At 43.2% G+C, this 72,089-nt stretch overlaps 3 protein-coding genes across 5 annotated transcripts; 1 reads left to right on the top strand and 2 right to left on the bottom strand.

Annotated features, from left to right (window-relative positions):
- The first annotated feature begins 9,395 nt into the window (after positions 1–9,395).
- Positions 9,396–19,798, top strand: vdac2 (voltage-dependent anion channel 2). Its single transcript, XM_024007027.3, has 9 exons — positions 9,396–9,528; positions 11,229–11,300; positions 11,708–11,757; positions 12,005–12,157; positions 13,298–13,350; positions 14,416–14,643; positions 15,066–15,216; positions 15,518–15,575; positions 18,760–19,798. The coding sequence occupies exons 2-9, from the start codon at positions 11,234–11,236 to the stop codon at positions 18,849–18,851; spliced, it is 852 nt and encodes a 283-aa protein (XP_023862795.1). The 5' UTR covers positions 9,396–9,528; positions 11,229–11,233; the 3' UTR covers positions 18,852–19,798.
- Positions 19,799–21,208: 1,410 nt separating this feature from the next.
- LOC111977552 (neurofilament medium polypeptide) lies at positions 21,209–26,316 on the bottom strand. 2 transcript variants are annotated; one of them, XM_070448558.1, is made up of 4 exons: positions 25,141–26,316; positions 24,926–25,050; positions 22,598–24,233; positions 21,210–22,459 (listed from the first exon to the last, which is right to left on the bottom strand). In XM_070448558.1, the coding sequence occupies exons 1-4, from the start codon at positions 26,167–26,169 to the stop codon at positions 21,899–21,901; spliced, it is 3,351 nt and encodes a 1,116-aa protein (XP_070304659.1). In that variant the 5' UTR covers positions 26,170–26,316; the 3' UTR covers positions 21,210–21,898. The 2 variants fall into 2 exon arrangements, with proteins under 2 accessions (XP_023862796.1, XP_070304659.1); XM_024007028.3 differs by having other exon boundaries at positions 21,209–24,233.
- A 685-nt stretch (positions 26,317–27,001) lies between these two features.
- ifit8 (interferon-induced protein with tetratricopeptide repeats 8) lies at positions 27,002–34,578 on the bottom strand. 2 transcript variants are annotated; one of them, XM_024007029.2, is made up of 5 exons: positions 34,494–34,578; positions 33,269–33,766; positions 32,776–33,079; positions 31,657–31,884; positions 27,002–28,212 (listed from the first exon to the last, which is right to left on the bottom strand). In XM_024007029.2, exons 1-5 carry the CDS (start codon positions 34,496–34,498, stop codon positions 27,838–27,840), a joined length of 1,410 nt encoding a protein of 469 aa, XP_023862797.1. In that variant the 5' UTR covers positions 34,499–34,578; the 3' UTR covers positions 27,002–27,837. The 2 variants fall into 2 exon arrangements, with proteins under 2 accessions (XP_023862797.1, XP_070304660.1); XM_070448559.1 differs by lacking the exon at positions 31,657–31,884.
- Positions 34,579–72,089: the final 37,511 nt, after the last annotated feature.

Below are 72,089 nucleotides of genomic sequence, written 5' to 3' on the forward strand. Positions count from 1 at the left end.
CAAACAGATTCAAATTAAGATCCTACATCTGTCGGCTTACTCTATTTCCCCTATTGGCAATTATATTAGTTATTCTGGAGGGGCTTAAAATATGTAGAGGAAAAAACTGGAGGATCTAAGTTTTGGACAGAAAGACAAAACGAATCAATAGTCTATTTTACAGTATCTCTGTAGTTTTAATGTAGAAGACTGACCATTTGAAATTAAAGAGGAATGGATGGATCACCGAATGATAATCTTAATCTTTCTTTAATGAATGAAATAACAAATCTGTGTAGGTCTATTAGAGATGGGACATAAACCACACAGGAATTCAGAAAGACAGTTTAGAAGCTGTCACACCACCTAATTTGATAGATAGGACCTTTATTGGAATCTAGGTTTCTCTGGAGACATAATAGCAGGTACTCCATACCACCAAAGGGTGGAGAGGGACCTGTATCAGTGATTTTGACCAGATAGGCAGATCTTCTGCAGAGAAATTGCTTCCCATGACTGCATACAAAACCAAAATTACTGTATTTTTTGCATGTAAAAATCTGCCAATTGTATAAATAATTGATAGAACTGCAATACAGATATGCTCTGAATCTTCACAGAGCGCTGTATTGGTGTGTATTCTCCAAAAATGTGTTATTCTAGAGTAAATTTAAAAAAGTGTTTACATAATAATAAGACTGATGGTTGCACCATGCTGCCAGTCATAAGAAGTGTATGGAAACAAACCTAGGCTCCTGTATATAGCTAGCTATAGGGTGGTATTCAAGCTGAGGTTAATCAATAAATCAAATCAAATGTTATTTGTCACATGCACCGAATACAACAGGTGTAGACCTTACAGTGAAATGCTTAATTACAAGCCCTTAATCAACAATGCATTTTTTTTTTTTAATGTTAAGATGTTAAGAAAGTATTTACTAAAATAAACTGAAGTAAAGAAAATTGTAATTAAGGAGCAACAATAAAATAACAGTAGCGAGGCTATATACAGGGGGTACCAGTACAGAGTCAATGTGCGGGGGCACCGGTTAGTCGAGGTAATTGAGGTTATATGTAAATGTAGGTAGAGGTAAAGTGACTATGCATGGATAGTAAACAGAGAGTAGCAGCAGGGTACAAAGTCTAGCAGCTAACCTCTGTAGCTAGCTAACAAATCAAATCAAACACCAGTCAGCTGGAAGCTAGCTAGCTAACGAACAGGCAAATAAAAGAAGCTAGACAATAAATATGCTTTAGTTTTGATTAGCCAGGTAGCTAGACCAAGCTACGATAAGACAAGGTAGCCAGATTTCAGACAGGATTTCTGAGAACTAAGAACAACCAAGACCACAACACAAACCATAGCTTAGAAAACAAATTGCTTTGTTAAGAAACAGTTAGCTCTGCGCCACCAGAGTCTCTGGGTTCGCGCCCAGGCTCTGTCGCAGCCGGCCGCGACCGGGAGGTCCGTGGGGCGACGCACAATTGGCCTAGCGTCGTCCGCGTTAGGGAGGGTTTGGCCGGTAGGGATATCCTTGTCTCATCGCGCTCCAGCGACTCCTGTGGCGGGCCGGGCGCAGTGCGCGCTAACCGAGGGTGCCAGGTGCACGGTCTTTCCTCCGACACATTGGTGCGGCTGGCTTCCGGGTTGGAGGCGCGCTGTGTTAAGAAGCAGTGCGGCTTGGTTGGGTTGTGCTTCGGAGGACGCATGGCTTTCGACCTTCGTCTCTCCCGAGCCCGTACGGGAGTTGTAGCGATGAGACAAGATAGTAATTACTAGCGATTGGATACCACRAAAATTGGGGGGGAAAAAAGAAGAAACAGTTAGCTAGTTATGAACCACATATAGCTATAGTCAATGGTTTAACCCCCAACGCATTTGTTTAAGCAAGTCAGCCATACCAGCTATGTTTTTTTTAAAGGCAGTAAATGAGGCTGAATGAACTGTTTCACTGCCAGACAAGGCTCCGCTGATAGCCAGGTGTAGCAGGGGTAAGATGTGCATTTAATGTATTGTTTAGTGTTGTGCTGTGTAGTGGTTTTGCTGGCGTGTAGTGGCTTTGCTGGCACGTATCCCATTTTTATTTTTATGCCCCACCAGGATTTACATACTAAAATCGCCACTACCTCTGCATAGGGGACCTTATGGACAGCCTGGATTCATGCTAATTCAACCTCCTTCACCCTTACAGTGCATTCTTGGAATGTGGTTCCCACCACAATTGCAGCATCGTTTATCCACCACCGGTGGCACCTTAGTTGGTCAGAACAGGCTCGTGGTAATGACTGGAGCAGAGTAGGTGGATGTATTTTATACTACTCCACCTATTCCGCTCCAGATGCCATTCCATTAGCTCAGTTCCAGACATTAGTATGAGCCCTCCCCTAAGCAGCTCCTGTGGTATCCACTGACTCTTCCACAACATACTTATTCCGTAAGCACACACTTGCCACGTGGCCAAACCTTTTACATTTAAGACACTGCAACAGTCTGTTCACATAAGCTCTCACCGCGTATCTAATATAGGGGATAATTTGGACGAAAGTAAAATGTTTGTTTTTCCCCCCTTTTTTTAAATATATTTTTTATTTAAACTTTATTTAACTATACAAGTCAGTTAAGAACAATGACGGCCTACCAAAAGGCGAAAGGCCTCTTGCGGTGACGGGGGCTGGGATTAAACATTTAAAAAATGTATATAAATATCGGACAAAACACACATCACGACAAGAGAGACAACACAACACTACATGAAGAGAGACCCCAGCTAGCAATGAGGAATCGCCCCAGAAGCGGCCTTCTTCCGGGAGGCCGGAACTTATTGAATCGGCCCGGAAACGGGTGTCAGACTCGGCCCGGAATCAAAATGAATGACGGCCCAAGTACATCRGGCCGTTTCCGTCTACCGGAATTTAGCCTACTTTGCCGGCATCTTACCAGAATCACCCCAGAAGCGACCCGATGCAAATTTAAATAAATGTATACAAAATTACCCGATTTAGTAATTTTTAATATGACTATTATACATTTTATACATACAAATTATACCCATCCACAAAAAACTGTTTGTGTCGGAGGAAACACCATACACCTGGTGACTGTGTCAGTGTGCATGTGCCTAGCCCACCACAAGAGTCGTTACAGCGCGATAGAACAAGGACATTCCGGCTGGCCAAACCCAGAACAAGGACATTCCGGCTGGCCAAACCCTCCCCTAACTCGGGCGTTGCCTCATGGGTCTCCCAGTACCAGCCGACACGGGTCTCGAACCAGCATCTGTGAAAATGCAGTTTGCACTGTGATGCAGTGTCATAGACCACTGCGCCACTCAGGAGGTTCCAGTTTTTCATGCTTATCAATTGCCTTGTACAAAGTATCAAAATCCAAAATACTACACAGGACTCTTAAAGAATTTCATTTCAATGTTAATTGTATTTTTTGATCACAGAAACAATGAGAAGAATATGGAAAAAATAAATAATGTTGGTAATTATATAAAGCAGCCTGTGTAATCATCTGCCAGAGAGTAAACCCAATCGACCCAAGCCCCAATACATTTGGGCCAGATAACTCACACCGGAATTGGCCCGAGCCCCAAGTGATACATTTGGGCCAGATAACTGACACCAGAAATGTCCCGAGCTCAATCCCCGCATTCTAGCCATAAGTAATACTGCCGAAGGCGGCCCAGACTCGGGCCACCACTGTGCTAGCTGGAGCCTAAGACAACAACATAGCAAGGCAGCAACACATGACAACACAGCACGGTAGCAACACAATATGACAACAACATGGTAGCAACACAACATTGGAGCAGCACAACATGGTAGCAGCACAAAACATGGTACAATCATTATTGGGCACAGACAACAGCACAAAGGGCAAGAAGGTATGCGAAGCAGCCACAACTGTCAGTGAGTGTCCATGATTGAGTCTTTGAATTAAGAGATAAAACAGTCGCTAGTGTAGTATCTGGGATCTACATCTGTTTATATTTATACTGTTTATACATCTATGCTGTTACTAAGCGGTGATGTATTACGACAGTGTTACGTTACTACACCTAATAGGAAATGCACATGCGCACTAGTGTGCCCGGGAACTGTAGAGCTCGAGAGGTTTTGACTAAACGAAAACTAACTGTACTCCCGTCTCCTGCCTGGTCATTTCTCCACAACACAAATATTACAGTGGCGACGAGGTGATTAAACTTCTTTAACGGACATTGCTTGAAGGGAAGAATGTTGCGTGAGTAATGAAACTCTAAATAATTATGTAATTCGTCAGCTATTTATTTTTTTCTTTCGCCAGTAAAAAAAAGGCTAAGCACTGCTAGAAGGTACAGTGTTCAGGAGCTGCCAAGTAGCAAGACTATTGGAGTCCAGAATAGCGACACTGCCCTCTGGTGGTTAAATAAAAAAAACTAATTGAACCCATTGAAATTAGGCGATCTCAGTGGAGAAATATTGTCAAGAAGAAGAAAAGAAAAAAGGAAGAAGGAACGTAACACGGTGTGTACATTATTACAAAGGAGTGCAGTGAATTAAGTAATTGCAGAAACTTCTGAAGTGAAGAATTAGATGAAAATTAAGAAAATTAAGGAATAAGGAAACTGAACAATTAACTGTGAAAATGGCAACCATTGGTCGAGTACCAGAGTTTGAGGCTACAAAAGAGGATTTTCATTCCTATTTGGAGCGTTTTGAGCGTTGGCTGCAAATGAAATCAAAGATGAAAAGAAAACGTATTTCTCAGTGTTTTGGGTCCAACTGAGTATGGATTGCTGAAAGGTCTCATTGAACCAATAAAAGCAGTGGAGTTGAACTATGCAGAACTGACTGAAACTCTTTCAAGGCATTTCAAGCCTAAGCCAATTCTCATTGCAGAACGTTTCAGATTTTACCAACGTCACCAGAGTCAAGGGAAAACCGTGGCTGACTACATCCTTGCTTTGAAAAGGCTGGCAAGTACATGTGAGTTTGCACAATTTCTTGATGATGCTCTTCGAGACAAGTTTGTATGTGGTCTCACAGGTGAAGCATATCACAGAAGGCTTCTGTCAGAGAAGGACCTGACCTTTCGGAAAGCCTGTGATATCGCACTTGGACTCGAGCTTGCCCACAGGGATACTATTGAGCTATCGGGATATGCAGAACGTCAGAAAGGTGTTCACAAGGTCAGTGATGCACGTGGTGAAAAAGGCTCACAAAAGTCACACTTTTCTCAGTCCCGTCCTCAAGGTTACACAAGAACAAAGCAGCCCACATATCAAAGGTCTAAGCCAAGTTGCTACAGATGTGGGGGAGATAATCATCGATTCCAAAATGTAAAGTGCCACAATTGTGGAAAGGTTGGACATTTACAGAAAGTGTGTAAAGCCTCAAAACGCACAGCAAGASCGCACAAAGTGTCAGACGCAGCACAAGAAGAGGAAGGTACAACTGAAACAGTATTGGAACTGTTCACAGTGTACACAGCTCAACAACAAAAATATGGAATCTATCTCAACATGGAGTTAGCGGGAAAACCAGTAAAAATGCAGCTGGACACCGGAGCGTCTGTATCTCTGGTTCCAGAGAGACTCTACAAAGAAAAACTGAAAGAGTGCCCTCTTCAGCCAGCGTCCATCCGCCTTTCTTCATACACTGGTGACACTATTCCTGTGTTAGGGCAGATYCAGGTTCCAATCCGGTATGAGGGGAAGGAGTGGACGCTACCGCTTGTCATTGTTAAAGGAGAAAAATCAGCCTTGCTAGGCAGAAACTGGCTACAAAAGATCAAGTTGAACTGGGGAGAAATCTTCAGTCTGAGAAAGGACAAACCAGTGAGTCAGGCTACACTCACTAACATGCTGGAGAAGCACAAAGAACTTTTCAAAGATGGCTACGGCGAAATACAAGACTTCACAGCAAAAGTCAGAGTGCAAGAAGGAACCAAGCCTATCTTTCACAAACCACGTCCAGTTCCCTATGCTCTTAAGGAAGCRGTAGAGAAGGAACTGGACCGCCTACAGAAGAATAATATAATCACGAAAGTAGCGAGGAGCGACTGGGCCGCTCCGATTGTTGTAGTCCCAAAGAAAGACAAGACCGTCAGAATGTGCGGTGACTACAAGGTCACAGTAAATCGCTGCATACTACCAGAGGAATATCCACTACCAAACGCTGAAGATCTGTTTGCCACTCTAGCTGGTGGGAAGGTTTTCAGTAAGCTGGACCTGGCATTCGCTTATCAGCAACTGAAGCTGGATCCAGAGTCAGAACAGTATCTGACCATCAATACACACAAGGGGCTATTCAGATTAAATCGCTTGGCCTATGGAATCTCGACAGCTCCAGCGATATTCCAACACACAATGGATCAGATCTTGGACGGTATAGACAACGTTGTGTGCTTCATGGACGACATCCWCGTATCAGCACCAACCATTGGAGAGCATTGGAGAAAGACCACGGCGAAAGTCTAGGTGTAACAGGGATAWTGTAACGTGATAAAAATGAATCCTAATTTAGTAATAATCCTTCTGCATTAAAACGTTGACTCACCAGCAGGATATGATCATTAAACCAGTACTTAAAATCTTGTTTCTATACAGAATATCCTCATTGTTCCAAATGAAATAGCCTACCTATGCGGAGAAAAATTATGTTTATATGTTATGACCACGCTAAGAGTACTAATTGAAGCCACCAAAACAGGAGAAGATATAATGGGGATGAAATTCCAAATTGAAGTTGGATTCTTTAATAAATGTTTAGCCTAATTTATCTTAAGTATTTTTCAAAATAGAAAAATCTAAAATATTGAGACCACCATATTCATATGTGATAATAATGACAGATTTCCTAATATAACGTGTACAATTTTTCCAGATAAAAAGCATCTGGTCAACCGCTTGACCTATTTTGTTGTCAAGATGTAGGGACTGGGCTGCGTACGTAAGTCTGGAGATACTTTTTGTTCTAGAAAACAATACTCAACCTTACAAGGATAAATCCCTCTGCAACCAATGGTTCAACTACTTTTTGTTTTTCTCAATAATATGTATGCAATTTAATGAGCATCTTTCCTGTTGATCCTTAGATATGGTAATCCCAAGGTATGTTACTTTTTCCTTGACTGGAATATTGCAGATAGAGGGTATCACACAGTCTTTTACAGCAAACAATTCACACTTAAGTTTTAGGCAAAGATCAGAAGATCAAATATTTACCACATCGGCTGCTTTAGGAATCTGGTCAGCATCTTTCAAAAAGACGGTGGTATCATCTGCAAGATGATTTATGATAATATCTGTCAGCAATAGAGATCCCTTGTACAGTTGAAGTCGGATGTTTACATACACCTTAGCCAAATACATTTAAACGCAGTTTTTCCACAATTCCTGACATTTAATCTTTGTAAAAATACCCTGTCTTAGGTCCGTTAGGATCACAACTTTATTTTAAGAATGTGAAATGTCAGAATAACATTGGAGAGAATGATTTATTTCAGCTTTTATTTCTTTCATCACATTCCCAGTGGGTTTGAAGTTTACATACACTCAATTAGTATTTGGTAGCATTGCCTTTAAATTGTTTAACTTGGGTCAAACATTTCAGGTAGCCTTCCACAAGCTTCCCACAATAAGTTGGGTGAATTTTGTCCCATTCCCCCTGACAGAGCTGGAGTAACTGAGTCAGGTTTGTAGGCCTCCTTGCTCACACATGCTTTTTCAGTTATGCCCACAAATGTTCTATACGATTGAGGTCAGGGCTTTGTGATGGCCACTCCAATACCTTGACTTTGTTGTCCTTAAACCATTTTACCACAACTTTGGAAGTATGCTTGGGGTCATTGTCCATTTGAAAGACTGATTTGTGACCAAGCTGTAACTTCCTGACTGATGTCTTGAGATGTTGCTTCAATATATCCACATAATTGTATTGCCTCATGATGACATCTATTTTGTGAAGTGCACCAGACCCTCCTGCAGCAAAGCACCCCCACAACATGATGCTGCTACCCCCCGTGCTTCACAGTTGGGATGGTGTTCTTCGGGTTGCAAGTCTCCCCTTTTTTCCTCCAAACATAACGATGGTCATTATGTTCAAACAGTTCTATTTTTGTTTCATCAGACCAAAGAACATTTCTCCAAAAAGTACAATCTTTGTCCCCATGTGCAGTTGCAAACCGTAGTCGGGCTTTTTTATGGCGGGTTTGGAGCAGTGGCTTCTTACTTACTGAGCGGCCTTTCAGGTTATGTCGATATAGGACTCGTTTTACTGTGGATATAGWTACTTTTGTACCTGTTTCCTCCAGCATCTTCACAAGGTCCTTTGCTGTTGTTCTGGGATTGATWTGCACTTTTMGCACCAAAGTACATTCATCTCTAGGAGACAGAACGCTTCTCCTTCCTGAGCGGTATGATGGCTGCGTGATCCCATGGTGTTTATACTTGCGTACTATTGTTTGTACAGATGAACGTGGTGCCTTCAGGCATTCGGAAATTGCTCCCAAGGATGAACCAGACTTGTGGAGGTCTAAAATTTTTGTCTGAAGTCTTGGCTGATTTCTTTTGATTTTCCCATGATGTCAAGCAAAGAGGTACTGAGTTTGAAGGTAGGCCTTGAAATACATCCACAGGTGCACCTCCAATTGACTCAAATTATGTCAATTAGCCAAACAGAAGCTTCTAAAGCCATGACATAATTTTCTGGAATTTTCMAAGCTGTTTAAAGGCACAGTCAACTTAGTGTATGTAAACTTCTGACCCACTGGAATTGTGATACAGTGAATTATAAGTGAAATAATCTGTCTGTAAACAATTGTTGGAAAAATTACTTGTGTCATGCACAAAGTAGATGTCCTAACCGACTTGACAAAACTATAGTTTGTTAACAAGAAATTTTAGAGTGGTAGAAAAACGAGTTTTAATGAGTCCAACCAAAGTATGTAAACTTCCGACTTCAACTGTATATCGTTGGATATAATACAACTTGTAAAAAGTTGGGTTGCAAGCAGGAACCTTCCATAAGAAATAGAAACTAATGTTACACTGTATCGAAGGCTTTATACAAGTCTATAAGAAGACAATAAAAATAGATTTCGAAGATTAGATCAGAATAGTCAATAAAGTCTAACACCAGTCAGATATGTACGGACGACTCCCTCAGTGCCTTTCTCATCCTAGTGATCGTACTCCACATGACCCATGACCTACTCCACAGGATCAAATATAGTTGTCAATGAKAAGTTACACCCGGAAATTGATGAATCTATAATAAAGAAATACTTGCAGATTCAAGTTACAGCTAAAAAAAAAAAGAAGCATTTTACCTTTGTTAATTTTGTAATTATTTTGTAATGAATCTGCAAGTATGTTTAGACAGGCGAACAAGGAGGGGTCCTTCGCTTCGGATGTATGATGTTTGATATGCTGTGGACGTCACTCCTTGCAGTCTCCTTCAATTCGTCCTCCACTCCACTCCAACCGGTGAAGTCTACAACGGCGCCACAAACATCTGAATAAAGTCACTTTAGTTGACCTATAGTCCCATATTTTACCGGTAAGTGAAGCAACTAAACTGGATTTTACTGTAGATGAACTAGCCAAACTATATATTTGCCGCAGTTTATGACCACGCTTGCCGAGTACTGCCTGACACGCAATCGCTAACTGTTCCTAGCTAGCTAGCCGGTTAGCATAAGCTAGCTATTGAGCTATGCTACAAGTACTGTAGCGGACAACTCATGTCCGGTGCACATGTGTGTGAAATTAAGACCACAAATTAAACTGGATTACTTTGTTACTTGGAGTAGCTAACTGTGAGTTAGTTAGCTAGATAACTTCAATTTTGTAACAGTAACGCTAGCTAGCCAACTCAATCTGCTAACTAGACCGCTAAGTTAGCTGTAACTAGTTTAGTTAGCTTCCTTGGCATGCAATGCATGCCTGGCAATGCGGACGTCCAGCAGGTTACATAGCTAGTTGTGAATGGCGGACTATTTTTAAGGTGTTGAAAAAACTTAAACATTTCTGTACAGAAAATGCACAAGGAATATGTTTTGTTGTTTTATTGTCCAGCATAAAGAAAATATCTCAGAACTTTGTGGACACGCGCTTCTACGCCAGCTAGCTCGCCACAGCAACACTAGATAGCAATAGGATAGGTTGACAAATCAATGGCTTCCCTCAGTTAACCTTGCCCACCTTTGCTCAGTATGACATTTGTCATTACAGTTGCCATAATTGGCAGACCAGTATCTTGCCATATCATTAGCTTGCTAGCTAGCCAGCCACCTTAGCTAACGTTAGATACAGAACTGAAACGTGAAAGTACAGCCTCTCACTATCTGCTAACCTTAGCTGGCTAACTAGCTACCAGTCAGTCTAACATCTGCTGAATGGCATGTGTCGAACAGAATTGCTTAATTAAAGCATAAATTGTAGATGTTTTATGGTTGTCACTTCTGAAAAGTGTGTACTGACAGGTGAATATCTGACACTGTTAGTGTGAAACACTAGGCCTTCCTGAACCATATTGTAACAGTGTGTGGTGGCCATGGACAATGTCAACTTGTTTCATCCAAACTGATGTACTCAGCTGTTATGACAACCACAGGATGTCAAAAATAGATTCACTACACAAACACCCCCTTTCTTACAGTATACTGTATGCTATACCCTCACTCAAAGATGAGGCCTCACATGAACTAGGAATGACTGCGTGGTCTTGTAACGGAAAGACCCACCTACCACGGTCTGTCCTAGAGACTGTTCTAGGAGATTAGTAATGGAGTCTCTGAATTGCACCATACCCAGTTATTGATTGATTAATCAGACAGTACTTGGCTGGAGAGTGGAGCCCTTCCCAGACCCACCCTTACTATAATTGTTTTATTTTCCTCCACCCGGCCTTGACTGAGTGAGTCACGGAGTTGTGGCCTAGCGTCAGTTTAAATAAGTTGGCCATGCAGAGCTATACAGATGCAGACAGACAGGCCACTTATCATACCCAGCATCTGCAAGGGAACCCATGCTCTGGGCTGATAGAGCTGGCTCTTATACAGACAGGCAAACACGCCCTTCAGTTGGGGGAAAATAAACATTATCCCAAAGGATGACTAGCTGTTTTGGATGAGTAGCTATGTTTATAGACTCGAAATAAACATTGTTTTCTGAAGTAGGCACCCTTGCACAGGCATTTTGTAAGCTAAAATATACTCTGACAGTGTAATATATGTGTTTKTTTCCTTCCTGCTGCAGGTGTAATGGCAGTGCCTCCATCATATGGTGACCTTGGCAAATCTGCCAAGGATATCTTCAACAAAGGCTATGGTACTGTACCTTTCACTCTGGAACAAATAGGCTATACTGGTCATTGATTTGGTTGTAATGAACACCTTGTGTAAGAACAAGAATACCCAATAGAGTGGCTTTGTTAGAGGCATGCTATACCAATAGGAAGGATGGGCGGGTGCTCCTTCTATATGTAAGCAGTTGACGTGTTATTTTTGTGTCCAAGGAAAATATTTTATATATGCAAAAATCTTATTACAGCACATTTCTACATATTCTCCCCTATTTGGCACCGGATCAATTATCACACGGCATGATATGTTTACAGTTTTGGCATATCAAAGGGTGAAAATGTCATATGGTGTAACCGTTCGAGGATGAATTTGAACAACGAAAAGGTTGTGAAATAGGTTTTAATTCATAAGAACTTTGCTTTTTCCCTAAAGGGTTTGGCCTGGTGAAGCTTGATGTGAAGACCAAGTCTGACAGCGGAGTGGTAGTTTACTTGTTTTCTTTCTAATCATTTGTGTACTTTGAAAATGAATTGTATCTACTCTACCATATGTAAAAGTTTAGACATGTTTATGATTGCAGTAATTGTGTTATAGAAGGTAATTTGAATTTACAACCCTGGGAGCTTGACAGCAGTATAGTTCAATACATGAGAAAAACACGAGTGGTCAGATAATTTTACAAGTTTTTGTTCATATCCTGATTTGAATCTTTTTACTAATGTTATACAGGAGTTCAAAACAGCTGGCTCCTCAAACACGGACACCAGCAAGGTGGCAGGTAGCCTTGAAACCAAATACAAGAGGTCCGAGTATGGCCTGACCTTCACAGAGAAGTGGAACACTGACAACACCCTGGGAACAGAGATCACTGTCGAAGACCAGGTTCGGATTCAACAAAACATTATTTTTGGAACACAATTGGTTAGATTTTGTTGTGTAAGGCTGTCTATGGAGCGGCATGATTAGAGGTCGACCGATTATGATTATTCAATGCCGATGCCGATTATTGGAGGACCAAAAAAAGCCGATACCGRTTAATCGTCCRATTATAATTGATTTTATTTATTTGTAATAATGATAATTACAACAATACCGAATGAACACTTATTTTAATATAATACATCAATAAAATCAATTTGGCCTCAAAGAAATAATGAAACATGTTCAATTTGGTTTAAATAATGCAAAAACAAAGTGTTGGTGAAGAAAGTAAAAGTGCAATATGTGCCATGTAAGAAAGCTAACGTTTAAGTTCCTTGCTCAGAACATGAGAACATATGAAAGCTGGTGGTTCCTTTTAACATCCGTCTTCAATATTCCCAGGTAAGAAGTTTTAGGTTGTAGTTATTATAGGACTATTTCTCTCTATACGATTTGTATTTCTTATACCTTTGACTATTGRATGTTCTTATAGGCACTTTAGTATTGCCAGTGTAACAGTATAGCTTCCATCCCTCACCTTGCCGCTACCTGGGCTAGAAAGAGGAACCCATCGCCAACAGGCACCCTCGAAGCAGCGTTACCCATGCAGAGCAAGGGGAACAACTACTCCAAGTCTCAGAGCGAGTGGCGTTTGAAACGCTATTAGCGCGCACCCAGCTAACTACCTAGCCATTTCACATCGGTTACACCAGCCTAATCTCGGGAGTTGATAGGCTTGAAGCATTGCGAAGAGCTGCTGGCAAAACGCAAGAAAGTACTGTTTGAATGAATGCTTACGAGCCTGCTGGTGCCTACCATCGCTCAGTCAGACTGCTCTATCAAATCATAGACTTAATTATAACATAATAACACACAGAAAAACTTGCCTATTTTATTTTTTTATCGGCGTCCAAAAATACCGATTTCCGATTGTTATAAACTTGAAATCGGTCGACCTCTAGTCATGATAGCCTTGACACAATAAAAGGTGATTCAATTTTWTTTATTTTTTTATCCAATATGTATTGATCAAATTAACTGCAGGTTGATCAACCTCGTGTTGACAGTCTTTTTCCAACTTTCTGTTCTTGTTCCCTCTAGATTGCCAAGGGTCTGAAGCTGACATTTGACACAACCTTCTCACCAAACACTGGGTATGATTAGTAATGTACAATTTCAATGCAGAGGACTAGTTCTAGTACTTATAGGATCTATGGGTGCTGATGGTATGAACATGTAGCTAGTCCAGAAGAGTCAGTCCAGCACGTAGTGTCCTTACATGAAGGTAACATGATCTGGGGTGCGCAGTCCTCAGAGGCTCGTGGGTGGATCTGAGGTGACGGGTCAGTCAAATAAACTTTAGCCTGAAATGGCACTCATCTGTGTAGTATTATTTTAATCACATCCAAGCCATKGATTGTGTTACTGCTTTTGTGCTTGTATTTGAATGGAGTTGTTCATTCTCCTAGCAGGGCCTCCAGACTGTGACCATTTGGTCACATTTAGCAACCCTTTGACTTTGCTATCCAACTTGCATGTTTTATTGGTCGCTTCAATGCGCGCTGCCATTTTACTAAACTAGATTTTTTTTATTCCACTGTAACCGTGATTTGGTCCAACGTTAGCCTGAAGTGCCCATTAATATCCTTATTCCTCCATGAGTCATTGCATGTCCACTGAGCTCCGGGGGACGAGTTTCCCCTACGTACAGATCTAGGATCCGCTTCCTTTATCCTAACCTTAACCATTAGTACAGACAATGCAAAACTAACTCAAATCAGCATCTGGGGGCAACTTCAACCCACAGAAGGCTAGTTTCTCAGCTAGCTTCATGCTGGCCAGGCTATTAGTTTAGAACTGGGCTTGGTGTCATGTAACATTAGCACAAGAGGCTCATAAAGTCTGGTTTGTTGTGGTGTGTGTGTTGGTGCACCTACCGTAAGCCTTGTTGGCTGGTGTAATGATCCAGAAAGACGTGGCTCAGGATTGTTATTGCTTGTGGACTATTGATTATGAACATAAGTGTATGGGTGAATTACTACTGGAGTGATGTTTTTCATCTCTTGGTTTGTCCCAATTGCATTCATATTCTGTTAAGGTTGCTACATTTCCCTCAGCCTGGCTATATTAAGCCTGAGCTGTTTAACTGTTCATTCAAAATATTATGGTTCAGACTGTAGGCTATGGATAACCAAAACTGTTTTCCTTTCCAACAACAGCAAGAAGAGCGGCAAAGTCAAGACCGCATACAAACGCGAGTTTGTCAACCTGGGCTGTGATGTCGACTTTGACTTTGCTGGCCCCACTATTCACGGGGCGGCCGTCGTGGGTTACGAGGGCTGGCTCGCCGGCTACCAGATGACTTTTGACACGGCCAAGTCTAAGATGACACAGAATAACTTCGCTGTGGGATACAAGACCGGGGACTTCCAGCTGCACACCAACGTGTAATTGAGGGATACATGAGTTTTTTATGCCTTTCTATTTAGAATGTTATGAATTTCCAGTGCTCTGCTGTGTACATACGTTACCAATTACATTCAAAGTCAATACATTGTATATTCAATTGTATAACAAAAAAAWATATWTTTTTTTAATGCTGACATGGGTGAATGGACAGAGCTGTGGGCAATATGGTGATGGTTCATCTTGGAAATGATAATCATTGAATATCCAACGATTGAACTAAAGCCCTTATACAGGGCTCAAAATGTCAGGCCCAACAAACTGCATATGAGGGTAGAGGAAAGGGCTTTATTTCAAACTGGTCTACAGAGAAATACCCTCTTATTACTCCTCTCCCTGGTTATTGCTACTGTAAAGACTGCGCAGTTCTCGCYCTAATCTTCTCCCCTTTCTTGTGTTACAGTAACGACGGTGCACAGTTTGGCGGTTCCATCTACCAGAAGGTGAGCCCTGTGCTGGAGACAGCGGTCAACCTTGCCTGGACTGCCGGCAGCAACAGCACAAACTTTGGCATCGCAGCCAAATACCAGCTGGACAAGAGCGCCTCCATCAGTGTAAGTACCGAGCACGAGTTACTCTTTGTGCCAGTTTCACAGACACGTAGCCTAGTCCAGGACTGAAAAGCATTGTCAATGGAGATTTTCCATCAATTTTTTGTTGTTGCTTAATTTGTGTCTGGTAACCACCCTTTTTGTTTTTTTAAACTGTCCTATGTATCCTAAGAACACATGCAAGAAACATCTTCTACACCCACTACATTGTCTGGAAATATCAGAGTTGCTAAGTACATTTCTGACTCTGCCGTCGTTATCTTCCTTTGGATTTTAAGTTAATCAATTCATTCGGTCTTTTCAGGCTAAAGTGAACAACATCAGCCTGGTCGGTCTTGGGTACACCCAGACGCTGAGACCAGGTAAGACCTCTCGTTTTAAGGATAATTATAATAGTTATCTTATTGGTGTTTCTAAAGGTTATTTTATCAGCTGTCACTAGAATAAGGTTCACAGCACAGGTTGTTCCTTTAGTTCTGATGTTAGGACTTTAACCCCCTAAAGTTGATGTCTGCGCCCTGCGGAAATCTAAGTGCTTAATAAAATAAAAAATCCCCATCAAAATCCATCTATTTAAGCTAGAGATTTTTTTGTTACATATTATATTCTTATTTACAATAAAAGTGACTCAAATTACACACTACATTATTTACTATTGATTTATATTGGGCACAAGCTGTGTATTGGGGTAATATTTGATATGTGCATCATATTATATATTCCTCATATGTGACCCATGATAAGACTATGCAATCAGCCTATTTAAATTTGTATCTGACTATAAGATGATTTAGCAATATGCAAGAGACTACAGTTGAGTTACAGCAATCAAAGGTCTGAGAATGGAATTCTAAATACAGGTGTATTTAATTACTTTGTAAAATGATTGAAATCAAATAAAAGGCAGTTACAAAGCATTATTCTAAGCATGATCAGAGAGGGAGTGTGACAAAGAAACAATAGCTTGTGCCATGGCCCATAGCTCATGGGAGAGTGTATATCTCACCAGTGTAGCTCAGGAACAAAAAATAGAAGGCACAATTAATCCAAGACCTTTAAGTGATATCTGAGTTGTTGACCAATAGCATTACTGTAAAGTTAAACTCCAATCAGACCTGTAAAGACAACCTCCGCTATCCAGAAATGTGACGAGGGGTCTGGCAAGATAACGGAATGCTGAATTCCTGAGTAGACCTCAATAATATGCAAGAGGGTTTATTAAGTCACTTTGGGGACTGGGTCACCCTGCAAATGCATCCAAGTTTGTAGTGTCATAAGCTTTGTCATTGCGTGCTAGGAATATGGGCCCAAATACTAAACTTATGAATAAATTGGATATACTATGCAAATTTGTCCAAATACTTATGACTACTTTAAATGGGGGGACTAGATGCATAAAGTGCTTTAATTTCTAACCGGTAAAATGGATATGTAATAAAAAAGTGACATTCTGTACTGTCACCTCACATAAAACATTTGATTTCAAGTCCCAAATGTTGGAGTATAGAGACAAATTAAAAGTTTTGGCTTCACTGTTCAAGTACATATGTAGGGACAGCACTTAAGTATTAATTAAAAGTGGTCCTCTTGTGTGTTAAACCATTCTCCTCTGTAGCTAACTGCTTTTATGAGCTGACGGCCAACCCACACTTCATAATACACTACACGACCAAAAGTATGTGGACACCTGCTCATCAAATATCTCATTCCAAAATCATGGGCATTAATATGGAGTTGGTCTCCCCCCCTTGCTGCTATAACCGCCTCCACTCCTCTGGGCCAGTTTTCCACTAGATGTTGGAACATTGCTCCAGGGACTTGCTTCCATTCAGCCACGAGCATTAGTTAGGTCAGGCACTGATGTTGGGCCTGACCTCGCAGTCGGCGTTCCAATTCATCCCAAAGGTGTTCGCTGGGGTTGAGGTCAGGGCTCTGTGCAGGCCAGTCARGTTCTTCATGCCGATCTTGACAAACCATTTCTTTATGGACCTCGCTTTGTGCACAGGAGGCATTGTCATGCTGAAATCGGAAAGGGCCTTCCCCAAATTGTTGCGACAAAGTTGGAAGCACAGAATAGTCTAGAATGTCATTGTATAGTATCAAGATCTCCCTTCACTGGAACTAAGGGCTCTAGCACAAACTATGAGAAACAGCTCCAGACCATTAATCCTCCTCCAAACTTTACAGTTGGCTCTATSCATTGGGGCAGGTAGCATTCTTCTGGCATCCACAAACCCAGATTCGTCCGTCGAACTGCCAGATGGTGAAGCGTGATTCATCACTCCAGAGAATGTGTTTCCACTGCTCCAGAGTCCAATGGTGCTGAGCTTTACACCACTTCAGCTGACGATTGGCATTGCGCATGGGGATCTTAGGCTTGTGTGTGACTGCTCGGCCATGGAAATACATTTCATTAAGTTCCCGACAAACAGTTCCTGTGATGATAATGCTTCCAAAGGCAGTTTGGAATTCTAGTGAGTGTTGCGACTGACGATTTTTACGCACTCGGCTGTCCTGTTCTGTGAGCTTGTGTGGCCTACCACTTCGCGGCTAAGCCGTTGTTTGTAGACGTTTCGACTTCACAATAACAGCACTTACAGTTCACCGGGCAGCTCTAGCAGGGCAGACATTTGATGAACTCACTTGTTGGAAAGGTGGTATCCTGTGATCCTGTGACGGTGCCACGTTGAAAGTCACTTAGCTCTTCAGTAAGGCCATTCTATTGCCAATGTTTGTCTATGGAGATTGCACGGGTGTGCTCAATTTTTATACACCTGTCAGCAACGGGTGTGGCTGAAATAGCCAAATCTGCGATTTTGAAGGGGTGTTCACATACACAAGTATCTGCTTCTCTTCCTCAACCTAAGCTCTTAATGACTCTCATACAGTACTGTCTCTGCAATATAAATTCATTGGACAATGCTGTACATTATATGGGGGGGAGGGAAGTAGGAATGTTTCTATGTGCATGTATACACTGTACTGCACAAATTGATTTTAAAGATGTTAATATTTTACTGGGGACTCGCACATGGTGATATAATCTGCAAACGAGCTACCGGCAACCAGTCATTTTCAATGAAAGGAGCAACGGTCGGCCAATAGAGGGAGAGAGAGAGAGCTAGCAACCAGATATTCCCAGCGACTGCCATCATGCATGCTGTTTTTAAAGGGGAGATTCCAACGACTTGATCGCTGATTATCTCAGCGAGTGAGTTCCTAGTAATGCTAGGAACCTATTCACTTGTTACCAATGTGTGTCAGAGTATTGTTATACATACACTCATGCAGTGCTACAGAAGGCTTCAATAGAAGTTTGTCAGACTTGTTTCTCTCTCATTTAAAAAATAGGTAATCATGTGCGCTCTATAGGAGATTTATATCTGCAATGTTGACACCAGGGATGGAACTTAAAGATTTTCAGCAGTTCTGCACATCTGTCTGAAAGTACTACCCTCTGGCTTGCTTAATTTCCATCCCTAGTTGACACCTGATTTCTTTACTGTCATCCTGAATGTGATCCTGACCACTTCTCTCCTTTTGCAGGTGTGAAACTCACCCTCTCTGCCCTGGTAGATGGTAAGGGCATCAACACTGGAGGCCATAAGCTGGGCCTGGGGTTGGAACTGGAGGCCTAAACTCTCCTTGCGGTGAAGGAAACGAGAGAATATCAGCAGTATCTGCCCTTAAAATGCATTTCCAACTCAAACCAGCAAGGGGGTATATCATGAATGGAAGGGAATTGTTTAGAGGCTACAACGAGAAAAAAACACTACCCCKTCATTCTTTTTTTGTAAATGTTTGCTTTGCAGTTTCCATCGAAGACACTTTCAGTGGGTCAATAATTTATACACCTTCTCATTGCATCTATCCAACACTGCCATGACTGACATACACCACATTGTTCTCCTCCCATGTGGCCAGTTGTACATAGAAGCCACAGGTGACCATCTCTGAAGTGTTTTTATTTGGTGATACGTCAGATTGGTTAAACACAGCGGTTGGGTTTGGTCTGGTCATACWTTTCTGATTTGACCATTTCTAACCAATCATCTAATATTTTGTTGTCTGAACACATCTCATTTGTAACTGCATTATTCGCTGCACTAGGCTCCCCTACTATTTAAATATCATCATACGCCTTTTTGTTTTTCCTTCCATGCACATGAGGACGAGGTTAAAGCTGTGTTGTACTGTTATGATCTGTCAGCCATCAAGATTTGAGATGTTATATCAACACTGTACATGATGAAGCCCTCGCTTAAACTGAGCACATTTTGGGTGGCTTGAAACAGATTCTATGTTGGGGTTAAAACCTTTCATTCTTGCCTGACCTGGCAGGCTTTCTTTTGTTTTCTACTTTGCTGCAGACTACTATGGGAGGGTTTAATAAGGTTCACAGTAAAGCCAAACTGTCTGGATACGGTCCGGCTTTGGTGTGGTGTACACTAAGTCAAGTTCAGTGTGAATGCTATCCCAGTAGCTTCTTCTGGTCACTTGGCTGACTGAGAACAAGATCACCGGAAACCTGGAAGGTTGTTACGTGTACGTTTAACTTTTCAATAAAGTCTTTGAACTCCAGAAACCAACTCCTGGCTTTTATTGAGAGCTGAACTTCTCTGGCCTTGGGAGGTCTTGCATATACACTGAGTATACCAAACATTAGGAACACCTTCCTAATATTGAGTGGCACCCCCTTCTGCCCTCAACAGCCTGTATTCGTTGAGGCATGGACTTGACAAGGTGTCAAAGGCTTCCAYAGGGAAGCTGGCCCATGGTGACTCCCACAGTTGTCAAGTTGGCTGGATGTCCTTTGGGTGGTTGTCCATTCTTGATACTCATGGGACACTGTTAAGCTTGAAATACACAGCAGCGTTGCAGTTCTTGGCACTTAAATCTTGTCTTGCCCATTCACCCTCTGAATGGCACACAATTCATTTCTCAAGGCTTATAAATCCTTTAACCTGGCTCCTCCCCTTCATCTACACTGATTTGAAGTGTATTTAACAAGTGACATCAATAAGGGATCATAGCTTTCACCTGGTAAGTCTGTCATGGAAAGATCAGGTGTCCATAATGTTTTGTGCTCTATATTTCATATGTATAAATGCCATCAACCAACGATTGCTTGCCTCGTCATTGACTGCAGTCTGGTATGTTAAACCCCTAGCAAGGCGTGCAAATATAAACTTAACAATTTCAAAGATTTTCGTGAGTTACAGGAAATGTCAATTGAAATGAGGCCATAATCTATGGATTTCACATGACTAGGAATACAGATATGCATCTGTTGGCCACAGTAGGGGCATTGATCAGAAATGCAGTATCTGGTGTGAACACGCTTTGCCTCATGCAGCGCAACACATCTTCACATAGAGTTGATCAGGCTGTTGATTGTGGCCTGTTGTCCCACTCTTCCATGTTTGTGCGAAGTTGCTGGATATTGGCGGGAACTAGAACACACTGTCGATCMAGAGAGTCCCAAACATGCTCAATGGGTGACATGTCTGAGTGTGCAGGCCACGGAAGAACTGGGGCATATTTTGCCATGCACGCTGTCTGCCCGTACAGTTGAAACCAGGATTCATCCTTGAAGAGCACACTTCTCCAGTTTGCCAGTGGCCATCGAAGGTGAGCATTTACCCACTGAAGTCAGTTACAACGCTGAACTGCAGTCGGGTCAAGACAATGAGCATGCAGATGAGCTTCCCTAAGACGGTTTCTGACTCTTCGGTTGTGCAAACCACAGTTTCATCAGCTGTCTGGGTGGCTGGTCTCAAACATTCCCGCAGGTGAAGAAGCTGGATGTGGAGCCCCTGGGCTGGTGTGGTTACTCATGGTCTGCGGTTGTGTATGGATTATCTTGGCAAAGTAGAAATGCTCACTAACAGGTATGTAAACAAATGTATGCACAACATTTGAGAGAAATAAGCATTTTGTGCGTATGTAAAATGTATGGGATATTTTATTTCAGCTCATGAAAACTACATGTTGCATTTATTTTTGTTCAGTATAGTTGGCCTGGAAGCTGGCCTATAGACTACCTCACATGGGTAAAAGATTGTGAGGGTCAGGGAACAAGGTCAGTTCAACAATGTGGTGTGTCAGCAGCACGCTTGCAAAGCTGATGAATTGACGGTCACCTTATCCAGATACTTTGGTCTATATAAAGACCTGACTATAAGGCACTTTTATGAGCAACTGGGTGACCCTAAAGTACCTCTGTTTCATCATGGGGACACTGATGTAAAGACAAAAGCCTTTTTTACTCTTAAGTTGACTGTTATGTGGTGCATCTTATCAGGTGGAATACAGCACAGCAAGTTAGAATAGCTGGAAACAGAAGTGCTCTTCCAATAGCATTTATTTCTTAGCTTATTCAGGCATTATCAAATCACATTATCAACCATGAACATTATCATCCCAATTCACATCATTGCTTGCTTGGGCAGAAGAAAATAGGTACAGCAAAATACAGCTTTTGATTTGTTACATTCCATATTACAGCACATCTCTCGCAGGCGCTCATTAATGGTCTCATAATTGACATGTATGAATTATGATACTGTACATATTAAGCGTCAGTTAATCTTTCAAGGTGGAGCAGTTCTCATATTGCTTTGAAGGCTTGCACTAATCATGCAGGTTTACAGAAAACGTCTACTGACCTCTAAATCTGGTCATTCTAAAAAGAGGTTAAGTCCCATGTTTTAGGTTTAGCTTGCTTTTCTGCAGTTGGCTGAGTAGCTTGCCCTGTTGATGTCTTCTTCGCAGTTTTATCATCTTTGCTCTCTTCATCAACTCCTGTAAAGCCTTTCTCGTCTATTTTAGATTGTGCCCCTTCTGTTGTCTTCCTGTCAACAGTTTTCTCTTTCAAACCCATGGCTGATACATCCTGTTCTTTCACTGGCGATGTCTTTGTAATAGATATCTCCACATGTTCAGGTTTTTCCTCAAAGGCCTTGGTCTTCACGTTCTCTGTCTTTGGGGTTTCATCGTTGGGATCCGTAACCTTCTCAGGCTCTTTAGCCGTACTTTCCTCTGGTTTCGCCTGAGTTGTGCTGCTCTCTGGCGCCTCTCTGTGTGAGTCCTTGCTCTTTGCAACAGCAGGCACTTGTTTCTCTGGTGGTGTGGCAGTCTCAGCTTTGCCACCACTGCTGTTTGTTTCACTCTCTGTAGGGGTGGTCGTTGATTCTGGGGTAATGATTAAGTTTGATATAGGGGATATTTCATCTTTAGGGGTGATCTCGGTAGGTTTGATGATTGGGGCTGGTTTTGATGTTTCTTCTTTAGGGGTAACGGTTGGGGCTGGTTTAGGGGATGTTTCATATTTTGGGGTGATGGTTGATTCTGGTTTAGGGGAGGTCTCCTCTTTAGTGGTGACGTTTGAGGCTGGTTTTGGGGAAGTTTCTTCTTTAGGGGTGACTGCTGGTTCAGATTTTGGTGAAGTTTCTTCTTTAGGGGTGATATTTAGGGTTGGTTTTGGGGAAGTTTCTTCTTTAGGGGTGACTGCTGGTTCTGGTTTAGGGGATGGTTCTTCTTTAGGGGTAATGGTTGGGTCTGATTGTGATGTTTCTTTACTTGTGACTGTGGGGTCTGGTTTAGGTGCTGTCTCGTCCTTGGGGGTGACCATTGGGTCCATTTTTGGGGATGTTTCTTCTTTGGGGGTGATGGTTGGCTCTGGTTGTGGGGTTGTTTCCTCTTTAGGGGAGATAGTTGTGTCTAGTTTAGAGGATTTATCAGATTCTTTCACTTTTTCCTCAGCTGTTGAGATATCATTTGTGAAATTTTCACTGCCATTAGATTCATTCTGCTCAACAGTTTTTACACTATCAYCCTTGCTGCTCATTTTTGGCTCTGTCAGACCCACCTCCTTTTCAGGGGTCTTTGGCACAGGCTCTTCCTCACACTCAGTTGTTGTGCTGGGAAGTCCGGCTGAAATTTTACCTCCTACCGTTTTGTCATCCTGTGTTTTTACACCAGAATCATCTGATGACTTTACCTGTCCCCATGTCTCCTTGGTGGAGCTGTTTTTCAGCTCAGCAGTGATATCAGGGGATTTCATGTCCTTCTCTGTGGGCTCAGGGAGATCCTCTTCTTGTGTTGCCACAGCACTCTCTGCCTCTTGAAGTTGGTCTGATACTCTGTGCGCCTTCTGATCAGGCTTCTGCTCCAATGCTAGGGCGCTCTGCTCTTTCAGATCTACCTCTTTTTTCTCTTTTGATGGGCTTTCTTTTTTGCTCTCTGACACCTTTTTGGGCTCTTTGGAGATGTCCTCTGTGGGGACCTGTGGTTCACCCTTTATTGAACTTTCTGTTTGAATATCCTCGGACGTTTTGGGTTCTATGGAGATGTCACCCTTCATGGGAACCTCTGGAAGGGACTTGTCATGTTTTGGGGTGTTATCTTTTTCTAATGGCTCCCCCACATCTTTTATCTCACCGTCTATCTCCTCTGTTGTGTCCAGTTTTTCCTTCTCTTCCTCACTGGTGGCCTTAGCTGATTTGACTTCACTTTGTGTATTGTCACCTGTGTCAATGTCCTCCTCTCCTTTGTCATCTCCTTCCTCTCCATTTTCTCCCTCGCTAGGGCTAACTCCATCTCCATTTACCTCGACCTCTGCTGATGTTTCTATCTGCTGTCCCTTAGACTCTTCCTCCTGTTCCCCCTCTTCCTCTGGGGCATCCACTTTAAGATCCACTTTACCTACATCTTCCCCTTTCTCCTCATCCTCCTCTTCCTTACCCCTCCTCTCAGCTTTGTCACTCTCCTCTCCCTCCTTCTCTCCCTCTCCTGTCTCCTCAGAGCCTGTCTCCTCAAACTCGGACTCCACCTCTCTGGTGGTCTCAGTGATGATCTCCTCTACAAACTTGTACTGGGGCTCAGACCTGCGTGTGGGCCCTCCCTGCCGGGCCAGGGAAGAAAGGGTGTAGACAGGGGACTGGCGGTAGATGTAGGGCATGGAGATGTGGGTGTCAGAGATGGTGGACAGATGGAACTCCTCACCCTCCAGGAGTTTCCTATAGGGAGACAGAGACTTATTAGGCGTGATTACCACCATGACAATAATATGTATATGTCCCAATTTGTGTAGATGTGTCTCAATATCCATATTATGACTAAAGTGTCATTGTGTATTGTGATATGAGCCATGGTATGTTCATTTGATGTGTTAAATATGAAATCAAACTACCTCTATTTCTATAAAATGTCTACCGTTTCTTTTTTTTATTTTATCCGTTATTAATTGTGTCTGTAGTGATCCCTCACTAACACTATGACAGTTTTGCACATTTTTAAATGTGTTAGTGCTGGAGTAGAATATAATGTGCACCCCCTGGTTATCCCCAGAAATAGATCCAGGAACACACTATAACTCCCGAGTGGCGCAGCGGTCTAAGGCGTCACTACAGACCCTGGTTTGATTCCAGGCTGTATCACTAAAAGCCATGATTGGGAGTCCCATAGGGCGGCACACAATTTGCCCAGCATCGTCCGGGTTAGGGTTTGGCAGGGGTAGGCCGTCATTGTAAATAAGAATTTGTTCTTAACTGATTTGCCTAATTAAATAAAGGTTAAATTAAAATAACATATATGGTATTTTCCTTTGTCAAGGATATTGTATGGCTAGACTTTGATATTCAAAATGACCAAAACAAGCTCCACACAAGTTTCCTTATCTAGTGAGAGAGACAGAGTTTATGTCTCTTACCTGTAAGAGAGAATCTCCACATCCAAAGCCATTTTGACATTCAGCAGGTCCTGGTACTCTCTCAGGTGGCCAGACATGTCTAGTTTAGCATTAGTCAGCTCATTCTCCAGCTGCCTGACAGTGTCCTGGACAGAAAAGCAGGGGTCATCATACAAATAAATGCATATGTTTATTTACAATTAATTATTAGAGGTACAAAATAAACAATAGCCTACCTGGTAATTAATCATTTCCGAATAGTGACGCTCCTCCAGCTCATGTAGTTGTTTTTCCAGGGCCTCTCTCGTTCCTTTCGCGCAGTCCAGTTCAATGTTCTTCCCTTGGAAGCGCCTTCTGTTCTCCTGGATCTCCTGCTGGGTCGCCTTCAGCGCCTCTCTGTTGCTCTCTGCCGCTTTTGTCAACTTTGTGAACTGGACACGGAAACCCTCCTCGGCCTCAAGGATGTCGGAGGCGGCGTGACCTTCCAACTGTGCACGGATGTCCCGGAGAGTCGCAGTGATATCGGGTTTTGCAAAGGCGTGCCCCTCGACCGTCACCTGAGACTCGTGGATCTGGGCCACCATCTCCAACACCTTGTCCTCGTGGTTTTTCTTCAGGAAGTGAATCTCGTCCACCAGAGACTGCGCTTTCTCGTCCAACTGAAGTTTGGCGAGGTATGCATCGTTGGCGTCCTTTTTCAGCACCAGGATGCCTTTCTCTGCATCCGAGCGTTCACGAGCCTCCTGGTCGTACTTGTCTCTCAAGGTGAGGAAGTCTTCCTCCAGGTTCTGATGTTCTATCACGATCTGACGCTTCTGAAGGGTGATGTCATGCACTAGTTTCCTCAGATCCATAAGCTCCGACTCGTGCTCCTGTGCCAGAGATGCGGGGGACTGTGCCTTCTGTTTGATTTCCTCGATTTCCCTCTCGAGCAATTCATTTTGGTGCTCCAAATGACGCACCTTCTCTATGAATCCGGCAAAACGGTCGTTCAGCCCATGGAGCAGTTCTTTCTCATTCATTTTCGTCAACACCCCRGTAAACGTGTTTGATAAATCTAAAAATATATCCGATCTCGGAACCGATCCGAATTCGTTCTTCGGCGTCGTCGCATATCCTCTGTTCATAAATGCGGTAGCCGACTCAAAGCCTATAACGGTCCTGGACGCCGAGGGGGATCCGGTCAGTTTGTGTTGATAGCGGGAATAGTCATCTTGAGCTCTCCTATGTGGAGAACCCGACCGATACTCAATTTGGTGGCTCATGATGCCTCAGTTGTCTCCGCAGTGTTGGTAGACTAAGTAGCGCTGCTCCTATCTTTTATACCCCCTCTGTCCGCTCGCGCTGCAGAATGGAACTGTCCATAGTGCTGAAAATGTATTGAATCAGCTGTAGGCTTGACTGCATGCCTATCGCGGTCTCTCTCTCTCTCCCTCGTTGTTTTGTCGCAGACAGCAGTGACGTAGCCCATAGGAGAGCATTTCCCTTAAAAACGTCTGTAGTCTACAATGACACCTCAAAATCACAAGTCTAATACATCTTTAATACATTTTAAGTGTTCCGACTATTGTTTTATTCAAGGGCCTAAAGCTTTCCTTGTTTTGATGATTTTCTTAATATTATGGAAAGTGGTTGTACATTCTGGTTTGGCTGAATTTGATTTGCTTGTAATATTACTGTATAGGCCTACACGAGACTACTGTAATGCAAGTGTAAAATAGTAATGCAAGAATCACACTAGGCCTAGACATAACCACTCCCATTTCTCAGTCAAGCAGCACTTTTAACCTTGCACCTTTTTATAAATGTCTATATGGTGAAAAATACAAAAGTCTTGGCACAGACAGGCTGTCTGAAAAGCCAGAATTCAGGCAAATGACTTGGATGTGTTCCAGTGATGCAGCCATCCTTCACACCTCACTACAAGCAATGTTTTACTTTATGTAGGTTGCCCCATAGAAATCAGTGATATATTTGAGTGAATACTATATGATATCAGATGAAGGATAGCTTTTTACACTATTGATGAGATATGAAACCTTCATAGAGAGAGAGTAGTAAATATGTGTTTACTGGCTGCAATAAGAGAAAACAATGTATCAGCAAACATATTTTTTATAGTGAAATAGTATATCTTTACAAAAATAAGCACTTMATTCCATGTCACTTCTCAGCTGTGTGTTAGAATAGCATGCACAGAGATTCACTTATTTTAAACAATGTCATAGGCAAAATGTTTATATTTAAATATATTATTTTTATATATTTCAATTTGAGGGGCAACGTACTATTTTATTCGTCACCCTTAATTCCCTTCACCCCACCCCCTATACAAAAAAGTATATTTAAAGTGCTTTTTAGACCTGGTGAAAGTCAGTCAGTATATACACATGACAAGGACTGACCAGGTGAAAGCTATGATCCCTTGTTGATGTCACTTGTTAAATCCACTTCMATCAGTGTAGATGAAGGGGAGGGAACAGGTTAAAGAAGGATTTTTAAGCCTTGAGACAATTGAGACATGGATTGTGTATGTATGCCATTCAGAGGGTGAATGGGCAAGACAAATTATTGAATTGCCTTTGAACAGGGTATTGTAGTCGGTGCCAGGCACACCGGTTTGTGTTAAGAACTGCAACGCTGCTGGGTTTTTCCACGCTCAAGAGTTTCCCATGTGAATCAGGAATGGTCCACCACCCAAAGGCATTGGAGTCAACATGGGACAGGATCGACACCTTGTAGAGTCCATGCCCCGTCGAATTGAGGTTGTTCTGAGGCCAAAAGGGGGGGGGGGGCAATTCAATATTAGGAAGGTGTTCCTAATGTTTGGTGTACTCAGTGTATATTAAATGCATTATCAGCTAATTGTTATTATGAATGATCAAGCTGTTGATGGTAAAGCCACGGTGGAAGGCTACTCATGATGAAGTGGATTAGGGGTGGCCCAGTGTCAGTGTCGACACCCCAGCTTCCTCCACATTAAAAACCCCTCTCTTGAACGAGTCAACAAACTCTCTGATATCATAGGGGTCATCTCCTCTCCTCTCCTTGTTAAAACTCAGCACTTTGAGCAGCCTTCTTCTACACTGACTCCATTCAGATGATATGTTATAGAGCCTCATGCCCTCCTTGTAGTGGTTGACAGCGGTCCTCTCAGAGCCCAGGTGGTAGAGATGGACGTCACCATACATGCGGTGCCAGGCCTGGCGGTTGGAGGGCTTCAGATCTGACCGGGACCACAGCTCCTGGAACTTCTCCATGGCCTTAGTGGTGTCCTTCARCTCTGAGTACCTCACAGCCAGCTCCACCTGGGGGAGAGGAGGAGATTGTCTTGTTTGGGTATTATTACCATAACTCAGTGATAAAGAAAGTATTTGAATATCACCTGGGTCAGAGTTGAGAGGAGAATGGATGTGGTAAATCAGTGATAATAGTGTATGCCCCCAACCAATTGTGTATTTATGAATTTTTTTTGCGTTGTTTGTAAAAAAAAAAAAATTAAAACGTATTTTGTACATAATGTTGCCACTACCGTCTCTTATGACCAAAAATAACTTCTGGGCATCAGGACTGCGATTACTCACCACGGACTAGCAGAATCCTTTTTTTCATTTAACGAGTCTGACGAGCCCGACGCGAACAAGATACTGCTTTCTTGGGAACAGRCACAGATCCCCTTGATTTGCGTGAAGAGGAGGCGGAGAAAAAGGGTCCGGAGGGCGGGCTGCCTTCTGAGAATTCGTAGGCGATCGAATAAACCCCCACTTCCTTCCATTCTGCTAGCAAACGTGCAATCTTTCGAAAATAAAATAGATGACCTACACGGAAGATTAAACTACTAACGGGACATTCAAAACTGTAATATCGTATGCTTCACGGAGTTGTGGCTGTACGACGACACTATCAACATACAGCTGGCTAGTTATACGCTGCACCGGCAGGATAGAACAGAAGTGTCTGGTAAGACAAGGGGCGGTGGACTATATTTTTGTAAATAACAGCTGGTGCACGATATCTAAGGAGGTCTCGAGCTATTGCTCGCCTGAGGTAGAGTATCTCATGATAAACTGTAGACCACACAATCTACCTAGAGAGTTTTCATCTGTATTTTTTTTCGTAGCTGTTAAAATACCACCACAGTCGGAGGCTGGCACCAAGACAGCATTGAATGAGCTGTATTCCGCCATAAGCAAACAAGAAAACGCTCACCCATAGGCGGCGCTCCAAGTAGCCGGGGACTTTAATGCAGGGAAACTTAAATCCGTTTGACCAAATTTCTATCAGCATGTGAAATGTGCAACCAAAGGGAAAAAACTCTGAACCACCTTTACTCCACACACAGAGATGCACACAAACCTCTTCCTCGCCCTCCATTTGGCAAATCTGACCATAATTCTATCCTCTGGATTCCTGCTTAAATGGGGGGAAGCACAAGTGATTAGATCAATAAAAAAGTGGTCAGATGAAGCAGATGGTAAGCTACAGGACTGTTTTGCTAGCACAGACTGGAATATGTTCTGGGATTCCTCCGATGACATTGAGGAGTACACCACATCAGTCACTGGCTTCATCAATAAGTGCCTCGATGACGTTGTCCCCACAGTGACCGTATGTACACACCCCAACCAGAAGCCATGGATTACAGGCAACATCCGCACTGAACTAAAGGCTAGAGCTGCCACTTTCAAGGAGCGGGACTCTAACCCGGAAGCTTATAAGAAATCCCGCTATGCCCTCCGACAAACCATAAACAGGCAAAGCGTCAATACAGGACTAAGATCGAATTGTACTAGACTGGCTCTGACGCTCGTCRGATGTGGCAGGGCTTGCAAACCATTACAGACTACAAAACGTAAGCACAGCCGAGAGCTGCCCAGTGACACATGCCTACCAGACGAGCTAAACTACTTCTATGCTCGCTTCGAGGAAAATAACACTGGAACACGCATGAGAGCACCAGCTGTTTCGGAAGACTGTGTGATCACGCTCTTCGCAGCCGATGTGAGTAAGACCTTTAAACAGGTCAACATTCGCAAGGCCGCAGGGCCAGACGGATTACCTGGACGTGTACTGTGAGCATGCGCTGACCAACTGGCAAGTGTCTACACTGACATTTTTCATCTCTCCCTGTCCGAGTCTGTAATACCAACATGTTTTAAGCAGACCACCAGAGTGCCTGTGCCCAAGAACACTAGGGTAACCTGCCTAAATGACTACCGACCCATAGCACTCATGTCTGTAGCCATGAAGTGCTTTGAAAGGCGTGTCATGGCTCACATCAACACCATTATCTTAGAAACCCTAGACCCACTCCAATTTGCATACCGCTCAACAGATCCACAGATGATGCAATCTCTATTGCACTCCACATTGCCATTTCACACCTGTACAAAAGGAACACCTATGTGAGAATGCTATTCATTGACTACAGCTCAGCGTTCAACACCATAGTGCCCTCAAAGCTCATCACTAAGCTAAGGACCCCGGGACTAAACACCTCCTTCTGCAACTGGATCCTGGACTTCCTGACTGGCCGCCCCCAGGTGGTAAGGGTAGGTAACAACATATCCGCCATGCTGATCCTTAACACAGGGGACCCTCAGTGGTGCGTGCTCAGTCCCCTCCTGTACTCCCTGTCTACTCATGACTGCACAACCAGGCATGACTCCAACACCATCATTAAGTTTGCCGATGACACAACAGTGGTAGGCCTGATCACCGAAAACAATGAGACAGCCTATAGGGAGGAGGTCAGAGACCTGGCCGTGTGGTGCCAGGACAACAACCTCTCCCTCAACATGATCAAGACAAAGGAGATGATTGTGGACTACAGGAAAAAGATGACTGAGCACGCCCCCATTCTCATCGACGGGGATGCAGTGCAGCAGGTTGAGAGCTTCAAGTTCCTTGATGTCCACATCACCAACAAACTAACATGGTCCAAACACATCAAGACAGTSGTGAAGAGRGCACGACAAAACCTACTCCCCCTCAGGAGACTGAAAAGATTTGGCATGGGTCCTCAGATCCTCAAAAGGTTTTACAGCTGCACCATTGAGAGCATCCTGACTGGTTGCATCACTGCCTGGTATGGCAACTGCTCGGCCTCCGACTGCAAGGCACTACAGGGGGCAGTGCGAACGGCCCAGTACATCACTGGGGCTAAGCTTCCTGCCATCCAGAACCTCTATACCAGGCAGTGTCAGAGGAAGGCCCTAAAAATTGTCAAAGACTCCAGCCACCCTAGTCATAGACTGTTCTCTCTGCTACCGCACAGCAAGCGGTACCGGAGTGCCAAGTCTAGGTCCAAGAGGCTTCTAAACAGCTTCTACCCCCAAGCCATAAGACTCCTGAACACCTAATCAAATGGCTACCCAGACTATTTGCATTGCCCCTCCCCCTTTTACAGCGCTGCTAATCTCTGTTGTTATCATCTATGCATAGTCACTTTAGTAACTCTACCTACATGTACACATTACCTCAAATAACCGATTTCTCCGCACATTGACTCTGTACCATTACCCCCTTGTATATAGTCTCACTATTGTTATTTTACTGCTGCTCTTTAATTACTTGTTACTTAAAAAATTATGCGTATTTTTTTAAACTGCATTGTTGGTTAGGGGCTCGTGAGTAAGCATTTCACTGTAATACCTGTTGTATTCGACGCATGTGACTAATTTGATTTGATGTAGCTTCCCTGTCCTGCGTGTGTTTATCACTGTGTGTGTGTGCATGCATGTATCTCTAACCTGAGGGTAGATGTGTGTGGGATTGAGGCGTGCCCCCTCCTCCAGATGGAACACACAGCGTTTGAGCAGTGTTTGGTCGTGGGGGTCTCCGCTCTGTTTAGCCCTCCAGCGGTAGTTGTTGGCTATCTCATGGTGCAGGCGGGAAGAGTTTGGCGCCCTCTGCAGCATCCTATGCAGCACTGCCAGGGCTTCATCATAACTCTGCTCCTTTTTCATGAACCTCCCCACCTCAAATCAAATCAAATGTTATTAGTCACATGCATTGAATGCAACGGGTGTAGACCTTACAGTGAAATGCTTACTTACAAGCCCCTAACCAACAATGCAGTTTAAAAAATATGAATAAGAAATTAAAGGAACAAGTAATTAAAGAGCAGCAGTAAAATAACGATAGCGAGACTTTATAAAGGGCATACCGGTACAGAGTCAATGTGCGGCGGCACCGGTTAGTCGAGGTAATTGAGGTAATATGTACATGTAGGTAGTAATTAAAGTGACTATGCATAGATAATAACAGAGAGTAGCAGCGGCCTAAAAGAAGGGGTGGGGAAGTGGGCAATACAAATAGTCTGGGTAGCCATTTGATGAGATGTTCAGGAGTCTTATGGCTTGGGGGTAGAAGCTGTTTAGAAGCCTCTTGGACCTAGACTTGGCACTCCGGTACCGCTTGCAGTGTGGTAGCAGAGAGAACAGTCTATGACTAGGGTGGCTGGAGTTTGACAATTTTTTGGGCCTTCCTGTGACACTGCCTAGTACAGAGGTCCTGGATGGCAGGAAGCAATGATCCCAGTGATGTACTGAGCCGTATGCACTACCCGCTGTTTTGCCCTGAGGTCGGAAGCCGAGCAGTTGCCACACCAGGCAGTGATGCAACCAGTCAGGATGCGCTCGATGGTGTTCAGAAAGCACAAAATAGGAGAAACCCATTTTAAATGGAGTGAAACAGGAGGCATAACACTTTGTGCATGCCCTACTAATACACACGACCCTGGATAGTCATATACAGACAGAAACTGTTCCTTTTAAATCCAAAATACCTATAGATCCAACACATCACAGAATTATGTGACCTAATCTTAGAGTATTAAAATGCTTTTTAGCCTAAACATCTCTCCCCACCTGTAGTACCACACTGAGGTCGTAGGGTGCCAGACTCAGAGCCTTCCTCATGTAGCCCCAGGCCTCTGCATTCCTCCGGTTCTTGTAGCACTTCAGGCCCAGGTAGACCCTGGTCATGGCGCTGTCTGGGTTGAGCTCCAGGACATAATTCAGCTGTTTAACAGCAAGGGAATCCTCATAGGAGAGCCTCTGGTCCTCCCTAGTCACCAGGCCCTCCTGGCGGAACAGAGAGAAGGCAAAACCCGAGTTCCACTCCTTATCTTCAGGCTCCATCTGCAGAGCCAACTGAAAGCACTCCTTCGCTCTAAGGAGAGGAGAAGGGAAGAAAAGAGACAGGATGAGTGAGGGGAGGAGGGGAGGGTAGATGAGGAAAAAGGACTGAAAGGAGAGGAGGTGTTATTGATTTCCAAAAGTGAAATCAGACTAAACAGTACATAAAGCCAACAGTCATCAGTCAGCCTTTTATTACAATATAAATAATTAATCTAGATACCTTGTGTAGTGGTGCTTTGAGAACTTGAGGAGGGACCAGGCCTTCTCACTGTGGACCTCTCTGGGCACAAGCAGGACAGAGGTTGAGGCTGTGGCACTGGCCTGCAGTACAGAGGTGGATGCTGTGGCAGAGGCCTTGTGTAACTCCTCCAGCTTCTGAATATACCCGTCTGCTCTTATGTCATCTCCAATGTGATGGCAGACCCAGGCCAGGTTTCCATACGTCACTACACACAGCCTCTCGCCATGAGCGTTTTCCCTCTCTGCCTTCTCTAAGCATTCCAGTGCTCTCTTATCTTCACCTTTCAGGTGTTTAATATAAGCCAGCAGGTTTAAACTGTGTCTTTTCAGATTGCCTTCAAAGCCCTCCTGAACTACTTCCAGGGTTTCACGTAGTTTTATCTCCAGGAGGTTGAGGTCAGCCTGTTCCTTGTTTAGCTCCCAGGTGAAGTGACATTGCAGTTTCTTTAGGTTATTTTCAAGGGTGTTCTCACTGTCACTGAGAATGATTTTTAGAAAATGTAAACAACAGTAATTTAGCTGGTTTTATATCAATATCAAATCATTTATGGGTAACAATTAAGTACCTAGCTGTAATAGATTTCCATTAAAATGGGCAACTAAAACCTTTTATGCAAAAAAATAAAAAAATAAAAAATTCTCAAGTAATAATTTTGCTAGGACTGTCTGGGAGAGGTCTGAGTGGGGAGGGGGAATCTGAAAACTAGATGTTATTGGCAGAGAGGTTTGGAACTCTTGTTCTAATTGGTCTATCACCAAATTTAGAGCATGGTGATGTCATCATGGAAAGCCGAAACTCCCGCCATTGCGAACCTTCTAATTAGAAGGTACTGTATAGATTGTATTTTTCTACCAGCCACTATCAGGAAATAACACTGATCAAATGTTTTCACACTTTTACAGTTTTTGTTTCATCAGCTGTTGTACAATATGAAATAAAACACAATAAAAAGTACATTTTGACTGCACTGGGCCTTTAAAGTTCATAGCAAATAAATGTATTACACAATGAGAAGAAAGCATTTTCAATATAGCAAATTATGCATAAATGCCACTCAAAATTATTTCCTCAAATAGTGATGATAATGCACTAAAGAATGAAAAGTTTGCTTACCAAGGGGTAATTTTCTAACATATCATATTCAAAAATACTAAAATGAAATTGTAACAAAAAAATAATTACTTCAAACCCCCCCATTGCTTACCTCATAATTCAATTCAGGACTTGTTTTTTCAAATGCCAGCTGTCCCTGTTCAGATGAAGTGTGTTGACTGATAGTGACTGTGTCTTTTATTGCTCTCAGTTAAGTTTCAGTTTCTATTACAGGGATCACAGTAAAATGAAAGTTTATGGCAGCCAATGTTAACCACACCCATATCTTGAAATAGAATCTACAATGCATTTGGAAAGTATTCAGACACCTTAACTTTTCCCACATTGTTACCTTAGTCTTATTATAATTTTTTTTTTATCTCTTCAATCTACACTCACTACCTTATAATGATAAGAAAAACAGGTTTTTAGAAATGTTAGCACATTTATGACGTTACAAGCTTGGCACACCTGTATGTGGGGAGTTTCTCACATTCTTCTCCGCAGATCCTCTCAAGCTCTGTCAGATTGGATGGGGAGCGTTGCTGCACAACTATTTTCTGGTCTTTCCAAAGATGTTCGATCAGGTTCCAGTCTGGGTCTGGCTGGGCCACTCAAGGACATTCAGAGACGTCTGTCATGAAGCCACTCCTTTATTGTCTTGGCTGTGTTCTTAGGGTCGTTGTCCTGTTGGAAGGTGAACCTTCGCCCTAGTCTGAGGCCCAGAGCGCTCTAGAGCAGGTTTTAATCAAGGAGCTCTCTGTACTTTGCTCCATTAATCTTTGCCTCGATCCTGACTAGTCTCCCAGTCCCTGCCGCTGAAAAACATCCACACAACATGATGCTGCCACTATCATGCTTCACCGTAGGGATGGTGCCAGGTTTACTCCAGACATGACGCTTGGAATTCAGGCCAAAGAGTTCAATCTTGGTTTAATCAGACCAGAGAATCTTGTTTCTCATGGTCTRAGAGTCTTTAGGTGCCTTTTGGCAAACTCCAAGTGGCCTTTTACTGAGGAGTGGCTTCCATTTGGCCACGCTACCATAAAGGCCTGATTGGTGGAGTGCTGCAGAGATGGTTGCCCTTCTGGAAGGTTCTCCCATCGTCACAGAGGAACTCTAGAACTCTGTCAGAGTGACCATTGGGTTCATGGTCACCTCCCTGACCAAGACCCTTCTCCCCTAATGGCTCAGTTTGGCCGGGTGGCCAGCTCTAGGAAGATTCTGGGTGGTTCCAAACTGTTTCCATTTAAGAATAATGGAGGCCACTGCGTTCTTGGGGACCTTCAATGCTGAAGACATTTTCTGGTACCCTTCCCCAGATCTGTGCCTCGACACAATCCTGTCTCTGAGCTCTATGGACAATTCCTTCAACCTCATAGCTTGGTTTTTGCTCTGATATACACTGTCAACTGTGAGACCTTATATAGACGGGTGTCTGCCTTTCCAAATCATGTCCAATCAATTGAATTTACCACAGGTGGACTCCAATCAAGTTGTGGAAACATCTCAAGGATGATCAATGGAAACAGGATGCACCTGACCTCAATTTTGTGTCTCATAGCAAAGGGTCTGATTACTTATGTAAATAAGGTATATCTGTTTTTTTATTGCTAATACATTTGGCAAATATTTCAAAAAACCTGTTTTGCCTTGTCATTATGGGGTATTGTGTGTAGACTGCTGGGGATATTTATTTTGTAACAGTATTTTTATTGGAATTTCACAATTTTGACACATTAAGAGATACAAAGCAACAAAAAAACAGCAAACACTTACACACACATGCATACATATATACATACACACACACACACATATATATATATACACAGTTGAAGTCGGAAGTTTACATACACTTAGGTTGGAGTCATTAAAACTAGTTTTTCAACCACTCRACAAATTTCTTGTTAACAATCTATGGTTTTGGCAAGTCGGTTAGGACATCTACTTTGTGCATGACACAAGTAATTTTTCCAACAATTGTTTACAGACAGATTATTTCACTTATAATTCACTGTATCACAATTCCAGTGGGTCAGAAGTATACATACACTAAGGTGACTGTGCCTTTAAACAGCTTGGAAAATTCCAGAAAATGATGTCATGGCTTTAGAAGCTTCTGATAGGCTAATTCACATAACTTGAGTCAATTGGAGGTGTACCTGTGGATGTATTTCAATGTCTACCTTCAAACTCAGTGCCTCTTTGCTTGACATCATGGGAAAATCAAAATAAATCAGCCAAGACCTCAGAAAAAATTTGTTTGACCGCCACAAGTCTGGTTCATCCTTGGGAGCAATTTCCAAACGCTTGAAGGTGCCATGTTCATCTGTACAAACAATAGTACGCAAGTATAAACACCATGGGACCACGCAGCCGTCATACCTCTCAGGAAGGAGACGCATTCTGTCACCTAGAGATGAACGTACTTTGGTGCGAAAAGTGCGATCAATCCCCGAACAACAGCAAAGGACCTTGTGAAGATGCTGGAGGAAACAGGTACAAAAGTAACTATATCCACAGTAAAACGAGTCCTATATCGACATAACCTGAAAGGCCGCTCAGCAAGGAAGAAGCCACTGCTCCAAAACCGCCATAAAAAAGCCAGACTATGGTTTGCAACTGCACATGGGGACAAAGATCGTACTTTTTGGAGAAATGTCCTCTGGTCTGATGAAACAAAAGTAGAACTGTTTGGCCATAATGACCATCGTTATGTTTGGAAGAAAAAGAGGGAGGCTTGCAAGCCGAAGAACACCATCTCAACCTTGAAGCACAGGTGTGGCAGCATCATGTTGTGGGGGTGCTTTGCTGCAGGAGGGACTGGTGCACTTCACAAAATAGATGGCATCATGAGGCAGGGAAAATTATGTGGATATATTGAAGCAACATCTCAAGACATCAGTCAGGAAGTTACAGCTTGGTCGCAAAAGGGTCTTCCAAATGGACAATGACCCCAAGCATACTTCCAAAGTTGTGGCAAAATGGCTTAAGGACAACAAAGTCAAGGTATTGGAGTGTCCATAACAGAGCCCTGACCTCAATCCTATAGAAAATGTGTGGGTAGAACTGAAAAAGCATGTACGAGCAAGGAGGCCTACAAACCTGACTCAGTTACACCAGCTCTGTCAGCAGGAATGGGCCAAAATTCACCCAACTTATTGTGGGAAGCTTGTGGAAGGCTACCCAAAACGTTTGACCCAAGTTAAGCAATTTAAAGGCAATGCTACCAAATTGTAATTGAATGTATGTAAACTTCTGACCCACTGGGAATGTGATGAAAGAAATAAAAGCTGAAATAAATCATTCTCTCTATTTTTCTGACATTTCACATTCTTAAAGTAAAGTGGTGATCCTAACTGATCTAAGACTGATCTGATCATGGACTTTTAAACCTGGCCCTCAGCTACTCTCAGCCCATTCCACCTAGCATGTATCTCCGTCAACCACCCTCTTATGATTTCCATGTGTCAATAGTCACCACATTAACATTAGTCTATTCTCACAGCCGCTGAGGGCCTAGCAAGCGAGTCTACACTGATATTATAATGAGGGACAGTTCACTCAAAATTCCAAATTAGTGTTAGAACGTTGAAAATATTGCCACAAAGGAATGTCTTCCAAATATTATACTATACTATTATTAAATGTTTTCAGGAACAAGCTTGTTTTATCATTACATACCAATTTCAATGGTTTTGCTGGTATTGATCAGTTTGGCCAGATTTTCTATCAGTTGTGCTTGTTCACTAGCAACCAGCATGACGCTCCATGGGTACACAAGGGTTTTCTGAAACATATAGGAAGGACATTGAAGTTATTTCACTGAGAAAATGTTTGAAAAAATACCAAAAAGTATTTTTTCTATGACATAATCTAACCAAATGTTCATACCCAAGACTGCTGACTGCTGATTATTAGCTTCTCTGCAGTGATTGCATGGTACTAGGCTGACCTCCAGTGGTTATAGTAGCCTATGTAACTCTCACGATGCTATAGTAAACCATCCCTGCCTTTGATCCCCACCGTAAATAGCCTGGTTCTCCCCAGTCCAATCTTACTAGTCTATCTTTAACCCAAGCTTCATGTCCACATCCCGGTTCAACCCTAACCCTAACCCTCAACCACAACCCTAACCCTAACCCTGGCTCTAACTCAGCCCAGTCTTACCAGTCTGAGTTTGGTCAGGACAGGATGTTCTCTCAGTGAGTTATTCACCACATACTGCAGCACAGGGTTGATCTTTCCTTGACTGTGGCTCTTACCTGGATGGGCAGACCTTATTCCTGTCACAGACCAACAAAACAACCGGTACAACAACATTGTTTTTGCATTGTAACCCATCTAAAGGTCATTTTGATTGTCACCCCTAAAGCCATGTTTGGAACATTGCGTACAGTGAGTTCAGGATTTAGCAAGTTAACCTTTGTCTAAAATGCATTACTGTCAACATCAGGATAAGAAATCTGTGCTTAAGGATGTTAAAAAGCAGCTTGTGACTTTCTTGGAATGTAAGGAAAAAACAGAATAGTGTGGGCTTTACCAGTCAAAAACAGCTGATATGCCAGCTCAGCCAATGAGACCTGCATGCACTTGGATATTTGAACTCCGAGTTCCACATGGGGGCAGGCTGCCCGGCTGCACCTACTGCCAGGCAGACTTGTAAACCAAGTTTTGTGGAGGCTCTGCTTTGACATGCTTTCTTGTTGGCTAGCCAGCTAACTTAGTTAGCTGTGATTGCTCGCATGCTAGCTAACTGCTTCTTAACAGCCAACTCTTACAAACCACAAAAATTGACTGGTGAGATAGTTTTTGTATAGGCTTTGTCCTTTTTGCTAACACCATCTATGGATTGCTTGGCTAGCTAGCTAGCTATCCACTAGGCACACACTGGTTGAATCAACGTTGTTTCAATGAAATTACGTTGAACCAACATGGAATAGACGTTAAATTAATGTCTGTGCCCAGTGGATATGCTTGTGTGAAGTGTGCACTCCTGAGCCTTTCTCCCGAAGTCTCCTTCTCCCCACCGGAGAATAAAATAAAATAAAAATAACTGCCTTTCATTTGCATAATATGGTTTTAAACAAATCCCAGAAGGGCCTGTCTCGCCCAAAGAATGTGAGGTCACATCACAAGAAAATCACAACCATTTTTTAAACAGTTTCAAAAACAAGTTTGAGATGGGTTTCACTGAGTGGTTTTATGAGTCAACAACATTATTTGGGTATGTTAATGTGAGCTTTTAAAATTTCAATTTTCATTGAACAGTTACTTTAAAATATGATTCCAACATGACAAGCTATTCTACTAGCAACAGATTCAAATATTGTTGCATCTCATACACACATCTTAGATTATTTGAGAGCTATAAATCAGAAGTTTACTGTACTTCTAAACAATCAATTATTATATCAGTTTGGTAAGAACTACATCATTCTATAGCTAGATATTTACCTGTTAGTGCAAGAACAAGCCCAATGCAGAAATACAGTGCCTTCGGAAAGTATTCAGACCTCTTGACTTTTTCCACATTTTGGTAGGTTAGCCTTATTCTAAAATTGATTAAATTGTTTTTTCCCCCCCTTATCAATTTACACACAATAGCCCATAATGACAATCTATACTACGCAACACATATTTTCTGTAGATGTCATTATGTGTTAGGAGATATCTGCAGGCCTCAATCCCAAGTGAATGGGAAAGATTAGCACCATCAAATTACAGCTAATGTTACAGCGTACTGTACTTTGCATAATCTTTTGAAACAACTTGTTTTCTATTTAGCCGGTTAAGAGATCCCACCCCAATAGAATAGTTTTGGTATTCAAGTCAGTCACACAGTTTGGCTGCTGCCTGTCCGTGTGTTTCCTTTAACTCGCTCACAACTAGGCCTGCTGCTGAAATTGTGTCATGAAGAAACAACACTAGTTTAACTTTTCATTTCAGCTTCTCATAGTTTTGTGATGGGGGGAGAGAGACAGGCTTGTTTAAAACAGATTTTGGAGGATGTGAGTGGGAAGGGAGTTCTCCAAGGACAGCATGCTTCCTCTGTCAATTCCCTAATTAGGGATGCAAACAAAACCTCCTTGCCCACAAGTACACATCAATTAAATGAGCCATGACTTGAGCTGTCTTTGGGGGGGGAAAACTTGCCCGAAATCTCTGAGTGGTGACGGGTAAAGGAAGGGAAAGGTAAGGGATGTCTTGGAGTGAGCTTGCAGCTCTGCTCAGCTCATCTCAGTTCTTCCCAGTGAAAATTACATGCTTTGTTGTTTCCCACATCCTCTCTCTGGTTCCCCCGCTGCTCCAGGCCTATGCTTATGTGACGCTAATTGTTCCTGCTACATGTGCCAAGTACCTACTGGTCCCTGGCACATTTTACAGACACAAGCGGGTCCCTCAGCTGCTCTTTGTGTCTGTTTAAGGAACGTGGAGATGTGTTGCCATCTGCAGCGGGCTTCCCCGCTCCTTGCTCCTCTTCCTCCTCACCAGTGATGTAGTGGTAAGAGTAAGGTGGGACTTGTTCAATTGTTTTAATATGAAACAAAATAATTCAGGAGGATCCTGTTTTCATGTCTTTTGAAGAAGGTAGTGAATACAGTGCAGGAAAAATGTACATATGCATGAAGGCACAATGCGTAGTAGGAGGGTATAGGCCTAGTTTGTGGTAGGGTAGGCCCAAACTGAATCCCAGAACTTTTGAGATTGATGTTCATGATTCCTTAAAGGCCCAGTGCAGTCAAAAACATGATTTTGCTGTGTTTTATATATATTTCCACACTATGACGTTGGAATAATACTGTGAAACTGAAAATGATGAGAATGCTCTTTTAGTGTGAGAGCTGTTTTCATGGGACTTAGTTGTATCCTGCCTGGTGACATTTTTGGTTTCCCCCTCCACTCAGACCACTCCAAGACAGTCCTATCAAAATGATTGCTTGAGAAGTTGCTCTTTGCTAAGAAACTATTGTTGTTTATTTTTTCCATGTTGATAGAAACAATCACAGTAAAATACTTAATTGTTACAGTGCTTAGGCTACAGTGCCAGGGGTATTCAACTGTTACTGTACGAGGTCCGGAGCCTGCTGGTTTTCTGTTCTACCTGATAATGAATTACACACACCTGGTGTCCCAGGTGTAAATTAGTCCCTGATTAGAGGGTAACAATTAAAACATGCAGTGGAAGTGGCTTTGAGGTCCAGAGTTGAGTTTGGATACACTATCAGCATTATACTAATCCCACTGTAGGCCTATATGTCTCTTTATAGGAACTGTAGTGTAATACCAGCATTTCACCAGAAAGTGGCAATATTGTCTAGCAAATCTGCAGTCCTAGTCCTGTCTAATAATGGGAAGAGGGCAGATTACAACTGCTGTTTTGCATAATCAGGAAACTTGTCTTGTTTTATGGGCCTTGATGAATTCAGTGACATCACCAGTTCAAGTATTGACATGCTTGTAATGCCAGACTTGTATTATGGGATGTCTGTGATGTATTGCTTAGTTACCGAAGTAAGTTTAGCGTTTAACAGACCTACATTCTCTCACCAGTCAGAAAGGTCTGCATGCATGAATGCTAAGTGATGTTAATCGTAGCGGAGCAGAACGTCAAGACAATTGACAGACATTTTCTTTTCCTTTTTCTGATGGGGGTTTCAATTGACATCTTTAGATTTGGCCTCCATTTGACAGCTGATGTCTCCTAACATGACAGGGTTGCTTCAAGATTCCTCTACAGTCTACACCAAACACTATAGAAGACAGGCTGGCTGACGTTGATTTGCTCCAACTAACTTGGTGACTGTGTCTGCGCCGGACCTGGGCTGAGGCCTGTGGTTATTTGGAGCCCACAAAATTCAATTGGAGAGCAATAAGGGTACATAAGGTGCACACCACAGGAGGTTGGTGGCACCTTAATTGGGAAGGACGGGCTCGTGGTAATGACTGGAGTGGAATCAGTGGAATGGTATCAAGTACATCAAGCACATGGTTTCCAGGTGTTTGATGCCATTCCATTTACTCTGTTCTGGCCATTATTATGAGCCGTTGTCCCCTCAGCAGGCTCCTGTGCTGCACATACACACACAGACACACTCACAAAGGACCTCTGTTTTGCATCTAGGTCACTCCTCAAGAGTTAGCTGAATTTAGATTGAAATGTAATAAAATAACTTCAAAAACATTCATTTTCAATCATGGAAAATCTGGGAAAAAGCTTGCTCTAGGAAAAATTGTGTTGAGGGAAAATGTAGAGGGATTTACCAGTTCAATTTACAGCACTATCATCCCTCTTTTCTATCTCTAAACCCATTGGAACGTAGGGAATCTGCCACCGCATAAAACCAGGTTTGAGTGGCAGGTGGGGTTGTTTGACTTTTAAATCACTGAGGCATCTTTTCTATTACCTGGCATGTAAATAAATACCGATTTCAATTACCATGGAGTCACGCGACGAGGTGACAGTCCTCAGAAACATCAAACGGTGTGCTGGGGGGCACTGGAGGCCCTGTGAAACCTCAGGTATGAGCGAGAGGCGCTGAGGTGCTGACACCTTGAGCAAGGAACCGAGGAAGACAAAATGTCATTTCTTCAGAAACAATTAGCGGTTGAGTCTCTCGGATTTGAAGGCAGCAACTCTCGCGGCTGTCTATTCTAACCCCCTGGCTGACTGGCAGTGCCATCGGTGTGTGCGTACGTGATTGTGTGTGGTGTGGTGTGTGTCAGAGTCTGTCAGTCACACTTGGAGTTTCTACAAGGTAGAGATATATCTACTATTTCTGGAGATGCTGACAGTTGTCTGAATATTAGGTGACGCAGGAATATCTCATAATAATAACTATTGTTTTTTTAGGGGAAGTTAACATATTCTCCCTCTGCCAGTTTGCAAGTCCGCAAATCTTTTGTACGGCATGTGATATGTCAATACTCATATTATGAATATATAAAGTAACTCAAATTGCCCCTCCCATTGCCCCTCCCATCCTCTCCAGTCAGACTATTTCTCTCTCCCACATTGGAACTGCTAATGATAATGTTATAAATCAGATCAATTTGCCATGGCCATTGAACCCTCTTAATTGACTCGATTATAAGGTCTCTCAGAGAGATGGACCCTCTGGACTGACTGAAGGGATGGAGAGAGAGATGGAGGGGACAGAGACAGAGTGAGAAAGATGGAGGGAAAGTTTCTCCAGGCTGCTCATCATGGAGGAAGAGGGACACGGGATATGATTATTAGGAGCCCTGAGTATGTGGGATAGGGGTGTGTCAACCCTCAGAGTGGGTTGTATAGGAGTGGAGATAGGGGGACATATAGGGTAGCTGGAGGGCTGTCTCTTATACACATCTAGATGTGTATAAGAGACAGGTGTAATAGAGCAAGACACACAACACATCTGAAGTTAATCCAATCATGGTGCGACGCCACAGTTTCATCTGAACCAAGACACACAGCCGTAAGGTCAAGAGCAGCTCGTATTAGCACCATGATGTCAGGAACAAGTGGTGGAGATAATTGACTTTTAACATATTTTAAAAGGAGAGGGAGAGAGGAGAGAAAGGGATATAGAGGGAAGAGAGATAGCTAGAGAGAAATCAAGAAAGAGGGTGTGAGAAAGTGAAAGAAAGAGAAAAAGAGGGACAGAGAGGAGGCCTTAAGCGAGCCCAGCCAAGCAGATGTTGCTATTCAGACCCTTTTGTTTCACACAGAGATCACTGTATTAACTCCTGGAAGAGGCCAATAGCTCTCAGGAGCAACGTGTGGCTGTATCCTTCCATTGTTTTGATCTCAGGCTGGGCTATGTTCAGTAAAGRAGGGAGTGGTGACATGATTTGTTTGCAGCATAGAGATCCTGTTGATTCCTCCCAGCCAAGGGATGATGGAACTCAGAGAGAGAACACTGGTTGGATACCAAAGCAAAGTTTTGTACGATGTCAGAACCGCTATACTTCCAGACAATAAATGTAAACTTTAGATTATAATTTTTAGTTTACATTTCTGCCTTGATTTTTTAATTTATTTTTTAAATGCCTTGTAAGTGGAGGCAGGAGAGATGCCTTTGGAGAGGCTGAAAGGCTGTGAGGTTGATCATCCCACTGTTGGAGAGCAATCAGGGTGCATAAGGTGCACACCACAGGAGGTTGGTGGCACCTTAATTGGGAAGGACGGGCTTGTGGTAATGACCGGAGTGGAATCAGTGGAATGGTATCAAGTACATCAAGCACATGATGAATGTTGGGAATATAGTAGACAAGGCAGTGGCTTTGGATGGACAGTTGGAAAGCTTACTGGGGAGGGGTTGGCCCTTCTGTGGTGATGGGGGATGTTCTTCCTTGGTTACTACCGGCTCCTGTTGTTGATTTAATCTTGGTGGAAAAATAAAAGATAGGTCATAGGTTAGTGATAGGGAAACTGGTTGACAATTACATTGGTAGAAGCTTTTATGCATTTTTACCACTTTTCACAGATGGCTCCAAGGACCCAGATAGTGGTGCACAGGAGCAGGTGTTTACATTCCTGAATTTGATGTGCAGATATGTAAAAGACTAACAGATTAACTGTCTGTATACTCTGTTGAAATGTTGGCAATAGTAGTTGCCGTCCAGTGGGTGGAGGATGTTCAACCTGTCAGAATTGTATTATGTTCAGATTCTCTGTCTGTATTGAGTCGTTTATCCTCTAGCAAATCTAATAGGAGTGATCTACTATTGGAAGCCTTAACGCTATTATGGAGAATTGAGGTAGACTGGGTGTAGTAGTGAGATTCTGCTGGAACCCAGCTCTCTCGGGCGTGGAAGGGAATGAAATTGTAGACCAGATAGCCAAAAGGTCTTTAAAACAAGATAAAATTTGTATTCATGCTCCACTGGGTAGAGTTGAGGCCAAATGTAAGATCAGAGCCATTTTGATAGATGTGTGGCAGAAGAGATGGGACTCTAAGCAAAGGGCCGGCATTTATAGGCCCTCCAAAGAAAGGTCGGTGGACCAAGATTCAAAGGTCAGATTAGGAAGGAAGAGGTGGTGTTTGCTCGGTTGAGCTTAGTACATTGTACATTGAACTCATCATTACATATGGTTGGCAAGCATGTGAATGGTTTGTGTCTGGAGTGTACGGTCGATGAAACGATGGAGCATGTGTTGAGAGGGAAAGATTGAAGTGTAGGGTCATTGAGGTTGGACAGGGTTGGGGGTGTTGGAAGGAATTTTGGGGGATGGGGAGGATCTTTTAGAAGCTAATAGGGCTCTTTTTTATTTTCTCTTTTTATTTTCTTAGTAGTAGAGTTAGGTAGGAGGATTTAGATATATGTTTTTACATATACTGAACAAAAATATAAACGCAACATGCAAAAATGTCTACGATTTGACTAAGTTACAGTTCATATAAGGAAATCAGTCAATTGAAATGAATTCATTTGGCCTTAATCTATAGATTGCCACATGACTGGGCAGGGGCGCAGCCATGTGTGGGCCTGCGAGGACATAGGCCCACCCACTTCGTAGCCAGGTCCACCTACTGGGGAGCCAGGCCCAGCCAATCAGAATGAGTTTTCCTGCAAAAAAAGGGCTTTATTACATACATAAATACTCCTCAGTTTCATCAGCTGTCCAGGTGGCTGGTCTCAGAATATCCCACTGGTGAAGAAGCCGCATGTGGAGCTCCTGGGCTGGCGTGGTTACACGTGGTCTGCGGTTGTGAGGCCGTTTGGACGTACTGCCAAATTCTCTAAAACGATGTTGGAAGCGACTTATGGTAAAGAAATTAACATGACATTTTCTGGCAACAGCTCTGATGAACATTCCTGCATTCAGCATGCCAGATGCACGCTCCCTCAAAACTTGAGACATCTGTGACATTGTGTTGTGTGACAAAACTGCACATTTTGGAGTGGCCTTTTATTGTCCCCAGCACAAGGTGCACCTGTGTAATAATCATGCTGTTTAATCAGCTTCTTGAAATGCCATACCTGTCAGGTGGATGGATTATCTTGGCAAAGGAGAAATTCTCACTAACAGGGATGTAAACAAATTTGGTCACAAAAGGTTTGCGTTACAGCCTTATTCTAAAATGGATTAAAAAAATTAATTCTCATCACACAATACCCCATAATGACAAAGCCAAAACAGTTTTTTATCATTTTTTGCAAATGTATTACAAATAAAAATCTGAAATACCTTATTTACATAAGTATTCAGACCCTTTGCTATGAGACTCGAAAATGAGCTCCTGTGTATCCTGTTTCCATTGATCATACTTGAGATGTTTCTACAACTTAATTGGCATCCACCTGTGGTAAATTCAATTGATTGGACATTTGGAAAGGCACAGACCTGTCTATATAAGCTCCCACAGTTGACAATGCATGTCAGAGCAAAAACCAAGCCATGCGGTCAAAGGAATTGTCCGTAGAGCTCCGAGACAGGATTGTGTCGAGGCACAAATCTGGGGAAGGGTACCAAAAGATTTCTGCAGCATTGAAGGTCCCCAAGAACACAGTCGTCTCCATCATTCTTAAATGGAAGAAGTTTGGAACCACCATGTCTCATCCTAGAGCTGGCTGCCCGGCCAAACTGAGCAATTGGGGGAGAAAGGCCTTGGTCAGGGAGGTGACCAAGAACCCGATGGTCACTCTAACAGAGCTCCAGAGTTCCTCTGTGGAGATAGGAGAACCATCCAGAAGGACAACCATCTCTGCAGCACTCCACCAATCAGGCCTTTATGGTAGAGTGGCCAGACGGAAGCCACTCCTCACTGAAAGGCACATGACAACTTGGAGTTTGCCAAAAGGCACCTAAAGACTCTCAGACCATGAGAAACAAGATTCTCAAGTCTGATGAAACCAAGATTGAACTCTTTGGCCTGAATGCCAAGCGTCATGTCTGGAGGAAACCTGGCACCATCCCTACGGTGAAGCATGGTGGTGGCAGCATCATGTTGTGGGGATGTTTTCAGCAGCAGGGACTGGGAGACTAGTCAGGATCGAGACAAAGTTGAACGGAGCAAAGTACAGAGAGATCCTTGATGAAAACCTACCCCAGAACACTCAGGACCTCAGACCGGGGGTGAAGGTTCACCTTCCAACAGGACAATGACCCTAAGCACACAGCAAAGACAATGCAGGAGTGGCTTCGGGACAAGTCTCTGAATGTCCTTGAGTGACCCAGCCAGAGCCCGGACTTGAACCCGATCGAACATCTCTGGAGAGAACTGAAAACAGCTTGGCAGCGACGCTCCCCATCCAACCTGACAGAGTTTGAGAGGATCTGCAGTTAAGAATGGGAGAAACTCCCCAAATACAGGTGTGCCAAGCTTGTAATATCATACCCAAGAATACTTGAGGCTGTAATCACTGCCAAAGGTGCTTCAACAAAGAACTGAGTAAAGTTTCTTAATACTTATGTCAATGGGATATTTAATTTTTAGATTTTTAATAAATTAGCAAACATTTCTAAAATCCTGTTTTTGCTTGGTCATTATTGGGTATTGTGTGTAGATTTATGATTAAAAAAACAATTTAATACATTTTAGAATAAGGCTGTAACATAACAAAATGTGGAAAAAGTCAAGGGGCACACTGAGTGTACAAAACATTAGAAACATGACATAGACTGACCAGGTGAAAGCTTTGATCACTTATTGATGTCACCTGTTAAATCCACTTCAATCAGTGTAGATGAAGGGGAGGAGACAGGTTTAAAGAATGATTTTTAAGCCTTGAGACAATTGTGACATGGATTGTGTATGTCAGCCATTCAGAGGGTGAATGGGCAATATCAACATATTTAAGTGCCTTTGAATGGTGTATGGTAGCAGGTGCCAGGCGCACCAGTTTGAGTGTGTCGAGAATTGCAACGCTGCTGGGATTTTAATGCTTAACAGTTTCCCGTGTGTATCAATAATTGTCCACCACCCAAAGGGCATCCAGCCAATTTGTCACAACTGTGGGAAGTATTGGAGTCAACAAGAGCCAACGTCCCTGTGGAACGCTTTCGAGACCTTGTAGTCCATGCCCCGACATATTGAGGCTGTTCTGAGGCCAAAAGGGAGTGCAACTCAATATTAGGAAGGTGTTCCTAATTATTTGTTATATTTAATTGCACTCGCTTTTACCCTCAGAACAGCCTCAATTCGTCAGGTCAAGTTGGCTGGATGTTCTTTGGCTGGTGGACAATTCTTGATACAAACGGGAAACGGTTGAGCATGAAAAACCCAACACACTCAAACCAGTGCGCCTGGCACCTACTACCATATCCCATTCAAAAGCACTTAAGTCTTCTATTTTGCCCATTCACCCTCTGAATGGCACACATACACAATCCATGTCTCAATTGTTTCAAGGCTTAAAAATCCTTAACCTGTCTTCTCCCCTTCACTTATACCCTATACCCTGTCATAATTTGTTGTCATGCCAAACAACACCAACCGCAGAATTAGAATAGCCATTCTATTTCTATGATTACAACAGTACACCCAAGTGTTTTTCATCTATATCGCAAATCAAATTGCAAATTGCAATCGGATTCCACGCCTCAAGATTGCTTCGATCACGTGGACTGGGATATGTTCCGGGTAGCCTCAGATACTATCATTGACGTATATGCTGACTCGGTGAGTGAGTTTATAAGGATGTGTATAGGAGATGTTGTACCCACTGTGACTATTAAAACCTTCCCTAACCAGAAACCGTGGATTGATGGCAACATTTGTGCTAAACTGAAAGCACGTACCCTCTCATTTAATCATGGCTAGGCAACTGGAAATATTGCTGAATACAAACAGAGTAGCTATTCCCTCCGCAAGGCAATCAAACAATCTAAGCGTCAGTATAGAGACAAAGTACAGTTGCAATTCAACGACTCAGACACGAGACGTATGTTGCAGGGTCTACAGTCAATCAATGATTACAAAAAGAAAACCAATCCCGTCACGTACACCGACATCTTGCTCCCAGACAAACTAAACAACTTCTTTGCTCGCTTTGAGGACAATACAGTGCTACTGACGCGGCCCGCTACCAAAGACTACGGGCTCTCCTCCTCCGTGGCCGACGTGAGTAAAACATTTCAACGTGTTAACCCTCGCAAGGCTGCCAGCCTTGTTTACGGAAGTATTCAATCAATCCCTATCCCAGTCTGCTGTCCCCACATGCTTCAATATGGCCACCATTGTTCCTGTTCCCAAGAAAGCTAAGGTAACTGAACTAAATGACTATCGCCCCGTGGCACTCACTTTTGTCATCATGAAGTGCTTTGAGAGACAAGTCAAGGATCATATCACCTCCACCCTACCTGTCACTCTAGACCCACTTCAATTTGCTTACCGCCCCAATAGGTCCACAGACGATGCAATCGCCATCACACTGCACACTGCCCTATCCCATCTGGACAAGAGGAATACCTATGTAAGAATGCTGTTCATTGACTACAGCTCAGCATTCAACACCATAGTACCCTCCAAACTCATCATTAAGCTTGAGACCCTGGGTCTCGACCCCGCCCTGTGCAACTGGGTCCTGGACCTCCTGACGAGCCGCCCCCTAGGTGGTGAAGGTAGGAAACAACATCTCCACTCCACTGATCCTCACAAGGTTGCATTCTCAGCCCCCTCCTGTACTCCCTGTTCACCCACGACTGTGTGGCCATGCACGTCTCCAACTAAATCATCAAGTTTGCAGACAACACAACAGTGGTAGGCTTGATTACCAACAACGACAAGACAGCCTACAGGGAGGAGAGGGCACTCGCAGTGTGGTGTCAGGAAAATAACCTCTCACTCAATGTCAGCAAAACAAAAGAGATGATCGTGGACTTCAGGAAACAGCAAAGGGAGCAGCCCCCTATCCACATCTACGGGACAACAGTGGAGAAGGTGGAAAGTTCCTTGGTGTACACCGACAAACTGAAATGGTCCACGCCCACCGACAGTGTGGTGAAGAAGGCGCAACAGCGCCTCTTCAATCTCAGGCGGCTGAAAAATGTGGCGTGTCACCGAAAACCCTCACTAACTTTTACTGGTGCACAATTGAGAGCATCCTTTCAGGCTGTATCACCGCCTGGTACGGCAACTGCACTGCCCACAACCGCAAGGCTCTCCAAAGGGTGGTGCGGTCTGCACAACGCATCACCGGGGGCAAACTACCTGCCCTCCATGACACCTACAACACCCGATGTCACAGGAAGGCAAAAAGGATCATCAAGGACAACAACCACCCGAGCCACTGCCTGTTCACCCCGCTTCCATCCAGAAGGCGAGGTCAGTACAGGTGCATCAAAGCTTGGACAGAGAGATTGAAAAACAGCTTCTGTCGCAAGGCCATCAGACTGTTAAACAGTCACCACTAGCACAGAGAGGCGGCTGCCTACCTACAGACTTGATATCTTTGGCCACTTTAATAAATAGAACACTACTCATTTTAATAATGCCACTTTTAGGATGTTTACATATCTCACATTACCCATCTCATATGTATTTGTATATACTGTATTCTGTATCTTCACCATCGATTCTTTACTATCTATTGCATCTTAGCCACTCTGTCACTGCTCATCCATATATTTTATACTTATACGTATATTCTTATCCCATTCCTTTACTAGATTGTGTGTAGTAGGTTTAGTTGTGGAATTGTTGATATTACCTGTTAGATACTGCTGCACTGTCGGAACTAGAAGCATAAGCATTTCACTACACTCACAATAACATCTGCTAACCATGTGTATGTGACCAATACAATTTTATTTTATTTGAATATTTTGTAGAAATATTGCAATTAGACCTTTTTCCAATATCGTGCAGCCCTACTAACAACCTGGTAATTTTAACAGTATACTGTATGCAAACTGGTGGCAGAGAAAGAAAGGAAAAGGGATATCTTCTTCTGGAGATGTGCTTCAAAAGTAAGTAGGATTCATATAGGCCCAATGTAGGCTATAANTTTAAGGACATTACATCAAAGTTGGATCAGCCTGTAGTGTGGTTTTCCACTTTAATTTTGAGTGTGACTCCAAATCCAGACCTCCATGGGTTGATAAATTTGATTTCAATTGATAATTTTTGTGTGATTTTGTTGTCAGCACATTCAACTATGTAAAGAAAAAAGTATTTAATAAGAATATTTCATTCATTCAGATCTAGGATGTGTTATTTTAGTGTTCCCTTTATTTTTTTGAGCAGTGTATATATATAACATTTACATAAGTATTCAGACCCTTTACTCAGTACTTTGTTGAAGAACCTTTGGCAGTGATTACAGCCTCGAGTCTTCTTGGGTATGACACTACAAGCTTGGCATACATGAATTTGGGGAGTTTCTCCCATTCTTCTCTGCAGTTGCTGCACAGCTGTTTTCAGGTCTCTCCAGAGATGTTTGATCGGGTTCAAGTCTGGGCTCTGGCTGGGCCACTCAAGGACTTTCAGAGACTTGTCCCGAAGCCCCTCCTGTGTTGTCTTGGCTGTGTGCTTTGGGTGGTTATACTGTTGGAAGGTGAACCTTTTTCCCCAGTCTGAGGTCCTGAGCGCTCTGGAGCAGGTTTTAATCATTGATCCCTCTGTACTTTGCTCCATTCATCTTTCCCTCAATCCTGACTAGTCTCCCAGTCCCTGGTCCTGAAAAGCATCCCCACAGCATGATACTGCCACCATCATGTTTCACCTTAGGGATGGTGCCAGGTTCCTCCAGATGTGACGCTTGGCCAGAGAGTTCAGTCTTGGATTCATCAGACCAGAGAATCTTGTTTCTTATAACAAAGGGTCTGAATACTTATGTAAATAAGGTATTTCTGTTTTTTATTTTGAATAAATTCGCAACATTTTATAAAAACTTGTTTCACGTTGTCATTATTGGGTATATTGTGTGTAGATTGATGAGGATCTTTTTCTAATGTAATCCATTTTAAAATAAGGCTGTAACATCACAAAATGGGGAAAAAATCAAGGGGTCTAAATTCTTTCTGAACACACTGTATATGGGTGTGTTGTGCTTTCAATATTTGATACAACTTTTCATTGTTTCAGGTGTTAGTTGAGGTACTGCCATAATGCAAAAATGTATCTTAATGATCAAGGAATAGCTAGCTACCATTGTAGACACATCTGGGTGATACCATGCTCTGTCCCCAGTTTGTCTTAGTAGATCTTATGCTAACTGCACCACTGTGTATTCTGCTGAAGCAACTGAGATAGAAACAAACTAGGTGAATATAACAAGAGAAACTGTGTGCTACAGTATTATAATATCCGGGGGGGGCTGAGACGTGCTGCATATTATATAGTTTCACTAACAGTAAAAAGGCCCCAAACTAATAGGTGTCATATAATACTTGGAGATGCTGCCTACCAGAGTGGTGTGCTTTTCACAAAACATATCAAATAAAAATGTTGATGCTCACACAGGCGCTTAAGCTCCAGTGCTCCACACATGAGCGGATGTAACATTTTAAAGGACTATTTACTCTCTTCATTTCCTGGGTGTATCTGCGAGGCAGAGGGAGCGGCGGGGCTCTTTGTATGAGAACAGGGCCGGGGCTAATGTTCCATGAAGACCATAGTGAATTCATATTGATGAGAAAGCAGCCTCTGAGGCCAGGCGGCCATTACTTTTTCATAAAGCCGCCAGGAACAAGAAGTCAGTCAGCTGACAGGTGTTAACGGCGCCATCACCGAACAGAACAGAGCCGTGGAGAAAAGATGGGACACGATGGAGAGAGAAAGAATGAGAGCGAGAGCAAGTAGAAGAGAGAGAGAGAGATAGCAGAGGGGAGAAGAGAGAATAGAGAGAAAGAAATAGACAGGGAGAGAGAGAAAAAGAACCAGAGAAAGAGGTTTCTCTTTTCAAAACGCTTTTCAGAACACAATCTGTTGTGCGCTACAGTGTGCGTTATAATGTGTGTGTTTGCTTACTGCACCCTGAATATAGCTGGAGAGGATTTCACGGCAGAAAGACTGTGCAAACACCAGAATGCATGTCAAATATGATGAGTCTTGATAGCTGTAAAACATATCCAAGGACTGCTCCTCACTTATTATCTGCAGCAACGAGAGCCCTGGAGCTACGTCTACTGCATCTTCCTCCCCTGCTTCTCTCCTCTCCGCTCTGCCTTCTCTGCTCACACGTCAGGGCCACAAGTCCCTCTCTGGAAAGCATTGATTATTTTGGCATGAGACAGGGAGGAGGCGAGGTGTGATTTCTTTTGTGTTGGCGCAGAAAAAATATCAGTAAAAATACATATTTTTTGCAAGTGGTGTGGTGTGCAGTCACAAGAAAAATAGGAGCACATCAGGGAGAAATAAAGTTGATGGATTTGATGTTGGTGTGCGTGTCTGTGTCTGCGTGTCTGCGTGTGTGTGTGTGTGTTAGTCACAGCTCTCCTCAGACAGCCTAGCTGCATTTCTGCCAACCTGAGGCCATGGCTGGGCTCCTCCAGTCAACTTTACTGCCTTCATCTGGGCTGACGAATGGCTGGCTGCCTTATCAGCACCTCTCCCTGCAGGCCCCGGGGGCTCCCAGGAGCACAACACTGCCCGCAGCTTCCAGAGCTCCTACACATACACAAGCTGGAGAGAGAGGGAGGGATGAGGGGAGGGAGGGAGGGATGAGAGGAGGGAGGGAGGGAGGTTGAAATGTAGGGAAGGAGGGAGGGAGGGAGGGCGGTTGGAAGGAGGGAGGGAGGGTGGGTGGTTGGAAGGTAGGGAAGGAGGGAGGGAGGGAGGGTGGTTGGAAGGTAGGGAGGGAGGGAGGGAGGGAGAGGATACACTTAGAATTTTTTTTCCAAAAGGGTTCTTCGGCTGTCCCCATAGGAGAAGCCTTTTTGGTTCCAGGTAGAACCCTTTATGGTTCCAGGTAGAATTATTTTGGGTTCCATGTAGAACCCTCTGTGGAAAGGGTTCTACATGGAATTCAAAAGGGTTCTACCTGGAACTAAAAAGGGTTCTTCAAAGGGTTCTCCTATGGGGACAGCCAAAGAACCCTTTTAGGTTCTTAATAGCACCTTTTTTCTAAGAGTGTAAAGGAGGGAGGGAGGGAGGGAGGGAGAGGAGATGATTGAAGGAGGAAGAAGGATGTATGAAAGTAGGGAGAGGAAGAGTTATCAAGGTAAGAAATGATATAGGTCTAAAGGTAGGTAAGAAAGGAGAGGTCAGAGTTATGAAGGGTGGGAATAAAGAAACGAGGAAGGAACAGTAGCCTGGGGAACAGATTGGAGCTAGCATAGGTACAGCATGGACCTCCAGGGCCGGGGGCCAATTCTCCACAAAGCTACCCAGCCACAGAGGCTCCTGTCTAGGGCATACACACACCAAGCCTGGCCCAGCACACATCCATCAGACAGATATTACAGTAATTCAGAGGTGATACATTAGACATGGTGCCGGGGGGACAGTGATGAATACCTCTGTGATGAATACCTCCCTCCATTGCTCCACCCGCTGACTTTGTCACAGCGGACTCTCCTCCTCATCAACATTCTACTACCGCTAACCATTTTCTGCTTATGCCATTATTTGAATTTATTCGAAGGTAATACAAGCTGTATTTTATTCTTAATCATACTGCCCAAAGGATTGAGACGTATTTCCGCCAAATAGAGTGCTGCAAAGTTGCAACGCTCTTATGAAAGCAATACGTTGCTGAGGCACTTAGGCGAGCCAAGGAGGAGAGATGTTGGTACTCTCGCAGTGCGTTTATAAGACCGTATTAGTTTCTTGGTGGTGCCTCGACGCGCCTAACGCCATCAGTTATGACAAAGACTATCTTATCTTACATAAATCCCACCTTAGGGTTTTTATGAATCCCATTTATTTGCCCCAGTTATTTGTATTATATTGTTTTATGCTTTATATTCCGTGTTGAAATGGCGTCAATGATTTCACAGTGCATGTGTATCTTGTTCTTCTGAGAAAGATGGAAACTGTGTATGGAGTTGTGCCAATAAACAGAAAACCACAGATAGCTTTCAGGTACATCTTGAATGTTTAATGTGTGATGAATTCAATAGTTTAGCAGGAGGTGCAAGGCCAAACACTGAGTGTTAACAGCAGTTCTTATTGTCGAATACTCATCCATCCCAGATAGAGAGAGAGAGAAAGAGAAAGAGAGACAGAGGGAATGTTGGCTATCATATGGCTGAATACAGATCCCATATGGGAACCTGTGCTGTCTGCGTTGTGTGTTAACCTGAAAGACAGGCTAGGGCAGGGGGAATGGAAAGAAATGATTTGGAACATCTCTCCTCTCCATGGCACAGAGGGGAAGAACAGAGCAATGATCTGGTCTTCTGGATAGAGTCAGAACATTTTGTGAAAGATATATTTTTTTATTCTGTATTGCAGTTTTACAATATCTTTCATTAAAGATTCCAAATGGTACTCTTTCAGACTATGTGAGAGGAAACTATTACTGTTGATTACATTTCAATAATAGCACTTATGTTAATGAAATACTTTTACTGTTGTCTAAAAAATTTATTGTAAGAGTCTGCTTTGACGCTTTCTGAGGAGAGGTGTGTGTAGCATAGAGAGACTCGTCATTTAACGTCATTGATTTGCACTGCATGCATTCACTGCAGTTATTTCATCTCATCCCGTTTCCAGTCAATCTACTGTACATGCACCGCAACACAACTGGCACGTTCTGACCTTAGTTCCTTTTTTGTGTCTTTATTTTAGTTTGGTCAGGGCGTGAGTTGGGGTGGGCATTCTATGTTGTTTTTCTATGTTTTGTTCTGTATGTTATATTTCTATGTGTTTGGCCTAGTATGGTTCTCATTCAGAGGCAGGTGTCGATCTTTGTCTCTGATTGAGAATCATACTTAGGTAGCCTGTTTTCCCACTATGGGTTGTGGGTAGTTATTTTCCGTTTCAGTGTTTGCACCATACGGGACTGTGTCGGTTTTCATTTATTCTCTTGTTCATTTTGTATTCATTCTCGATTAAACGATATTATGGATACGTACCACGCTGCATTTTGGTCCTCCTCTCCTTCCACCAACGAAAGCCGTTACAACAACGCAGAACCAAAGCCAGAGCTCAGCAGCCAGCGCATTCACACATGGGCCCAGACAGGCTACACTAACAATAAATCAAGTTCCATTAATGAACATAGTACCTTAGTTACTTGTGATTGTGTTAATCTGTCAGGGAGAAATTGCATATAGTTAAGTGGATATACATACATAAAAGTAAAGTTATTTTAAAAGCAACAGTGGTGTGTGGGTTAAAATCACTGTGGAAGCCAGAAAAAAAGGCATATTACAACCTATGTGTTGTGATTTTGCGTTGTTTGCTTTATAACCTTTTAGTTCATATGCCTTGTGACCGTGATATATAGGCTTAAAGGGTGAGACAAGAAGAAGACACAGTGGCAGAATAAATTCAACCACAAATCCGGAGAGCAACCTCTGTCCGGTGAAGTCACAAAGCATATTGCATGTAACAAACACTTACATGACCTACAGTATGGTCAAGCAAGTTAATGTTTCTGACATTTTCGAACCACTTAACAACTATTGATTAGAACCACAGAGAGTTACCGCAAGTCACAAGAAAACAGGAGCTGCCTCCACTATTCCAGCACCATTTCAACATCATCAAATCACCTATGCTTAGTCTAATACAGTGACAACTAAAAAGATACCGAAAACAATTTAGTTCAATCAATGTACACTAAATATGATGTGGCTGTCTATGGTTCTGATTTCTGTGTGTGCGTGTGTGTGTGTGTGTGTGTGTGTGTGTGTGTGTGTGTGTGTGTGTGTTGTGTGTGTGTGTGTGTGTGTGTGTGTGTGTGTGTGTGTGTGTGTTGTGTGTGTGTGTGTGGTGTCGTCTGTGTGGTGTGTGTTGTGTGTGTGTGTGTGTGTGTGTGTGCGCGCGCACGTTTGTGGAAGTACAAAAACGTTGACTCACCCTACTTGTAGAGAAATGTCAATGCCATCCTCCTCTCTTTCATGTTGACGAAACGGTCTATCACGCGGTCACACTGTAAACGCAGTCAAATTCTTGCTCGCTAGCCTAACTCCTTTCATGGGAAACATTAGCTAGTTAACATTAGCCTTCTACATCTACCTATACTGAAAAAATATATTAACACAACATGTAAAGTGTTGGTCACATGTTTCATGAGCTGAAATAAGCACAAAAATCTTATTTCTCTCAATTGTTTGCACAATTTGTTTACATTCCTGTTAGTGAGCATTTCTCATTTGCCAATATTATCCATCCACCTGACAGGTGTTGCTGAGAAGAGGTGGAATGGCCTCAAATACTTACTAGATAACTTCTGCTTATTAGCCTCTATTATTGATAGTTATTCAGTAACAAATAATTGTTTCTACATAACAACTTGGAAAATTCATCACACTATATCAGTATTTAGCAGTGACATACTAACTATTAACGGGTTATTACCACGTTCTTACCTGGTCGTTGCCGTTTCCCTGTTGTTTCCTGTTACTTTCCGGTCGTTACCCTGTTATATCAGTCATCCTGCTGATGACTAACCGAGAGCAGTGTGGTGTGGGAACTGGGAACCCATAATCATGTTCTGGTCAGGATGAAAGGCAGACATAGAGTAAAATAGAATACAATAATGAGATATGCTATCACTATGCATTATGTACAGAAGGCTACAGCCAATGTTAATGTTCGCAATAGTTGAAATGTATTTATCAAGGTAAAACATACTGTATTTGTTACAGGAGAGAATCGTRCAATTCTAAAATAGAATAGGCTGAGTGCGATGGAATTGTTGAGAATGCATAGGGACCCAGATTTTAGACATGTCTGAATTGAGAGAAAAAAACTTTATTTTGCCAGGTGTTAATGCCGTTCTCTCTCCTCCCCTCCTTCCTTCTTGTCTGCCTGTCTGTCTGAGCTGTGTGCAGGTCTTTGCTTCCATACTGTGAGACAGACAGGCCTGTGCCAAGATGATGGCATCAAAAAGACCAGACTGACAGCAGCTGTCTGACAGATGTCTCCTGCCTAAATACACTCCTGGTCTTCAGCAGCAGAGCTCTCTGTCTTTCTATGTTTCTCTGTCTTTCTGTGTGTGTGTGTGTCTCTCTCTCTCTTTTTCCCTGTCTGTCTCTTACTCTCTCTCTCTCTCTCTCTCTCGACACCCCTTGTCTGTCTCTCTTCCCATTCTCTCATGCTTGATATCCATCTCGCTTTCTCTTTCTCTATCTCCCTCGATCTTTCTTACTCTATTTGTTTATTTGTCTCTATTTGTCTCTCCCCTCCTTCCTCTCTCTAACTCTTGTCAGGTGAAAGTGAGAAACACAAATATAAAAACAATGAATGTTTTAAACCAGCACCTGTCATTGTGAGACATTGTTTTGGTCAGTTCACTGGGGAACATGGATCCTATGAGAATCTACTTATGCTAACTTAAAACTCTTTGTTTACATACATGTCCAAACACTGACATTTCATCTAGTTACACATCATCTGTGTTGCATGTTAATGAATTGTGGTATCTGAATATCTACAGCTTGATTATTCTCTCAGTGCTGTCCTGCTACGTTATATAAAGACAGCTAGCCTAGTTAGCTGTGTTGGACAGGGCTTGTCCTCTCAATGTGAAACGGTGTCACTTAGATACAGATACCAGACACAAACACAGAGAGAGATCTGGCGTGGGCACACACACACACAAACACACAAACTAACACGCAAACACAAACACATACACACACCTGCCTTGTGCTCTAGATTTCTCTATTTGTCACTGTGTTTCGTCAGCCTGTCTGTCTTCTGAGCAACATTTCCGACCTGAACTAACAATGTCAGATGGCACACTTAGATTATCTTTCTAAATATATTGAAAGAGAAGTTGAAAGAGAAGAGCTTTGTACGTCTCATCTGTCGGTCTATCCACACTTCTTTCAACTATATGGAACAAAAATATAAACACAACATGTAAAGTGAAATAAAAGATCCCATAAAATGTCCACATGCACAAAAAAACGTTTTCTCTGAAATGTTGTTCAGAAATTTGTTTACATCCCTGTTAGTGAGCATTTCTCCTTTGCCAAGATAATCCATCCACCTGACAGGTGTGGCATATCAAGAAGCTGATTAAACAGCATGTTCATTACACAGGTGCACCTTGTGCTGGGGACAATAAAAGGCCACTCTAAGATCTGTAGTTTTGTCACACAACACAAGTTTTGAGGGAGCATGCAATTGGCATGCTTTCTGCAGGAATGTCCACCAGAGCTGTTGCCAGACAATTGAATGTTCATTTCTGTACCATAAGCCGCCTCCAACATCATTTTAGAGAATTTGGCAGTACGTAAAACCGGCCTCACAACTGCAGACCATGCCAGCACAGGACCTCCACATGCGGCTTCTTCCCCTGCGGGATCATCTGAGACCAGCCACCCGGACAGCCGATGAAACTGTGGGTTTGCACAACTGAACAATTGATGTCAGAAACCGTCTCAGGGAAGCTCAACTACGTGCTTGTCATCCTCACCAGGGTCTTGACCTGACTGCAGTTTGGCATCGTAACCGACTTCTGTGGGCAAATGCTCACCTTCGATGACCACTGGAACGCTGGAGAAGTGTGCTCTTAATGGATACATCCCTGTTTCATCTGTACTGGGCAGATAGTTGACAGTGTATATGGCGTCGTGTGGGTGAGCTGTTTGCTGATGTCAACATTGTAAACAGAGTGATACCGTGACAAGATCCTGAGGCCCATTGTCGCCCATCACCTCATATTTCAGCATGATAATGCACAGCTCCATGTTGCAAGGATCTCTACACAATTACTGGAAGCTGAACATTTCCCAGTTCTTCCATGGTCTGCATACCCACCAGACATGTTACCCATTGAGCATGTTTGGGATGCTCTGGATCAACGTGTACGACAGCGTGTTCCAGTACCCGCCAATATCCAGCAACTTTGCAAAGCCAATGAAGAGGAGTGGGACAACATTCCACAGGCCACAATTAACAGGCTGATCAACTCTATGGGTCGGAAGATGTGTCGCACTACAGTCACACCAGATACTGACTGGTTTTCTGATCCACTCCCTTACTTTTTTTTTAAAGCTATCTATGACTAACAGATGCATACCTGTATTCCCAGTCATGTGAAATCCATAGATTAGGGCTTAATGAATTTATTTCAATTGACTGATTTCCTTATATGAACTGTAACTCAGTAAAATCTTTGAAATTGTTGCATGTTGCATTTATATTTTTGTTCAGTGTACATTCCCTCCTAAAAGATAATCCTTCCCCTAGTACATCATTATAGTGATACTTTATATAATTGATATGTTACTATGTGTGAAATATAACTAATATGACAAATATGTCAGCTTGGGTGACAAATAACAACAATTGCATTTTGAATAATGAGACCATGTTGGAACGGAAGCAGCTAAGACCTCAGATATACAGTATCTCCAATCTCTAACCAGGTGTCACCTAATGTGTCTTAATCTGCCCTTTCAGGGCCCTGATTGCTTACTCAAATAACCCCATTTAGTCTCTACGTCTCTGCTTTAGCACTGAGCCCAGGCTGCACAGGACCATTAGGGTGTGTTGAAGAGAGAGGAGACACAAGGGACATATTACGTTTCTACCTTAAACAAGCCCCAGCCCAGAACTCTTAATATAGATAATGAGGGAAGGCCAGGCTCCATGGATCCTCATAAGGCTGTAATTGTCACTTCTCCCAGAGAGAGAGAAGAGGGAAGAAAGAGAAAGAAAGAGAGGGGTGTGTGTGTGTGTGTGGTTTATTGATCTATCACTGTAGATTCTAGAGAAATGCATGCACACACATAGACACGCACACACACATACCCATACACACACCAGCACACACACTTCTACCCTATGGGTACAGGGGTTACACTCGATCATGGTGGAGTAATGTTCTAAATTCCCATCTAGAACAGGGAGTCCTATATTAAAACTCCCTCAGAGGTGTCTGGTAAAACACCCACAGACCGACCTCACATGTGCATGGACTGCTGTTTCAGCCTTAAACATGCATGTTTTGTCTTTGTTTAAAATTAGCTTTGTGAGGAAATGTGAGTGAGTTGTAACCACATTCAAATATCAGCAGTTTGTTTTGGTTACATTTGTGAATAGAAACACTAGCGTACCATTTCATTTATATTAACATGGGGAGTATTTTCACACAGAGTGTGGACGCACAAAATATTTGCTTTGTTATTGTGGACAGTAGTGAACGCTAATAGCTATGGTAGGCAGATATGCTTCGTACAATATGTCCTGATATAGAAAATAAAGGCTCCCAGATGTGGCTTTGTGAAGACAGAATGATATCCCCATATCCGTGTTAATCTGGGGCCGGGTGTTTGATGTGTTTGGTTAAATTTTATGTATGTTTTCCGACAATATAATTACCTCTTTTGGATGCGCAGCTGTTTGAAAAACAGTTTTTACGGCTCAGAAAGTCATTGCCAAAAAACATTTAGAGAGAAACAATGTCTAAAGCTCCCTCGGCCTAATTTGTCAATTAAAAAAAAATCCTGATTACTTTTTATTTTAGCGCCATTAGCAACTAGAGGCTCACAATCACTTTGTGTTAGGTCACTAACTCTTCCTCGCCATACACTATCCAGAATTACAAAAAAAAGTATTCATTTAAATCACCATGATATGACTGGATTCTACCCTCCTCCAATTTAGCTAATAAAGTGCACAGATGATTCATGGCAGACGTATCCATAATTCATAATTAAATTACTGCTTCATGGAGTGGAATGTATTAATTGTGAGGACACATGTGCTGCCGTTAATACTCTAATCTATCTCCAGAGTTGTTTTTCTCTCATTTATTTTTTATTGGAACATTGCTCACTGGGCTGTAGTCAGTTCAGCTGCTGTAGGGTCCAGTTACCAAGTTGTGGCTAACACATTGTTACAACAAATGATCTGTACACACGGAGAGGGCAGGCGCTAAGTGATGGTTACAATATGCATTTGCCTTTTAAACTTAAGGGGGGACTTTAATTTATCGCAAGTGTCACAAGGACCTAGTCTAGTGAGTAATTATTTCAGAGTAGAAACATTAATGTATTCCAAGACTGCAGGGGGAGCTACCGGGTACAGACGTCCCTTCCTCTCTCTGTCTCTTTCTCTTCACTAATGGCCAGGGCTGAGCTAGGCTTAAGCCTCTTCACATGCTTGTGTTAACTGGAAGTAGCTTTGGGTGCTTCCGAGGCGTCGGATAAATTATATGCAACCAGAGGGCAGTGGCTCAATAGCCCAAAAATAGTCCATCTTCCTTAATATCTAGGGCCCAKTTTTTTCTGGCCAGGTTATGTGGGATGAAGAAACTCCTGGTCCTACTAGCCTCCTCTCCTTCACGACAACTGTGTCTCTCAGCTATGTTAGGTGATACTGTATCAGTGAAGAGTTGTGTATACTGTGTAATGCAGTGGCCTAAGAGGAAAAGTAGTTTTAAAAATGTATTGATACTGTGGCTCTCTGGATAAAACAGGCATACGTCAGTACAGGTTGTGTGGAGTATGATCCATAGCCTGACTGTTCCGTATGGTGTGTGGTGGCAACCCTGGTTGAGAGACACGGCAGTAACCCACAGACCTCTCTATCACCTTTAGTGTTGACGTCCTTAAGATGCTATTGTTTTCTGTTCTTCCTGTCCTGTCCACTCCAGCGCACAGTCAGATTCTGGCCAACATCCACACACTCTGGCCCAACAGCTGCTGGCCATAACTCATCAAACTAATGTTACAGGATACATACAGTGTTCTTTTGGTCTCCACATTGTTTATTCATTCAACTGAGAACAACAAGAAGCCGTCTAGCTATGTTGTCACAAATCATTTTGTGGTATTGTGCAGTCACGAAAAACAAGAAGCCTACTTTCTATGTTTTTTTCCTAAGTATCAGCTACTGCAAAGTCCTCCTTCTAGTTTGGGACTTTGTGACTCGTGTCTGTGCCTAGTGATTTTACATCTTGACACACACAGTGTGGAGTCAAGCAGCTGTCATAAGCTGTTGATATCATTTCACAACATCTGTTGTGTAATTGTTATGACAGTGTTGTGTAGTCCTTATGACCGAGGGTTGAACTTAAGTGTAAGTGATTATTCCCGGTCCTCACCCTGTCCGGGGCAGCAGGTAGCCTAGCAGTTAGAGTGGTGGGCCAATAACCAAAAGGTAGTTTGAATCCCTTGGTCGACTAGGTGAAAAAGTTGCCAATCTGCCCTTTAATAAGGCACTTAAGCCTCCAGGGTCGCCATCACAAATGGCTGATCCCTGTACATGACCCCACTCTCCGAGGGTGTCTCAGGGGGAGTGGGATATGCAAAAAACGCATTTTCATCTCATACCACACTCTTGTACAGGTTACACACTTGTGTGAAACAGGACAAATATAAGCACCCCCTATTTGACCTTTTGTCCATGCAGCCACGAGTGTTCCCTGTGGACAAACACGCTCTTTTTAACAGGCCTAGATAATAACACTGCCTTTAGAATTCAAAATAAATCTCTCGCATTATCTGTTGATTCAGCCTGGCCCTGCGTCTCTGTGACTTACGCCTCCTTCTAAAAGCCAGGAACACTGGAGAACACTGTAGCCTTATCAACAGAAACAATAAGAGGCTTGTCAGAGCATGGCCTAAAAATATGAGGAAACATTTTCCCTGTTCAGAAGAACTCATGACTCTGTCTGGGGGGGGATTGGGGGGAATAGGGGGGAGAAGAGGACTCTGACTATGAAAGGGGGATAGGGGGAGAGGAGTGGGGAAGGGGGAGAGGAGATTGTGAATGCTGAGGTAAATTTGATCGCCTCAAAGTAAAATCCCAAACTTTCACAAGAGGCCCCCCAAAAAAACAATAGAAGCCTGACTCCTGGACTATAAACCTGTCATAGAGATATGTCTCTGGTGATGACGACATCTCATTCTTTCTATCCCTTCTCTCTCTCTTTCTGTCTCTCGCTCTCTCTCTCTCTCTTTCTGTCTCTCGCTCTCTCTCTCTCTCTCTCTCTCCTTCTCTCTCACTCCCTCCTCCGTCTCTCTGTCTTTCTCTCTCCTTCTCCCTGTTTTTCTCTCTCTACCCCCCCTCTCTCTCTTTCTCTCTGCCCCCTCTCTCTCCCCCCTCCTCTCTCTCTTCCCCTCTCCCTGTTATCTTCTTCCTCCCCGGTATGTCTCTCTGCTCTTTAAGACAAAGGCTAATAAAGCTATAAATCGTGTGTCCTGCAGAAGGTATGGACATTCTGTCTCCTAGACGCTGTTAGAGCTGCCATAAAGCACCCTCAAAGTCATAGATAAAGATTTACAGTTCTTTAACTTCCTCCTCTTCCCCTAAATCACAGTGATATGAGAATTAAGTGATGGGCTATAGGTTCTTTGTCCTTAGTCTATTGATTTTTTTTGCCCCTCCGAAGGATACAGAACATTATAATTATTGAGCCCTGCCTGTTTGATTCAGGTTTACTAGACTATGGGGAAGGCGCAGCTCTCTTCGATTCCAACATGGTTAAAACAAAATGCACCCATTTTTCTATTTGCTAATGGGCTTCCAATTAGGCTTGGTTTACCTCGTTTGGCTGACACATGGTTTATCTGAGGCCTGTGTGCTATAAACAGCCTGTTTGTTTGGTGGTTGGTTGGTGACAAACCCCTCCAGAACACTTTGCTTTCTCTTCAGCACAAAGCTAAAACACAAGTCCATAATTTTGCAATTTCTTTTGGTGAGGAAGTCGTTGTTGCCGCATTTTACAGCGAGCTAAAGATTTGTGTGCTTCAAGTTTGACAATAGGCACTAAACCCCGCATAAATGTATCCAACATTAGCAGCCTGCTAGCTAAGCCAGTTACTGAAACGATGCTGCTAACCAACCTATCTGCTTAGTGCTGCTCACACAATGTTGAATGCTTTCAAACAAAGCTAGCTAACTAGCAGCCTACTGTAGTAGTGCTAATTCTAACATTATTATGAGTTTTCATGAGGCAGCTGTTCTGCGTAACCACCCGTCCCGAGTAGCCACCCGTCCCGAGTCAGCTGCTGTGCTTAGATGACCTTACGATATACCTTCGTAATCGCAGAGAAACATGATCGACGGACTGATTTCTGATAACAGTCCCTCCTAACTGTAGGGCTGCATGTCTACAACATCAGCGTAATTTAAACAGGCTAAGAAAGATTTTTGTGCTGGAAAAGCAAGGTAGAGCTAACTAGCTATGTCAATGAACTAGCTAGCTAACGTTTACAACAATAAGCTAAGTAGCTGACCAAGTTGAAGTCACTGCACTGGAGACCAATGTCCTTGCACATCATTTTTGCAGGAGATAGCCACCACTTTGTTTTTGTTTTCTCACAATGGCAAACTATTAAATCACTGTCACAATGTTTTTAATAATTTAGCTAGTGATTCTGCCTATTTCATGGAGAGTCATACAAGAGCGCAGTGGTATAAAAAATGAGGAACTATGTTTAACTTTTTTTGAATGGCGGATGCACAATATTCAAATTTTCATAGAAGTTCCACATCCTACAAGACAGATTGGTTGAGGGACAAGTGTCACGTAGGAGTGGCAGGATCTGAATCTGATGAAAGACAATGAGTCGGTGTTAAATAGAACGTTGCAGCCCGCCCACGGGGAAAACAACCTGTGGTTACCTAGGTTGCCATATTGGTTCACAGCAAAAACTTCACCTTTTTCAAAAGACAATTTCTTGTTGTCTGCCTGTTTTAGTCGATTACAAAACTACATTTAAGAAAAGTACATGTCTAAAGATTACTTCTCAACATTGCCTACTACCGAGCATTCTTACTACTTAGAAAAACATAATATTGTAGCGATTCCCTCACGCCCCTTTTTGTGACAGTGCTAGCAGCCGCGTGAGTAAGTGCTAGCTAGCTACCGACCGGAACATTAAGCTAGCCAAGACCAACGACACTTCAGGAAACAGCAGAGGGAGCACCCCCCTATCCACGTCGACGGGACAGTAGTGGAGAGGAGGGTAAGTTTTAAGTTCCTCGGCGTACACATCACGGACAAACTGAATTGGTACACCCACACAGACAGCGTGGTGAAGAAGGCGCAGCAGCGCCTCTTCAACCTCAGGAGGCTGAAGAAATTTGGCTTGTCACTAAAAGCACTCACAAACTTTTACAGATGCACAATCGAGAGCATCCTGTCGGGCTGTATCACCGCCTGGTACGGCAACTGCTCCGCCCACAACCGTAAGGGCTTCTCCAGAGGGTAGTGAGGTCTGCACAACGCATCACCGGGGGCAAACTACCTGCCCTCCAGGACACCTACACCACCCGATGTCACAGGAAGGCCATAAAGATCACAAGGACAACAACCACCCGAGCCACTGCCTGTTCACCCCGCTATCATCCAGAAGGCGAAGTCAGTACAGGTGCATCAAAGCAGGGACCGAGAGACTGAAAAACAGCTTCTATCTCAAGGCCATCAGACTGTTAAACAGCCACCACTAACATTGCGTGGTTGTTGCCAAAACTGCCAACATACTGACTCAACTCCAGCCACTTTAATAATGGAAAAACTGATATAAAAAATGTATCACTGGCCACTTTAAACAATGCCACTTAATAAAATGTTTACATACCCTACATTGCTCATCTCATATGTATATACTGTGCTCTATACCATCTACTGCATCTTGCCATCTTTATGTAATACATGTACCACTAGCCACTTTAACAATGCCACTTTTATATGTTTACATGCCCTACTTTGCTCATCTCATATGTATATACTGTACTCGATACATCTACTGCATCTTGCCTATGCCGTTCTGTACCATCACTCATTCATATATTTTTATGTACAATTCTTCATCCCTTCCACTTGTGTGTAAAGGTAGTTGTTGTGAAATTGTTAGGTTAGATTACCGTTGGTTATTACTGCATTGTCGGAACTAGAAGCACAAGCATTTCGCTACACTCGCATTAACAAATCAAATCAAATCAAATCAAAATTTATTAGTCACATACACATGGTTAGCAGATGTTAATGCGAGTGTAGCGAAATGCTTGTGCTTCTAGTTCCGACAATGCAGTAATAACCAACAGTAATCTAACCTAACAATTCCACACTACTACCTTACACACACACACAAGTGTAAAGGGATAAAGAATATGTACATAAAGATATATGAATGAGTGGTGTACAGAACGGCATGGCAGATGCAGTAGATGGTATAGAGTACGGTATATACGTATGAGATGAGTACTGTAGGGTATGTAAACATAAAGTGGCATAGTTTAAAGTGGCTAGGGTACATGTATTGCAAAAGATGGCAGATGCAGTAGATGATATAGAGTACAGTATATACATATGAGATGGGTAATGTAGGGTATGTAAACATTGTATTAAGTGGCATTGCTTAAAGTGGCTAGTGGTACATTTTTACATAATTTCCATCAATTCCCATTTTAAAGTGGCTGGAGTTGAGTCAGTATGTTGGCAGCGGCCGCTAAATGTTAGTGGTGGCTGTTTAACAGTCTGATGGCCTTGAGATAGAAGCTGTTTTTCAGTCTCTCGGTCCCTGCTTTGATGCACCTGTACTGACCTCGCTTCGTGATGATAGCGGGTTAACAGGCAGTGGCTTGGGTGGTTGTTGTCCTTGATGATCTTTATGGCCTCCTGTGACATCGGGTGGTGTAGGTGTCCTGGAGGGCAGGTAGTTTGCCCCTGGTGATGCGTTCTGCAGACCTCACTACCCTCTGGAGAGCCTTACGGTTGTGGGCGGAGCAGTTGCCGTACCAGGCGGTGATACAGCCCGACAGGATGCGCTTCGATTGTGCATCTGTAGAAGTTTGTGAGTGCTTTTGGTGACAAGCCGAATTTCTTCAGCCTCCTGAGGTTGAAGAGGCGCTGCTGCGCCTTCTTCACAACGCTGTCTGTGTGGGTGGACCAATTCAGTTTGTCCGTGATGTGTACACCGAGGAACTTAAAACTTTCCACCTTCTCCACTACTGACCCGTCGATGTGGATAGGGGGGTGCTCCCTCTGCTGTTTCCTGAAGTCCACAATCATCTCCTTGTTTTGTTGACGTTGAGTGTGAGGTTATTTTCCTGACACCACACTCCGAGGCCCTCACCTCCTCCCTGTAGGCCGTCTCGTCGTTTGTGGTAATCAAGCCTACCACTGTAGTGTCATCCGCAAACTTGATGATTGAGTTGGAGGCGTGCATGGCAGTCGTGGGTAACAGGGAGTACGGAGAGGCAGAACGCACCCTTGTGGGCCCAGTGTTGAGGATCAGCGGGGTGGAGATGTTGTTACCTACCCTCACCACCTGGGGCGGCCCGTCAGGAAGTCCAGGACCCAGTTGCACAGGGCGGGGTCGAGACCCAGGTCTCGAGCTTGATGACGAGTTTGAGTACTATGGTGTTAAATGCTGAGCTGTAATCGATGAACAGCATTCTCACATGGGTATTCCTCTTGTCCAGATGGGTTAGGGCAGTGTGCAGTGTGGTTGCGATTGCGTCGTCTGTGGACCTATTGGGTCGGTAAGCAAATTGGAGTGGGTCTAGGGTGTCCGGTAGGGTGGAGGTGATATGGTCCTTGACTAGTCTCTCAAAGCACTTCATGATGACGGAAGTGAGTGCTACGGGGCGGTAGTCGTTTAGCTCAGTTACCTTAGCTTTCTTGGGAACAGGAACAATGGTGGCCCTCTTGAAGCATGTGGGAACAGCAGACTGGGATAAGGATTGATTGAATATGTCCGTAAACACACCAGCCAGCTGGTCTGCGCATGCTCTGAGGACGCGGCTGGGAATGCCGTCTGGGCCTGCAGCCTTGCGAGGGTTAACACGTTTAAATGTTTACTCACCTCGGCTGCAGTGAAGGAGAGCCCGCAGGTTTTGGTAGGGGCCGTGTCAGTGGCACTGTATTGTCCTCAAAGCGGGCAAAAAAGTTGTTTAGCCTGTCTGGGAGCAAGACATCCTGGTCCTCGACGGGGCTGGTTCTTTTTGTAATCCGTGATTGACTGTAGACCCTGCCACATACCTCTTGTGTCTGAGCTGTTGAATTGCGACTCGATTTTGTCTCTGTACTGAGACTTAGCTGTTTGATTGCCTTGCGGAGAGAATAGCTACACTGTTTGTATTCGGTCATGCTTCCGGTCACCTTGCCCTGGTTAAAAGCAGTGGTTCGCGCTTTCAGTTTCACGCGAATGCTGCCGTCAATCCACGGTTTCTGGTTTGGGAATGTTTTATCGTTGCTGTGGGTACGACATCGTCAATGCACTTCCTAATGAACTCGCTCACCGAATCAGCATATTCGTCAATATTGTTGTTGGACGCGATGCGGAACATATTCCAATCCGCGTGATCGAAGCAGTCTTGAAGCGTGGATTCAGATTGGTCGGACCAGCGTTGAACAGACCTGAGCGCGGGAGCTTGTTGTTTGAGTTTCTGTTTGTAGGCTGGAATCAACAAAATGGAGTCGTGGTCAGCTTTTCCGAAAGGGGGCGGGGGAGGGCCTTATAAGCGTCGCGAAATTAGTATAACAATGGTCTAGTGTTTTTCCAGCCCTGGTAGCACAATCGATATGCTGATAGAATTTAGGGAGTTTTGTTTTTAGATTAGCCTTGTTAAAATCCCCAGCTACGATGAATGCAGCCTCAGGGTGTGTGTTTCCAGTTTACAAAGAGTCAGATAAAGTTCGTTCAGGGCCATCGATGTGTCTGCTTGGGGGGAATGTATACGGCTGTGATTATGATTGACGAGAATTCCCTTGGTAGATAATGCGGTCGACATTTGATTGTGAGGAGTTCTAGATCAGGTGAACAGAACGACTTGAGTTCTTGTGTGTTGTTATGATGATCCACACCACTTCTCGTAATCATAAGGCATACCCCCCGCCCCTCTTCTTACCGGAAAGATGTTTGTTTCTGTCGGCGCGATGCATGAAGAAACCAGCTGGCTGCACCGACTCCGTTAGCGTCCCTTGAGTTAGCCATGTTTCCGTGAAGCAGAGCACGTGCAATCCCTGATGTCTCTCTGGAATGCTACCCGTGCTCGGATTTCATCAACCTTATTGTCAAGAGACTGGACATTGGCGAGTAGTATGCTAGGGAGTGGAGCGCGATGTGCCCGTCTCCGAAGCCTACCACGAGACCGCCTCGTTTTCCCCTTTTTCGGCGTCGCACAGGGTCGCCGGCTGGGATCAGATCCATTGTATTGGGTGGAAGGCAAAACACTGGATCCGTTTCGGGAAAGTCATATTCCTGGTAGGAACGATGATGAGTTGACGTTAATCGTATATTCAGTAGTTCCTCCCGACTGTATGTAATGAAACCTAAGATTACCCGGGGTACCGATGTAAGAAATAACACGTAAAAAAACAAAATACTGCATATTTTCCAAGGAACACGAAGCGAGGCGTCTGCTAACCATATGTATGTGACAAATAACATTTGATTTGATTTGAAACAAAAGGACCATACAGCTTCAAGTAGTGAGTGGAGTTACAAGCGGCCTATACCAGACCATAGGTCGGGATTTACATTGAACAACACAGCAGCTTTTTGTCATGTTTTTTTGTTTCTTTATACCAATAAATCTACAATGAAGTTGGCGCTTTTAAAATGGGTAGTCAATGGGACAGAATATTTGTTTTCCCCAATTTATGGGCRTGGTCGAGGGGAACTCCTTCCTATGACATCAATATCGACTCAGAGTATAGGATCATACTAAACCATACTTTTCCAATTATGCTGTTGAATAGAAACAGTTAGAATGCCTAAGGGAAGGGAATAATATACTGCCTGTGTTCTACAAGGGGTTAAAATACTTTCTGTATGTGTGTGATCAAAACATTAGTAGTTTTGCTGGAGTGAATGTGTTTGTGTCTGTAGCATAGCTTTGTTTTCCCCAGGATGTTAACTGAAGCTAACAGCAGTAGCTACCGGGGACAATGCTCTTGTTCACTGGGACTGTGGAACTGTCAGAGAGATGCCAGTCATCCTGCTGGGCTCACCAGGGAGACCTGGAGATCTCTCCATCTCCATGTACCTGTTAATTCATGTTTCTCCCACTTGGCTGAGCACGGTTCACTCACACACACACAAACACGAACACAAGCACACAGGCGCACGTGAGCACACATGCATGCGAATGCATGCACGCGCGCATACACAAACACACACACACCTAGGGGCGCCACAGAGAGCCACAGCCCACTTACCACTGCTTGACAGTTGGCTTCTTAACAAAGACACAGGGAATATAATTAAATCATATTTACCTTTGATATCCAGCCAGCTATGTAATTAATTAATTCACTCAGGGTGTGCTGGAATTACACCACTCAGAGAGAGAGAGAGAGAATTKGAAATAGTAATAACTGAAGACAGAGAGACCTAATACTGGGCCAAACCCAACATTGTGCCCACCTTTCCTTCCCACGCTTCATAGCTTCAGAGGAAGGGAAGTAGAGAAGTCAAAATCGTTGTGCACACATACTGTACACTTGAAATAATGACCCTGGTCAAATGATACCATTCTGTACTGCCTAATCATGTGAAGCGCCCTAGGCCTGAAGTCTAATTCTTGAGGACAGAGCTTTCTTACACATCCTTCTAATTTGCCCTGACCTCTGCTGTGACTGACGGGGAGGTGAGGAAGAGGATAGCAGCTGACGTTGTCAACGACAAGCAGAGTAAGAAATAGCACACGCGTACACGGCACACACACATTCGCATGAATCCACGCACGCA

The sequence above is a fragment of the Salvelinus sp. IW2-2015 genome, linkage group LG18 (assembly GCF_002910315.2).
Source record: "Salvelinus sp. IW2-2015 linkage group LG18, ASM291031v2, whole genome shotgun sequence".
NCBI lineage: Eukaryota > Metazoa > Chordata > Actinopteri > Salmoniformes > Salmonidae > Salvelinus > Salvelinus sp. IW2-2015.

Coding starts and splice junctions, on each gene's coding strand:
- vdac2 (XM_024007027.3), top strand. CDS start 11,234: ATGGCAGTGCCTCCATCATATGGTGACCTTGGCAAATCTGCCAAGGAT. Junction 12,158..13,297: donor AGATCACTGTCGAAGACCAG/GTTCGGATTCAA, acceptor TGTTCCCTCTAG/ATTGCCAAGGGTCTGAAGCT. Junction 14,644..15,065: donor TTCCAGCTGCACACCAACGT/GTAATTGAGGGA, acceptor CTTGTGTTACAG/TAACGACGGTGCACAGTTTG.